The sequence below is a fragment of the Mastacembelus armatus genome, chromosome 12 (genome assembly GCF_900324485.2).
Source record: "Mastacembelus armatus chromosome 12, fMasArm1.2, whole genome shotgun sequence".
Taxonomy (NCBI): domain Eukaryota; kingdom Metazoa; phylum Chordata; class Actinopteri; order Synbranchiformes; family Mastacembelidae; genus Mastacembelus; species Mastacembelus armatus.
In genome coordinates, this window is record NC_046644.1 from 3,040,820 (window position 1) to 3,112,908 (window position 72,089).

General features: G+C 38.8%; 2 protein-coding genes and 1 long non-coding RNA gene across 4 annotated transcripts in view; 2 read left to right on the top strand and 1 right to left on the bottom strand.

Moving 5' to 3' along the window:
- Positions 1-18,446: 18,446 nt before the first annotated feature.
- Positions 18,447-50,686, bottom strand: chd1 (chromodomain helicase DNA binding protein 1). 2 transcript variants are annotated; one of them, XM_026297072.2, is made up of 36 exons: positions 50,297-50,686; positions 48,762-48,877; positions 46,146-46,380; positions 45,610-45,720; positions 45,273-45,448; positions 44,821-45,092; positions 44,250-44,475; positions 41,191-41,291; positions 39,990-40,168; positions 39,734-39,858; positions 39,275-39,491; positions 38,989-39,078; positions 38,650-38,840; positions 37,417-37,605; positions 36,660-36,822; positions 34,993-35,145; positions 34,745-34,816; positions 34,497-34,646; positions 33,288-33,436; positions 33,049-33,145; positions 29,280-29,375; positions 29,002-29,178; positions 28,713-28,873; positions 28,592-28,633; positions 28,383-28,516; positions 25,975-26,113; positions 25,660-25,810; positions 25,007-25,129; positions 23,368-23,511; positions 22,993-23,280; positions 22,741-22,872; positions 22,317-22,495; positions 21,595-21,694; positions 21,460-21,511; positions 21,125-21,371; positions 18,447-19,976 (listed from the first exon to the last, which is right to left on the bottom strand). In XM_026297072.2, exons 2-36 carry the CDS (start codon positions 48,812-48,814, stop codon positions 19,712-19,714), a joined length of 5,379 nt encoding a protein of 1,792 aa, XP_026152857.1. In that variant the 5' UTR covers positions 48,815-48,877; positions 50,297-50,686; the 3' UTR covers positions 18,447-19,711. The 2 variants fall into 2 exon arrangements, with proteins under 2 accessions (XP_026152857.1, XP_026152858.1); XM_026297073.1 differs by lacking the exon at positions 50,297-50,686 and adding an exon at positions 49,616-49,718 and having other exon boundaries at positions 19,712-19,976.
- A 4,429-nt stretch (positions 50,687-55,115) lies between these two features.
- Positions 55,116-56,413, top strand: LOC113124156 (uncharacterized). Its single transcript, XR_003295004.2, has 2 exons — positions 55,116-55,360; positions 55,448-56,413. It is a non-coding gene; the product is annotated as an uncharacterized LOC113124156 (long non-coding RNA).
- A 2,809-nt stretch (positions 56,414-59,222) lies between these two features.
- syk (spleen tyrosine kinase) overlaps positions 59,223-72,089 on the top strand; it is a 22,995-nt gene continuing 10,128 nt past the window's right edge. The window contains exons 1-7 of the mRNA XM_026296841.2: positions 59,223-59,345; positions 59,438-59,522; positions 64,043-64,511; positions 65,918-66,078; positions 70,898-71,036; positions 71,312-71,393; positions 71,512-71,567. Coding sequence (XP_026152626.1) covers positions 64,110-64,511; positions 65,918-66,078; positions 70,898-71,036; positions 71,312-71,393; positions 71,512-71,567 — 840 coding nt within the window. The 5' untranslated portion in view covers positions 59,223-59,345; positions 59,438-59,522; positions 64,043-64,109. The remainder of the gene's footprint in view (positions 59,346-59,437; positions 59,523-64,042; positions 64,512-65,917; positions 66,079-70,897; positions 71,037-71,311; positions 71,394-71,511; positions 71,568-72,089) is intronic.

The following is a 72,089-nucleotide window of genomic DNA, read 5'->3' on the forward strand; positions in this document are numbered from 1 at the left end:
TTGTTTCTGTCTACACAGTCTTTCTACAAGTTCACTTTTTTGCTGTTTCATTCTTCCCTTTTTTAACTCATATATTCAAATCCTTTCGTTCTTCCATCGTTCACTACACTGTGTCATCTTTCATGTTAGTTTAACTTCTTTCTTTAGCAATTTCTACATCATATGATTTTCTTTCCAGCCTTTTCAGCAATGTTGAGTAGTTTTTTAGTTAAGTTAAGCTTCCAACTCTGGTTTCACATTTCAGCTTCCAGGATTCTTCAGCATTGCATTTCAGCCTTCAGCTTATTCAGCATTGCATTTCAGCCTTCAGCTTATTCAGCAATACATTTCAGCCATTTTCAGCAATGTTCAAAAGTTTTTTTTTAGCTAAACAGCTTAAGCTTCCAACTCCACTTTTACATTTCAGCTTCCACGATTCTTCAGCATTGCATTTCAGCCTTCAGCTTGTTCAGCAATGCGTTTCAGCCATTTTCAGCATCGTTGGGCAGCTTCATTCAGCTTTCAGCATTCACACGCATCTTCCGCAGGAAATGCATTTTCTAGTTAGTGTGAATGCTGATTCAGCATTCACACTATTGTTATCCTGTGTCTTTATTATTATTATTCTGACTTCTTCCGTACGTTTTTTGGACCCTATCTCCTTCCGCATACTTTCAGCTAGAAAGACCGTTCAGGTATCAAAACGTTCAGCTTTTTATGGACATTCAGGCGTGTATTCAACTTTTTGATATCTTTCATATTTTTAAAGATATTCAGCTTTTTTCAAATTTTTTTTGCCATAGAAATGAATGGAGAGAATGTTCAAATCCTCTAAAACTTTGTCCTCTTTCAGCTTTAACTACTTCAGCATACTTTTAGCTAGAAACACCATTCGACTTTTAAACGGGTCAGAAGGCATTAAGCTATTAGTCTTGTATTCAGCTTTTTGATATCTGTTATGGTTTTTCTTTAATGGCAGTTTAAGTTTTATGGTTTTTTTAGGAAATTTCTGAATTTTACATTGGTGTGTATGGGAGAGAGCTAGAGCGCGTGACGTCACAGCTAGAGCGGGAGAAGCTGTTAAGTTTATTGAAAAATTTTCTCTCTAACTCGCCGTCACGGCCACAATTTTGACTCTTCATACACCATTTTCTCCAAAGTAGTAGAGATTTTTGTCCTCTTTCAGGCAATGCTTTTCTTATTTTCATAGGACCTACGGTTTTTCCGCAAGGTGGCCAAATAGACAGAGAGTGACGGTTCAATCTCTCATTCACTTCCATTCTAAAACAGCCGTAGCGTTTTGGGGGAAAACGCAAATGAAGGCTGTTTCTAACTCGCTACGAATCGTTCATTTTTTGGAATATCTTCACAAAAGCGGATCAGTCTCCTCGTTGAAGCCTGCTGGTTCTGTTAGTGAAAGAATTATTTCGATAGGCCTTATAGTTTTTCTGTAGTCCTCCGTTTTGTGAGGTGAAGTTTTGTTAGATTCTGCTTCACTCAGCGTGTGCTAACTGCTGCGTCAGTCCCCCTCCCACTCTGGGCTTAGGTCACCATAGTAACAGCTCAAAACAAAGTGGCTGTCTGTGCTTCGTACCTGTGGACGTACATTACTCGTATTGATTTTATTTGGAATACACATGCCTATGAAATGACGTATATTCCTTAATACTAACCAAAATGTGTGTCATGGTAACGTTAAGTGAGGAGCTTTGCTCAGTTTTCAGTTAAGTTATAGTTGATGATCTGCTAGCAAGGAACAGCCCTTCTTATTGCTTCATTGGCAGCTCGTTACGTGTGTGTGTGTGTGTGTGTGTGTGTGTGTGTGTGTGTGTGTGTGTGTGTGTGTGTGTGTGTGTGTGTTCACAGATACTTGACGTGAACATCGGAGCACATTGACTGGCGTATTGTGAATTTTCATTAGGCGATTAAGAAACGTTATATTTCCTTTAATCTCATCCCGTATTGCCAGCGCTAGCTTGCAGCACTTGCTTCCTGCCCGAGAGCGAGAGAGCTAGCGATTGCTGCAGGGACAAATTTAGACTATATGCACCTTATTATTTTGGTTTGTGTGAAGATAACATACCAGAAGGGATTGGAATTATCATTTGTCATGTGTCATTTTGACCTCACTTTCTCACCTGAACCTAGTTGTTTTCTTTGAAAAAAAAAATCTATCTTTAATGTAAACATAAAACTGGATTTTCTTTTATCTGTTAATGACAAATGATAATTCCAATCCCTTCTGGTATGTTATCTTCACACAAACTAGGGATGCTCACACTGTTAACTAGTGTTAACTGAACCATTCCCCCTGGATGCCTGCCCCTCTTTCCTGCTCTCTCCCATACCCCCCGTGCACACTTCCAGGACCCTCCAGTTTTCTTTTGGCAATTTTCTGTATTTTACTCAACATGTGATGTATGTGTGTATGTTTTTTCAGGCCTCCGCCACTCCATATTGCTTCATATCTTCGCTTGTTCAGTCTTTCCTTCCATCTTCTCTTCTTTCTCTAAGAAAACCGTCCTTCAAATATTTGTGCTTCGCTTACACAGACTTTACCTTCTTTATTTTTCAGCAATATTTATTAGTTTTTAAACTATAATTTGTTTCTGTCTATACAGTCTTTCTACAAGTTCACTTTTTTGCTGTTTCATTCTTCCCTTTTTTAACTCATATATTCAAATCCTTTAGTTCTTCCATCGTTCACTACACTGTGTCTTCTTTCATGTTAGTTTAACTTCTTTCTTTAGCAATTTCTACATCATATGATTTTCTTTCCAGCCTTTTCAGCAGTGTTGAGTAGTTTTTTAGTTAAGTTAAGCTTCCAAGTCTGGTTTCACATTTCAGCTTCCAGGATTCTTCAGCATTGCATTTCAGCCTTCAGCTTATTCAGCATTGCATTTCAGCCTTCAGCTTATTCAGCAATACAGTTCAGCCATTTTCAGCAATGTTCAAAAGTTTTTTTTAGCTTAACAGGATAAGTTTCGAACTCCACTTTTACATTTCAGCTTCTACGATTCTTCAGCATTGCATTTCAGCTTTCAGCTTGTTCAGCAATGCGTTTCAGCCATTTAAAGCATCGTTGGGCAGCTTCATTCAGCTTTCAGCATTCACACGCATCTTCCGCAGGAAATGCATTTTCTAGTTTGAATTAGTGTCACCTGCGTTCTATTAGTCTTTTGTTTTAGTGTATAAATACATGCCGATTTCCTTTGTTCCTCGCTGGAGAATTAATGTTTGTTCATATCGTGCCTGAGTTAGAGAAGGAGAGAGTTTTATGGTGGAGTGTCCTGTGGACAGTTAGTAGTTGATTTTGTTTCAATGCCTAGTGGCAGAGTTGCATTGATGGCTGCTATAGTGCTTGCCATAGGAGTGTTCTCCTAGGACTGTCCTGCATTTGGGTCCTGCTCAATCCTTCACCACACCCATCCATCACATAACATGTTCTTAATCATTTATCGTTAAAACGCATGAAAAATAATATATTGCTATGAAAAAAAACATTAAAAAATTGCGGATGATATTTGCGGTTTCCACAAAATTATTGACGGTCATACCGCAGACCTTGTTCTGTCACATGGGGTCGATATTACTGATCTTACTGTTTGCGATTTTCTGCTTTCTGACCACAAGCCTATCTTATTTTCCATGGCTCTTCCCATTTGTTCCTTTGTTTCAACTAAAGCGCCATCTCTGTCCCAGGTTTACCCTCTTCAGTTCAGTGAAAACTTTAGTCAGTGTCTTACTAAATCCTCTTCTCATTTGCTTTTGGACTCTCCGCTATTGGCCATGGCTCAATCAGACATCTGAGTTTGTTAATGCTTGGCTCGATGTAGCCAAGTGTTGTAGTTAGTTCAAAATGCAGCTGCAAGGTTTTTAATGAGTACCCAAAAACTGGATCATTTCACACCAGTTTTAGGTTCTCTGCACTGGTTGACCGTGCCCTCGAGTTTATTTTAAAATTCTTCTTTTAGTGTTTAAATCATTAAATGGATTGGCCCCTGCTTATCTATCAGATTTATTGACCAAACATCGGCCCCTCTCGTCTCTCCGGTCGTCCAACCAGAGATTATTATGTATTCCAAAGTCGAAGCTGAAATGTAGGGGTGACCGCGCTTTCTCTGTTGCTGCCCCTAAATTGTGGAATGATCTGCCCCTCTGTATTAGATCTGCACCTTCATTATCTGTTTTTAAGTCCATGTTGAAAACCTACCTTATTCAGCATTATATCAATGAAAACTTTCTACTGTGCTGTCCATCCATCCATCCATCCATTATCTAGACCTGCTTACAGTGGGTACAGAAAGTATTCAGACCCCTTTAAATTTTTCACTCTTTGTGTCATTGCAGCCATTTGCCAAAATCAAAAAAGTTCATTTTATTTCTCATTAATGTACACTCAGCACCCCATCTTGACAGAAAAAAACTGAAATGTAGAAATTTTTGCAAATTTATTAAAAAAGAAAAACTGAAATATCACATGGTCATAAGTATTCAGACCCTTTGCAGTGACACTCATATTTAACTCACATGCTGTCCATTTCTTCTGATCCTCCTTGAGATGGTTCTGCTCCTTCATTGGAGTCCAGCTGTGTTTAATTAAACTGATTGGACTTGATTAGGAAAGGCACACACCTGTCTATATAAGACCTTACAGCTCACAGTGCATGTCAGAGCAAATGAGAATCAATCAATCATACAATCCCTACAGTGAAAACATGGTGGTGGGAGCGTCATGTTGTGGGGGTGTTTTTCAGCTGCAGGGACAGGACGACTGGTTGCAATTGAAGGAAAGATGAATGCGGCCAAGTACAGAGATATCCTGGAAGAAAACCTCTTCCAGAGTGCTCAGGACCTCAGACTGGGCCGAAGGTTCACCTTTCAACAGGACAATGACCCTAAGCACACAGCTAAAATAACAAAGGAGTGGCTTCGGAACAACTCTGTGACCGTTCTTGACTGGCCCCGCCAGAGCCCTGACCTAAACCCAATTGAGCATCTCTGGAGAGACCTGAAAATGGCTGTCCACCAACGTTCACCATCCAACCTGACAGAACTGGAGAGGATCTGCAAGGAAGAATGGCAGAGGATCCCCAAATCCAGGTGTGAAATACTTGTTGCATCATTCCCAAGAAGACTCATGGCTGTTCTAGCTCAAAAGGGTGCTTCTACTCAATACTGAGCACAGGGTCTGAATACTTATGACCATGTAATATTTCAGTTTTTCTTTTTTAATAAATTTGCAAAAATTTCTACATTTCAGTTTTTTTCTGTCAAGATGGGGTGCTGAGTGTACATTAATGAGAAATAAAATGAACTTTTTGGATTTTGGCAAATGGCTGCAATGACACAAAGAGTGAAAAATTTAAAGGGGTCTGAATACTTTCTGTACCCACTTATTCCTATTTAGGGTCACAGGGATCTGCTGGAGCCTATCCCAGCTCTCTTTGGGTGAAAGGCAGGGGTACACCCTGGACAGGTCCCCAGTCCATCACAGGGCCACATAGAGACAAACAACCTCACACACTCACACTCACTCCTATGGGCAATTTAGAGTCACCAATCAACCTGACATACATGTTTTTGGACTGTGGGAGGAAACCAGAGTACCTGGAGAAAACCCACACAAGCACAGGGAGAACATGCAAACTCCACACAGAAAGGTAATTAGTAACCTGTAAATGACCAACAAGCTAATCGCACATTCATTATTACTTATTCAGCATAAGGGTGCCGAAGCACCTTTGCCCTGGAACATGAATGTTAAGTAGTTGAACTTTTCTAAACGGGGTTCCCTTGCCTCATGGCCTCAGTAGTGATAGTGACATGTGCATTCAAGCTAGTAGTGCTACATGCAGAAGAGATGAAGTTAAACTGTTTTTCCTGGAATTATCGCAGCCTTGTTCTCACCGAGCTTTGAAGATGCTGGTCATTCTACCAACTCTGACTTCAAATTAAACTCACTGCACCCGTAGAGACTCTGCTTATTATTGTCGCCAAGGGCTGTAACACAACCCATGGGTTTGACAGTGTGTTTGACAGTGCTATATAAATAAAATTGACATTGACATTGTAATGAATGCCATTTCCCCTTTAAAGCCACTAAAACGCATACCTAAATCTGAGTTGTGGCACACTGCTGATACTCGGCTTCTAAGGTAAGCATGTATGAAGACCGAACGTAAGTGAAAAAGGACCACCTACACATTTCACTACAGCTGTTCAAAGATAGTTTAATGGCTTATCAGAGAGCCGCTAAATCAGCTAAGGCAAGTTGTTTCTCTAACTTAATTCTCAATAATCAGTCCAGACCCAAGGTTCTATTTTCCATTATCTGTTGTAAATCCTCCGGTCAATACTATGTCTATTTCCTCTGCCGCTCATTGTGAAAGCTTTCCAAATTTTTTTTAAAGGTAAAGTAGCCAAACAAGGATTAGTCTTGGCCTGTGCCTCTCCTTCTGAACTGTCTCCCCCAGTGCAGTTGTTTGCATGCTGGGATGCTTTTAATCCTGTCTCCCTTTAGTCGCTCAAAGACACTATTGCCAAGTTGAAATCATCCTCTTCTCCCTAAGACACTATTCACCCTAAATGTTTAAAACAAACTGTTGATTTAGTTGGGCCGAGCCTGGTCTTCTTTTTCAATAAGTGTCTTTCGACTGGTGTGGTTCCTGCGCATTTGAAAGTGGCTAATGTTACACCTCTTCTTAAGAAACCCTCACTTGATCCGTTGGTTCTGAAAAATTGTCCCCCATCTCTATTTCGCCTTTCATCTCTAAGGTCATGGAAAAGATTGTGCTTTTCCATCTTCAACGGTTCCCTGTGTGGTTCTGTTCATGTGTTTCTTCAATCCGCCAGCAGGTAACAGGAAGTGGAGTCAACCAGCATATAGTTGGAAACACCTGGGCCCAGTGCTTCCATACTATAAAGCCCCACCCTTCTTCAGTCCCGAAGCTCTCTGTCTCTCTTCTTCCACACGCCTTTTGGTTCTTTTGTGCCATACAATATATTCCACCTGTCATGATTCCCCTTTGGGACTTCCTGCCGGGGACCCTTACTTTGTTAGGACTTCCTCTTTCCCCTGCGCTGGTCCCCAGTAGCTTTACACATTGATTAACATTTATCAGTCTCACCTGAGTTCAATTATACTTCTGTTCTTCCCCCTACACATGTGCCCTGCTTCCCTTGGTGTGTTGCGGAAGCATTACTATTGATTACTGTGACTCTTGTGGAAGTGCTAGCTACTATTATATTTGGTTATGCTTTGTATTTTTCCATGAGCCCTGGTATTCCCAGGAGGAAATAAAAGCCTTGTTTTTTGTCCTGCATTTGGGTCCTACGCCTCTCCTTCTCAGCACACCACCAGCACGTAACACTACCACACTCCAGTCTTCACGCATCCACGCACACATTACATGACTGACTACCATGCCTCATCTGTTTTTTAGTTGTTCTTGCTTATTATTTTGTTTTTATGGGGTGTTGTTTCATTTTTCAATTCAATTCAATTCAATTCAATTTTATTTGTATAGCGCCAAATCACAATACAAATCATCTCAAGGCACTTTACAAAAACTAAAACTAAAAACCCAACAATTCCCTTATGAGCAAGCACTTGGTGACAGTGGAGAGGAAAAAACTCCCTTTAACGGAAGAAAAAAAAACCTCCAGCAGAACCAGGCTCAGTTTGGGCGGCCATCTGCCTCGACCGGTTGGGGTGAGTGGATAGAGCAGAGAGAAAAGAACAGCAACAATAAACAACAAATAGACACTGCAGGTTGGTGGGGCCAGTAACTGCACATCAGCGATAAACAGCTCCAGGACCAGGGACACCTGCAGAAGGTACAGAGAGAGAGAGAGAGAGAGAGAGAGGGAGGGAGGGAGAGAGCACAAACTAGGGGAGACAGAGAGCACAAGGTTAGTAACATTCAATGGTGGAATATACATGAGGTGGGAGAGAAGGGGGGGGGGGGGGGGGGGGGGGGGGGGGTTAGGGTAGGGGAGCTCAGTGCACCGATGGTCCTCGGGCAGTCTAGGCCTATAGCAGCATAACTAACTAAGGGATGGTTCAGGGTTGCCTGAAGCCAGCCCTAACTATATGCTTTGTCAAAGAGGAAGGTTTTAAGTCTAGCCTTAAAAGTACAGAGAGTGTCTGCCTCCTGAACCCAGTCTGAGAGCTGGTTCCACAGGAGAGGAGCTTGATAGCTAAAGGCTCTGCCTCCCATTCTGCTTTTGAGAACTCTGGGAACCACAAGTAGGCCTGCACTCTGAGAGCGAAGTGGTCTATTGGGATAATATGGTACTATGAGGTCTTTAAGGTATGAAGGAGCTTGATTATGAAGGGATTTGTATGTGAGAAGAAGGATTTTAAATTCTATTCTATATTTTACAGGGAGCCAATGAAGAGAAGCCAATATAGGAGAAATATGATCTCTCTTGCTAGTTCCTGTCAGGACTCTGGCTGCGGCATTCTGGATTAATTGGAGGCTTTTTATTAAGATATTAGGACATCCAGATAGTAATGAGTTACAGTAATCTAGCCTTGAGGAAACAAATGCATGGACTAGTTTTTCTGCATCATTTTGAGACAGGATGTTCCTAATTTTGGAAATGTTGCGCAGGTGAAAGAATGCAGTTCTAGAAATTTGTTTTATGTGTGAGTTAAAGGACATGTCCTGGTCAAAAATAACTCCAAGGTTTTTTACAGTAGTGCTGGAGGCCAGGGCTATGCCATCTAGAGTAGCTATAATTTTAGAAAAGTTATTTCTGAGATTTTTAGGCCCAAATATAATGACTTATGTTTTCTCTGAGTTTAAAAGTAAAAAGTTACTGGTCATCCAAGCCTTTATGTCAGTTAGACAGGCTTGAAGTCTGGTTAACTGGTTTGTGTTAACAGGTTTAATAGATAGATATAACTGAGTGTCATCCGCATAGCAGTGGTAATTAATAGAGTGCTTCCTAATGATATATCCTAAAGGAAGCATGTACAGGGTGAACAGAATCGGTCCTAGCACAGAACCTTGTGGAACTCCATAACTAACTTTTGTTCGTGTGGAAGGTTCATCATGGACATGAACAAACTGGAATCTGTCCGATAAATAGGATTGGAACCACTTTAACGCTGTTCCTCTGATACCAATCACATGCTCCAGTCTCTGTAATAAGATGTTGTGGTCAATGGTGTCGAATGCTGCACTAAGGTCTAGGAGGACAAGTATCGAAACAAGTCCATTATCTGAGGCTAAGAGAAGATCGTTGGTAACTTTCAACAGTGCTGTTTCTGTACTATGATGTGCTCTAAATCCTGATTGGAAATCTTCAAATAGTTCATTCCTGTGTAAGTGGTCTGATAGCTGCTTAGCAACAGCTTTTTCTAGGATTTTAGAAATAAATGGCAGGTTGGATATTGGTCTATAATTAGCCAAGACACCTGGATCAAGACTAGGCTTTTTGAGTAAAGGTTTGATTACTGCAGTCTTAAAGGCCTGTGGTACGTAGCCTGATACTAGAGATAAATTTACCAAGTCCAATAAAGATGAGTTCATTAATGGCAGGGTGCCTTTAAGCAGTCTAGTCGGGATGGGGTCCAAGAGACACGTTGATGATTTCGATGAAGCAACTACTGATGTAAATTCAGAGAGATCTATAGGAGAGAAGCAGTCTAAACATAACTGAGGTCCTACAGATGATTCAAGAGCTACTGTAGTAAAAGATTCATTTATTGCAGGTATAGGAAGCATCTGCTGAATTTTATCTCTAATAGTTGTGATTTTATTTGTAAAGAAACTCATAAATTCATCACTGCTGAGAGCTAAGGGAACACTGGGCTCAACGAAGCTGTGACTTTTTGTCAGCCTGGCTACAGTGCTGAAAAGAAACCTGGGATTGTTCTTATTTTCCTCTGTTAGTGATGAATAGTATGCAGTTCTGGCTTTACGGAGAGCTTTTTTATATGTTAGTAGACTGTTTTTCCAGGCTAGAAAAATTTCCTCTAAGTTTGTGGAACGCCACTTCCTTTCCAGCCTTCGTGATGCCTGCTTTAAGGTACGAACATGTAAATTATACCATGGGGCTAGTCTTCTCTGAATCACTAACTTCTTTTTCAGAGGGGCTACAGAATCAAGCGTTTCACGCAGTGAGGTTACACCGCTGTCAACAACATGATCAATTTGGTAGGGAGTAGGATTAAGGCAGCTGCCCTCCATTATGTTTATACTTGGCATAGATGCAAATAAAGATGGAATCATTTTCTTAAATTTATTAACAGCGTTGTCGGATAAACATCTGCTGTAGTGGAATTTTCTTCCAGACGCTGCATGATCCATCATTTTAAATTCGAAAGTTATTAAAGAATGATCTGACAAAACAGGATTTGGGGGGAAAATTATTAGATGTTCAATTTCGATGCCCTAGGTCAGAACAAGATCAAGGGTGTGATTAAAACAGTGGGTGGGTTTATTAACGTTTTGAATGAAACCAATTGAATCTAATATAGAATTAAATGCAATGCTGAGGCTGTTATTTTCAACATCTACATAAATGTTAAAATCTCCCACTATAATGACTTTATCTGATCTAAGCACTAAATCAGACAGGAAGTCAGGGAATTCAGTTAAAAACTCTGAGTAAGGGACAGGTGGACGGTACAAAATGACAAGTAGAACTGGTTTTTGTGTTTTCCAGTTTGTATGTGAGAGACTAAGAGTGAGGCTCTCAAATGAGTTATAACTGTTCTGAGGATGAAAGTTTAATAATAAGTTTGACTGGAAGATTGCAGCTACTCCTCCACCTCGACCTGTGCTTCGAGGAACATGATAATTTTTATGACTGAGGGGGGTTGATTCATTCAGACTGACATATTCATCCTGCTGTAACCAGGTTTCAGTAAGATAAAGTAGGTCAATTTGGTGATCAGTTATCAAATCATTTACTAACAGAGATTTAGAAGAAAGGGACCTAATATTTAATAATCCACATTTGACAGTTCTGTTTTTCTGTTCAATAAGAGGAGTGGTCTTAATTTTTATTAAGTTTTTATGAATAACTCCTCTTCTGTTAACTTCTGATTTATTTGATTTATATGTTCGAGGGGCAGACACAGTCTCTATGTGGTTTGAAGGGGGCGGCGGCTCTAAGGAAACTGCAGAGAAGCGTTTTAGACTGAGTCTCTGCATCCCGGTCCCCACCCTGGATTGTCAGGCTTTAGGTCGGCTAATAAACTCGGCCAAATTCCTAGAGATGAGAGCTGCACCATTCAAAGTGGGATGGATGCCGTCTCTCGCTACCAGACCGGGTTTTCCCCAGAAAGTGGCCCAATTGTCTATGAAGCCCACATCGTTTGCTGGACACCACCTAGACAGCCAGCGACGGAACGACGACATGCGGCTAAACATGTCATCGCTGGTCAGATTGGGGAGGGGTCCAGAGAAAACTACGGAGTCCGACATTAATTTAGCAAAGTTACACACCGACTCAACATTAATTTTAGTGACCTCCGATTGGCGTAATCGGGTGTCATTGCTGCCGACGTGAATAACAATTTTCCCATATTTCCGATTAGCCTTAGCCAGCAGCTTCAGATTTGACTCGATGTCGCCCGCTCTGGCCCCAGGAAACATTTGACTATGGTCGCTGGCGTCTCTATTTTCACGTTCCTGACTATGGAATCGCCAATTATCAGAGTCGGTTTCTCAGCGGGTGTGTCGCTGAGCGGGGAAAATCTATTAGAAACGTGAACAGGCAGGTGATGAGCCGTGGGCTTCTGCTTAGGAGTACGTTTCCGTCGGACCGTCGCCCAGGCTAATTCTCCGGGCTGCTCCGGAGCTGCCCTTGGACCGCTAACAGACCCTGAGCTCGGTGGCTCCACACCAGCTAACGGGGCTAGGCTAGCTGGCTTTTGTTCGAAGGTGCGGAGCCGCGCTTCCAAATCAGTGATCCTCGCCTCCAAGGCTAACAGAACCTTACACTTAATACAGGTATCATTATCGCTAAAGGAGGCAGAGGAATAACTAAACATGTGGCACACTGAGCAAGAAAGAGAGAGAGAGGGAGAGGCCATGTTAGCAAGCTAACTAGCTAGCTAAGCTAACCGGTAGCTTAGCTAGCTAGTTAGCTAAGGAGTTGGGAGTTTGCTGACAACTCCCAAATTTATTTTTCTCTCAAGAAGGATGATCCATTGGCTTTATCTACCCTGTCCTATTGTTTAGCTGAGGTTAAATCCTGGCTCTCTCAAAACTTTCTATCATTAGATGAGGAGTAAACCGAGGTGACCGTTTTTGGTCCTTCGGAAATGAAAGCCTCAAATGCTGACCTAGGATCTTTATCGACCTTCATGTCCTCACAGGTACGGAATCTAGGTGTGTGTTTAGATGATACATTAAAACTCGACAAGCAAATTTCCTTTCTGACTGGATCTAGTTTTCATCAGCTCCGTATACTTGCTAAAATTAAACACTTTCTTACTGATAAGACCTTGGAGATGGCCGATTCATGCCTTTGTAACATTGTGTCTCGATTATTGCAACTCTTTATATTGTGGCATTTCTAACCCCCAAATTGCCCGACTTCAATTGGTCCATAATGCTGCGGCTAGGTTTCTCTTAAAAAAGAAAAAAGGGGACCACATCACTCCACTCCTGATGTCCCTTCATTGGTTGCCTGTTCATTTTAGAATACGTTTTAAAATTTGAATGTTTTTAAATCTTTGCATAACCAAGCACCAGCCTATCTCTCTGAACTACTACACTATTATTCCTCCCTGAGAAGTCTAAGATCTTGTGACCAAAATCTTGTTCACCCACACTCCAGACTAAAGCGTAAAGGTAATCGTGTCTTCTCTGTTATTGGGCCTCACCCCTGGATTTGCCAGTGGAGATCAGAAAAGCCACTGTATCTATTTTTAAGTCTCTTCTAAAAATTCATATGTTTTCTTTGGCCTTTTAGGATTTGTATGTTTATTGCCTTCTCTATTTTTGGTTATACTTTGGCTGTGCTTTTATACTTACCTTTGTAATGTTATTCTCTTATTGTGAAGCACTCTGGTCAGCCTTGTGGCTGTTTTAAACGTGCTATATAAATAAACTTAAACTTTTTGTTGTGTTATAACAGAAAAGGATAAAAATCTCTTCATTGCTTTTATGATGAATCTGTCATCAGTCAAGACAGCAATGTGTCTTCACATTTAAAATATCATTATCGTATCACACTGCATGGCTTCATCCTCAGGACTGAATAAAATCTATACACTGTGTGTAAACACTGTGTGTATACACTGTGACTCTGTGGGGTTGAAGATAACTATTCCTTGCAATGAAACATATCTCATCTCATCCAGACCAGTACTCCATCTATTCATTAACCTCTGGAAGGTGGATGGAGCATTTCTTAAGATAAAGGCATCACTGTATATGAATACTACCCAAAAGATGTTACAAATGAAGCTACCTCCTGCCCCTGCAAAACAGAGTTGAAGTATAGAATGTGGACCTGAAAACTAGCCCTGAAAAGGAAGAAGTTCCAACACCTTGTCATCAGGGCTAAACACTCATGCTCTGCAGTCAAATAGATTCTTCATCCTGCCTTGAGATTTTTCAAGATTTGTTTATGCCCATTAATGAGCTTCATACATTTGTCTTCTGAAACAATTCACATATTGTAATCAATCAGGTGGCTAAGGGGAATACAGGAAGGGAAAATCAAAATAAAAGTCCAAAGCAGGAAGTTCAAAAACCAGGATCCTAACAACTAGATCAGATAGTAGGTCTGGAAAGGGAAGTAAGGGACAGGTGGGAAGTAGAGTAGTTTTTAGATATACAGATATACATGCTTCCCTTACACAAACTTATTAGGGAGCACTCAGCTGTATCTGTTTATGAAACCTGATGACACAAACCAGTTAACCAGACTTCAAGCATGTCTAACTGACATAAAGGCCTGGATGACCAGTAACTTTCTAATTTTAAATTCAGTGAAAACAGAAGTTATTGTATTTGGGCCTAAAAACATCAGAAGCAGCTTTTCTAATAAAATGGCTAATTTAGATGGCATAGCCCTGGCCTCCAGCAATACTGTGAAAAACCTTGGAGTTATATGTTCTTTAATTCACACATAAAACAAGTCACCTATCAGGATATCCCAGTAACTCCATAAAAAGCCTCCAGCCTCCAGAATGCTGCAGCCAGAGTTCTGACAGGAACTAGCAAGAGAGATCATATTTCTCCTATACTAGCTTCTCTTCTTCTCTTCTCTTGCAATCACTGAGGTCTTGGCTATTTGGGGCTGTACCTAACCCCTCCCCAAGGGGTACCCCAGATACTGTACCTCCCTTCTTCCAACTGCACACTCCGCGGGTTGGCGGTGAGCCCCGCCTGCCTCAGGGACGAGTACCGTGGCCACCTGCCGCACATGCTCCGCCCAGGTGTCGCTGTGGATGATTACATCATCCTGGTACGTGGTTGCATACACCTGGTGTCGCCACAGCACCTGGTCCATGAGGCGCTGGAATGTGGTGGTGGCAACGAACAACCCGAACAGAAATGTGATGAACTGGTACAACCCGTACGGAGTGGAGAAGGCTGTTTTCTCTTGGGACTCTGGCAACAAGGGAATCTGCCAGTAGTCGTTCATCAAATCCAGTGTCATGAAAAAGCAAGCCATGCCAAGTCGGTCAAGCAGGTCGTCAACCCGTGGCATGGGGTAGGCGTCAAACTGTGAAATCCCACTCACTTTATGGTAATCCACACAGAAGCGCACCGACCCATCCTTCTTGGCCACAAGACTGATGGGGCTGCACCATGCACTGTGGGATTCTTCTATCACCACCATCTCTAGCATCGACTGCAATTCTGCCAGAACTGTTCGTTTGTGCAAACCAGCAGCGGGAAGAACACATCAATGAACCGCTCCTGCAACTTGCTCAAACAGCAGCTCCACTAGCCGTAGCAGCCACAGAGGTGCTCTCAGAATGGCCGCTGGGTTGACCTGCTGGCACTCTGGGCAAGCGGTGCACCACCAGCGCACGTCTGACCGAATGTCGGGCCAATAGAATTGGCCCATAATCCGGTGGAGCGTTTTATTATACCCCATGTGAACAGCCATTGGGTTTTAATAAGCCGACTGGAAAACCACCTCACATCGGCTCTTTTGCACCACCAACTGGGTGTTCACTGTATCAGTTTGGGCATCACCACTCACCCAATATAGCCTATCCCTAATTACAAAATGTGGGTATGTGAGTGTGACTTCAGGGCGCACCCGGTGACCATCGATTTTTATCACTTGGTCAAGGGCTGAGCGTAGAGTGTCCACCTGAGGCAGGGTCTCTCCCCTGACAGGCAGGCCACCTGTTTCCAATTGAGGATCATGGCCTCGGACTTGGAGGTACTGATTCTCATCCCCGCCGCTTCACACTCAGTTGGAAACTGCCCCAGTGCACACTGAAGGTCCTGGCTCGATGGAGCCAACAGGATAACATCATCTGCAAAAAGCAGAGATAAAATCCTGTGGTCCCCGAACTGGACTCCCTCCTGCTTCCGTTTTCTCCTCTAGGAAATAATTGATGGGAGACCAAATATCTGAAATGCATGTTCTTGCTATCAAGCTCCTCTCCTGTGGAACCAGCTCCCAGCCTGGGTTCAGGAGGCAGACACTCTGTACTTTTAAGGCTAGACTTAAAACCTTCCTCTTTGACAAAGCTTATAGTTAGGGCTGGCTTCAGGCAACCCTGAACCATCCCTTAGTTATGCTGCTATAGGCCTAGACTGCCTGAGGATCATCGGTGCACTCAGGCAAGGCAAGGCAAGGCAAGGCAAGGCAAGTTTATTTATATAGCACAATTCATACACAGAGTAATTCAAAGTGCTTTACAGAAATAAAAGACAGGTTAAAAATACATAAGCAAGAATAAAAGTAAAAAGGCATGCCACCGCTTTGTCACCATATTTGCCCCTTATGATATCGACTATCGGACCACGCTGACCCATATTTGTGGGTCCCCTACTTTCAGTTTGTCCCATCCCTGATGGACTAAAAGTACCTCAACACAGACTATCTGCGGAGACGATCCTGAGTCCCAGACTCTTACGTCTAGGATCAAGACTACAGCTGGAGGTTCCAAACCCCTTATTTAAGTCTACAGCTGTTTAGACCCGTATTCTAAGGATAACACTAAAGCGCCTGGGTTCCTAACCCCTGAGTCCCTGACCCAATTGGCTTTAGATCGAAGGTTCCCAACCTAATCAACTTAGAGTACTGACCGTGAGTCCGATTGTCTCCCCCAACTGGACAAAAGTAGTGACAAAACAGTTTTAAAAAAAAAAAAAAAAGAAAAAATAAATAATTATAAAAAGTTAAAAATTAATATTAGAGGAAACTGAGTGCAGATAGATCGGTTTGGATAAAACGCTGTCAGGTCTAGTCAGGTCATATGTTATATGCCACACTAAAAAGAAAGGTTTTTAGCTTAGCTTCCTCTCCTTGACCTCACATGTATATTCCACCACTGAATGTCACTAATCTTGTGCTCTCTCCCTCTCTCTGTACCTTCTGCAGGTGTCCCTGGTCCTGGAGCTGTATATCGCTGATGTGCAGTTACAGGCCCCACCACCTTGCAGTGTCTATTTGTTGTTTATTGTTGCTGTTCTTTTCTCTCTCCTCTATCACCCCAGCCAGTCAAGGCAGTTGGCCGCCGCTGTAAGTTTTTTCTTCCATTAAAGGGAGCTTTCCCTCTCCTCTGTCACCAAGTGCTTGTTCATAATGGATTTGTGGGGTTTTTTTGTTTTTTGTAAAGTGCCTTGAGATGATTGAATTGTGATTTGGCGCTATACAAATAAAACTGAATTGAATTGAACTGAATTGAATTGAATTGAATTGATTACAGTACCAGAAGGGTCAGCAGGGTAGGTTTCAGCTGAGGTGCTCGGCTGTGGAATTGCTGCATCATAATGCTTAGCAAAGATATAAAAGCTTTGAAGCCTCAGTGTCAAGCGTCCCATTTCCTTGAGGGGCCAGTCCACATTTGTTTTGTGGAGAATTGAGATTTCACCGTGTCCGTCGGAGACCCCTGTGGGGGTGCTCTGGGAGTCTGGAGCCCAGTCCCTATATGATCAGAGTGAGAGTCTGGTTAGGATTGTCGGTGTTAAGTCGGACTTGTTTCTGGTGTTATTAAAGGGTTTAATTTCATAGTGACAGAATGTCCTGTTTGTGATCTAACACGTCTTAACAAATGCACACTGAACTACCACTTCATTTGGCTTCAGTTATTCCATTACAAATTTTGCAAATGTTCAGGTTTTACAAAGACATACCTTTGCACCACCACAGGGACACACGCAGTGTCTGTTTGATCCTGACAAAATCAGCTTCATGCGTATACAACTTGGCCACACCAGCGCCAAGGAGTGTCAGAACAAAGTTTGCTCTTCAGATTGAACTGGATTGATTGTCTAATGCAAAACTGAGTGCATTAGGTTATTATGTTACTATTTCAAAGTGTCAGTAATAAAGGATAAATAACCAAGTATATTTTGTGGATTTTAATATGAGGATTTATTAATTTCTTCAGAGTAAGTCATTATTATACCTATTTACTTATTGTGAAGAAACACCACATACCAGTCCGCAACTACAACAACGTAAGACTAAAACTGACCATTTGACAAGTATTGACACTAAGTCACAAAAAATACAGAAGAATTATTAACTAGGGTAACACTGCCGTTCAGTTTGCAATTTTCACTTTCCTCCCTGTAACTACTGATAGTAGCCTTTAGATAATATGTGACTAAATTTCAGGCTGGACAATGCAGCAGAAAGCACTAATTTTAGTCTCTTTTTTTACTGAATTTGGTCATTATGTAATAAAATTCTATAAGCCTGAGCTATTGACTATGTTCAGATCAAATCAAACTTTAGGTATTGGAATTAGTGTATTAGAGCTGAAACCAGTGCAGAGAAGAACAGTTTCAATATCAGTGACAGAGTTCTTCATACATTTCACTGTTCTCCCTAAGACAATGATAAATGAACGTGTTATTTTGGTGATGGAATCTTAACTCCATGATGAAACTTCGTTGAACGTTGAAACAAAGACGCTTCCTGAGGAAACAATCTTTTGCAAGACAAATATGCAGCACAATACACATTGATGTAAAGTCACAGGATTTTAATTTCGCTAGTACCTGGCTTCTTTAGAAAACATTTATATGGTCAGTATGTTTGATTGTTTTTTGTTCATTGAGCAGTGCCTTTTAAGTTGACCCCACAGGGAGCCCCACTGAAGACAAGGTTCTGTTTCTGTTCATGTGCAGTTAAAAAAACAAATTCTAAATTATTTTCAGTGATTGTGTGTTAACATATTGACTAGAACTTTGCTTGTGATAGCTTGAGTGTACTGTAACTCAAGATCCAAAAACGGTCAATTTCAGGCAGAATCAAAAACTTGACACTTTTTTTGAAGGGCTGGTACAAGTGAGTACGGTGATTGATTTTAATGGCTTCATAAACAACTATATAAAAGAGTTCATAAAAATCCATGCACTTTCAGTGTAAATTCATTTTGAAATATAGAGGAAGTGTTATGTACAACAGTGTGAACTGTAACAGTGACTTCATTTAGCTTGGTGGTTTACAAAATATTCTTGGCTGCATAGAAACGATGTTATTGCCTACATTAAAAAAATCAAATTAAAAGTAAAGAAAACAAAATGTAAAAAGTTTATTTAAGATTTAGCAGGTGCTTCTATTGAAAGACAACTGTCTTTCTTCACACAGATTACAAAAGTCAGTTCCTTCCAACTCACCGATTGACACATGGAGACAAATGTTTTTAGTGAATAAAACTGAGTTATCATTAAAGAACTTTCCCTTTACCAAAAGTTACATTCTGAAAGCATTATTATGAAAGAGCTATTATACATAAAATTCAACTGTAGAATGACCAAAAAGCCTGAGTAGATGGGAAAAAGTAGAGTCATAACAAATCCAAAAAGCCTGAGGAAAAAGACCACCGATTTACTTACTATTTTACAAAATTTACAATAGTATTATTAAAAACAAAACAAAACAAAAAAAAAAAAAAAATCACAATACAAAACAAAAAACCCAAGCAAAATAATGCAGGTTATTCTTAGATATGATATTAAATAATGTATGCATGGGGGAACCTGCACAGGAAATGAAAATTCTCTAAATGAGGTACTTCAGGTGATTAACATGATTGAACTGGATTCAACCTTTACATCAGCATGTAATGTGATTTATGTGGCAACTGATTTCTAATCAAGATAACACTTAAATAAGCTACATGATCACATTAAGCATGATAAGAGACACACAAACATAGAGGACAGTCAAATACAAGATCCAGTGTCATGGGTTTGTAGGAACATGAGGCAGCACTCGGGGTCAATTGTTGTGTTTCCAGAGTAAAAAAAAAAAAAAATTATATAAAAAAAATGTGCTGAATGCTGTTAAGCCTACACAACAACGCACCTTTAAACTCTTAAATATAAAAATATGCTTTGACTTTTTTGTTAATCTAATACCTGGTTTGAACCACACTCGTTCTTCTCACAGATTCCCGAGATGAGCTTCAGCTGAAGCAAGGAGATGACAGCCATGCTGAACTGACTGGTACACAGTGCTTCAAACAGCTTCAAGTTGGAGTCAACAGCCCCTGTAAGGCATTTGCTGTGTTGCTGAGTCTATGGCTGCTACTAGCAGACCCATGTAGGTCCTGTTATGTCTTGCGGCTGCTCCAGATCTGTTCAGGTGTGCTCTTGTGGTCTGATGAATAGTCGAAAGGTGACCGGTGTCCCATGGGTGAGCGCTGGTCTCGGGGAGAGCGAGGTCCGCTGGCTGAAGCTCGTTGCTCTGTCTGCCAGTCTGAGTGATAGCGATAGGAAGAGCGGTGATCTGAATGGGAATAATCTTTCAAATCCAGCCGAACGTCTCTGCTGGTGCGAAATTCCTCCAGCTTCCTGTGCTTACTGTCACTGTGATATCTGCACATACACACACACACAATCAGCATGACTGAGCCACAAGGCAAATATGACAGTCAACAACAGAACATGTTCAATGCTATATTGTACCAATACTCTGTACCAACTTCAAGTACACTGACATTTGTTCGTTTTCTCAAGGTGGCGAGAACGAACTGTGTTCTTTCATACTCCACGAGAAACTCAACTGCCGAGGTCCTGGGAGGTCCATCCCTCTGCAGCTTACGTCACGCACGCTAAGCATTGTAGGAATCTGACAGAAACTATAATACAGTAGATAGTTGGGGTGCAAGAAAAAATTATGTCATTTTTTTCTTGCAACCCTGGGAGAGAGAACAAATTTCTCGCAGAGTATGTATAGGTGGATTTCTGGTTTACTGGTTAACAGTGTTGCCTCACAGCAAGAAAACTTCTGGTTTGAAACCCATCAAGGACCTTTCTGTGTGGAGTCTGCATGTTCTCCCTGTGCTTGTGTGGGTTTTCTCCAGGTACTCTGGTTTCCTCCCACAGTCCAAAAACATGTATGTCAGGTTGATTGGTGACTCTAAATTGCCCATAGGAGTGAGTGTGAGTGTGTGAGGTTGTTTGTCTCTATGTGGCCCTGTGATGGACTGGTGACCTGTCCAGGGTGGACCCCTGCCTTTCACCCAAAGAGAGCTGGGATAGGCTCCAGCAGATCCGCATGATGATCACACTGATAAAAATGAGCTACAGCTAAAGCGTCATTCCTCTTTGTATGGCATTCATGTTCATTCATGGTCCCTGACAAATTAATTAATTCAACTGTTGCATTGGGAATATTTTCCTTCATTAGCAGGTAGCTGAGTTTAACTCAATCCCACCTGTACTTTCCTACTGCTCACACCACATGCTCTTGAAACCATGGTGTACAAAATGAAATATTCCCTCTGTTTGGATAATGTTTGCTAAAAACATTTAACAGGAAGATGTGAGCCAAAGCAAGTGTATTCAGATCAACTTATACCACAGGATTTCTTTTTAAACCAGCAATAATATATCAAATGATAAAATAGCTTTTAAATTCATTGGTGTTAACAAGCTTGAAATTGGTTGGGTGACATCAAATGGTTGATAACTAGACAGTAACAATTTTATTATGTTCCTGTTAGGAGCAATTTCGCCCTTACCTGTCCTGTCTCTCTCTGCTGTCTGGTCTGTAGTGGTCTCGGTCTCGGTGGTCTTTGCCATTGCTGAAGGAGGAGTACGTCCTTTTCCTGGACTCTCCCCCTGCAGTCTTTCTGTGTGTTTCTGAGCTGTGTCTCTCCTTGGTGATGGTGCCTTCATGATGTTGACCTGAAGACTGATGCCTATCTGAGCTGTAGCTGTCCCTACTACTTTCGTCCTGTTGAGAGTTGTCCTTCACCCTTTCAATATCTAGGGACAAGAATCATAAATAATTCATTACATGTTGATAAGCATATCATCTAATTTTCTATGTATAACAGAGAGAAACTGACTTTACCTGCATGTTTATAGCCATGGGTATTTATACTTCTAGTGTTCTGCGCCATTGCCTAGAACAACAATAATCACAGATTTCTAATGTCAGTACAGGAAGTCATACTATAAGTGATGTTAATGTAGGGCCTTCACATACCTGGGCATTCTCTAGTCTTTTCTTGATTGCATGCTTATACAGTTTATGTAGTTTTCTAGCATCGAACTCGGTGAATTTGGAGACAAATATCCACAGGTTTCTGTAAGACAACCACCAACAGCTTTAGTACATGTACGGCACCATAAAAAAGATGCATGTCTCAGGGAACAAGCATCCTACATCAGAACTGCTTGTCAGAGTTTTGGATAGCTTCAGAAACCCAGTCCCACAAAATCAGCTTGTAAAATGTGCCTCACCATTTCTGTTTTGGAGATTCAACGTTGGAATGGACTTAAGCAGTGCTTTCCTACACACTCAAAGCTATTTTCATCTTTGTTCATTTATGCAAACACCAACAGAACAGCTACTGGGCAATGCAGGATTCAGTGATTCAGGTTACATCTGTGTTATTTGTTCGGAACTTATGCTTTGTGTGGATATTTTTGTTATATGTGCCTCCTAAGGTTTTACTGGGCCTATCCCATGACACTTATTGGGCCACTCATACAAGGGCCTGGGTTGGAAGCAGCACATGTCAAAAATAATATGCCATCTAGCCTGGGAACACTTTGGAGTTCCCCAGGAGGAATTAGAAATCACTGATGAGAAATACAGACCTCTGGACTGCTCTTGTGAACTGGATGCTACTGTGACCCAACCTCGGATAAGCTGCTGTTAAAGGATATGCAACAAAACCATTGTAACAGACATCGTATACTAACTTTCTCCACTGTTTGATCTGGTCAGGATTTGAATATTCCTTCAGACACTCAGTGATGTGATCTCCGATCTTTATGAGGCACTGTCTTGTATGCTCAAGTTGCTCTCGCTCCGACAGTCCTTTTTCTGGTCTGTCCAGCTGCTTCAGAGCTGCTTTTACAGGCCGCATCCTCTCTTTACACTGCAACGTGTAAACAAAATGAATTACAATAACTCCAAACCACAAGTTGAGAAACCAATCTGATACAACATATTAGAAGAATATCACTGATGGTAACTGATGTCATTGACATCATTGCATCAGTCCATGACACAACTTTAAAAAAGTCACAGTATAAATATCCCACACTACAGAACACTTACAAACAGACAATGCATTGCCATTACCTGAACATTTAACTAGATTCAATTGTCACTGGAACATACCACACTGAAGGTCCTCTGGTCTAGTTCCTCAGATTCCTCAGATAGTGGCACATTCTCTCCACTTGCTGTTATGTGGACTGGCATGTCTGAGGCTTTCTTTGTTCGTTCGCGTACTTCAGTCTTTAAGTCAGTCTAATGAAAGGATTTCAGAATTAATTTCTCAAATTTTTTCCTTTTCAATTTTCCTTCTATAATTACTTTAAATCAATCAACACTTTATTCAACAGTACTAGAAGATCTCAGTTATTTCACCTTTTCCTTGCTCTCCTCCTGTTTATGTACAGCCTCCGATGTTTTTGTTTCTTTTTTCTCTTTGGGCTCCTTAGTCTCTTTATTGTCCCAACTTTCTTCCTTCTTCTCCTTTTTGCCTTCTTTTTTGATTTCTTTTTCTTTGATCTCCCTCTCCCCTGATGAAGAAACTTCCTCCTGGTCAGGATCCTCATCATCCTCTTCCTCTTCTTCTTCCTCCTCCTCCTCCTCCTCAGTTGCCACCCTGTCTGTGTGGCTCCGTCTACTTGGTGGCTTAGCAGGTGTCAACTCCTGAAAATAACATCAATGTAAAATTCTGAAAAGGAAACAATTTCATGCTACACCACATAAAACAGTGCCACTAGCATTTTAATGTACCTTTTCCTCTTCAATGTCATCCTCATCATCTGATCTCTTTTCTGATGGGTGATCTGAGGAAGGGCTCTTTATCCCTTCATCTGTCTTCATGGGTTTCAGAGTTTTGCTCTTTTTACTTCTTGGTTTCCTCTTCCGTGAATTGGCCTACATACATACAAAAAAGGTATGGCATAGTCTGGTAGACATGCATTTTTTAATCCCTCCATATCAATTATGAAAATTACATATAAGCATGCTAGTTAGTGAGAGTGGTAGGGACGAATGATTGTTAAGTCACTTTGGTGCTGCTAGTTATACTGAAAATGGCTACAGCAAAAGCAAACCCAAATGTTATCAGGCAAGAGATAACACTAGTGTCAAAGTAAAATTAAGGCACTTTGGGATCAATCAGAATCAGTTTTAGGAATTACCCCACTGAGGAACAGACCCCAGACTACTGCAAATTTTGATATTTGAGTTTGATCTGTTTTGAAGTCATGTAGGTAGCCCAGACTCCACTGTAGGTCCAATTATATTTTTTTCCATGTCAAAAGCTGTTTACACTACTAAAATTAACTTTTAAAAATCTCAGTTGCTGGTGCTCCATCAGCTTAAGTTAGTTATTTGTTTTCACAAATCAACATAAACCTATATCATGTGTTGTTCCTATTGTATTGGAAAATTACCTATTCTGATGTAGGAGCTCAAATATATGTAGGATTGTCCTGTTTTGATCTATTTAAATGGTTTGTCCTGAATTAAATCAATAGGGAGACAATTTATTTTGTATATTTGTGCACATTTTCAATGCTTATATGTATTATCCAAGGTGCTGAAAACATTGTAATTAAACATGAGAAGGCTCTGGATTCAGACAAGATTCTAAGAAAGTCTGTAATTGACAGGACTCTAGACCAGAAGTTGGCCTTCTTTAAGATATTTCTCATGAAGTGGTGCACTGATAAAAAACAAACTTCAGATATGGAGGCACTTGATTCTACAGAGGTGAAATGTTGCAGAGGTCACCATCCTGTATGTATGCTTCAGCACTGAACTGTTGCTGATACGCCAACTAAAAAAAAGTAAAGGTATGACTGAAAAGAACAAAGTCTTATTCTGTAACTGAGTCCAAATTTAGAAGGGTAATGTTGTATTGGCCCGTTTCCTGCTCTGGTCTATCCATTAACAGTGTTTCCACACCTTAGTTCGTTTGCTCTGGTCCTAATCATGTGAGTTCGTAAATTTATTTTCATGATGGAGATTAACCTACACGAGTCGGTCGTCGCCCTGTTGACCTATTTATTACATTGCTTGCATTTCCACTTTAGGCAAATCATAAAGTTTGAAAATGAAACACGGCTAAGGCTGGAAAGCAATGTGTTGATAACAAAATAACGCAGGTGGTGGCGTGCATTAAGCCTCAAAGCCCTCAAATCCTCGAATTCACTACGCTTTTTCACCAGGAGGACTGCACCAGAGATTGTTGGACAATTCAGATCGCGACAACCTCCTCAGTGTGGTTGTTTTGGTCCGCAAGGGTGTTTACTGAATCCACACCAGACAATGCAAACCACACAAAATGTGATTATTTTCCCCATATTGTGCAGCCTTACATAATGTGCAAAGGAAGCCTCACATGTAGTAGTCCTCAAAGACTTACTGTCCCTGCTTGCTTCTGCGCTTCTTTTTTGGCCAGGTCCTTGCTCAGTAACTTGATGAGGTAGTCTGCTCGGGTCTGTAGCTGTTTGGCCTGTGGCTTCTTATCAGGGTCATCTGGTAGGAGCTGATTGACAGATGGTCAGCTTTATTGTCTTTTTTCAATCTTAATCTTTTTGAACAATGCCATGAACCATTATAATAAAGAACGGTAAACATCAATAATAAAAACTGTTATCCTATAATGTTACTGATAACAGTAACATTATGTTTATAAAGGGTATCAAATAAACAATATAAACAGGCTGAGGATGAGATTAATTGTGGTGGCCAAAGATTTAAAATCCAACATTTCAGTTGGCTATAAATAGCCCGTTAGCTACAATCACAGTCATTTGATTTTCTTTATATTTATATGCTGTATATAAATATATATATAAACGCATATATATTTTCTTATGTATAAAATATGCAGGCAAATGCTTCACACCCCATACATTAGTTTGTCTTTGCATCTGTATTTGAAGAAGCAACTGGCTGGTCCAACAGACTATTGTAAACACAATACCTGATCTACAATAGAGCTAAGACAGTAATATACAGTACATGAACTCCTGATAATCAAAGATATTGTAAATGTAGTGTGCCTGAACTAACTTTGTGTGTAAGATTGAGGTCTGGGTCCATCTTGATCATTTCCCAGCTGCCATAGCCATACTCATAGATTCCTATGAGGAGGCTGGAGTCGTCCTCTTTCCCCCACTCAATGTCAAAGTGTGCTGCCTTTGAGTGGCATGGAATCATATACCTATTCAAGTACAATAAAGACATATAAATTGGTTAAATTTAGATATAGGGGTGCGTGATGTAGAATAATGAGACTATTTGCCATGAACTCAATGGATGTCAGAGATAGCAAAAGATATTTCAATCATGTCTAACAAAAATAATTTGGTGTATTGGGAGCTTTACTTCTTTCTTTCCTCAGGGTCAGCAGGAATGGCCTTGTGGAGTGGAGCCAGCTCTTCTTCATGAGAGATAACAAGCTTGGCATTGACCTGGACTCCAGAGATCCTGAATGTAGGGCCTTTCACCTTCCCTCTTCTGCCTCCTGATGACCAAACAAGTAAATTAATAAGCAATTTATTTAAGTTTCATGCTTTAACCCTCTGGGGTCTAAGGGTGTTTTGGAGCCCTGGACTGGTTTTGACATGCCCTGACAATTTGTGCTTTTTTCAGTTGCTTTTAAACATATTAATGGCTAAAGTCTTTTAACACTGCAATCAGCACAAACTGGACTACAATAATATGTGAGCAGCAAGTTTATACATGATTGTGTTTTTGAGAAAACAGTGTTTATGCATGGTTAGTGAAAAACTACAATTGAAATAAGGTCATAAAACACAGATTGGTTCACAAGACTTTTGCGAACTGCATCTTGTAGCCTAAAGTGTTTACTTCACAGTAATGTGAAAATCATCTTGTTCATTTGTTCACAGAAAAAAATATACCGATTTAAATTTTCTAAGACACTTTTTTGAAGGAAGGGCATATGCAAGGAGGCGTGCCTGATCATGAATAATCATGTGATTCACCTGAGAAGACAAAGACTCACATAATGAGCTGCATAGTGAGCCTTTCAGTCAGGATTGTGGCTGACATACTACAATGCAAAGCAATGCAGATGCAACGTTCATCATTTAAGTTATTATTCCTCTGGCGAGAATGTAAACTGTCATCTGTCCAGAACCATCCAAAATGCTTCTTCCCCCCTGTAGCGTGCCATCATCCAAATGTGCAGAAAAAGTAAGTAAATTCTATAAGCTTGACATTTTATGCCATTTCTTGGGGGCATGTACATAATCACCTGGCTTTCTTCAGATTATTTCCATATGATCAGTGTGCTCAGTACGAGGTGGGATCACATTAGCTATAATGAGGTGAGACAGGAGAAATCGTTCCGCTCCTTACTTTCATACGGATTACATAAAAAGATTATTTGTTTTCAAATGGAATTGTTTCATTTAAAAGAAGGCATTTCAAGCTTTCTATGCATATATTTCTCATGTCTTTGAGGCAAGTAGTCACTGAGATTCAGGTTGTTTTATTTACCTGTCTGTGAAGAGAGGTGACAGAGACAAAGACATCTGTGCCCAGAGAGAGAATTCTCTTGAGAGAAAATCGCAAGAATCATTCAATTAGAAGTGTAACTCTGCACATATGAACAAAAACCAGCTTGCCAAGCCCCTTTAGTGGGTGTGGCGAGTCAGTGTGTAACTTTGCCTAAAAGATGTTGCATTTATAGTTTTCTCCATGTCAGAACATGTAGCAGGTGGAACTACTGTTTGGTGTGTGAGCACAAAAAAAAACCTCATTTTAGGGATGTACAACAACTAATCCCCTGCCATTATGATTTCTCGCCAGCCTCGGTTTCTCACTGACTAGACACGTGTAGGTTTGGACAGTGGACAAATAAGTCACCGGGTGAGGAAAAAAAACAAAACATGACGCTTCCAAAACTAACAAGACAATGACAGCCAATGTGACTGATGATTTGCCATTCTGTTTTGTGTCTCAAAACTCTGTGGCAGTGGACAGTATGAAAGCTAAGAAACTGAAGAGACACTTAAAGATCTTACACCCCTGTCATGTCGGTAAGCCACTCAAGTTTTTTGCAATAAACAGGCTCACTGCAGCCACTAATACCCAGATACAGTGACTTGAGTCTTTATTTTCATATTTGCATTACCTGCACTTGTTTTTGCACAGCTTGTACACTGAAGTGCACTTTATTGTTTTAAAAAAAAGATGCAAAGTCTAATGGGCTCATTGCAGCCACTGAGAACTGCTGGTCCACCAAACAATGTGGGCTTCACAGACAAATGGGCAACCTTCTTGGGAAAACCTGGTCTGATAGCAAGGGATGGCATTCAGCTTACTTTGGGTAGTGTGGCTTTCATCAGTAGAAATATCAGTCTTGCATGCTTCTCTACCATTTCCATAGAGCTCTCAATGCTTTAATACATTTTGAAATAAAAAGTATTTGGTCATACAGAATTTAGGAGAAAATTCCACCACAGGAGATTTTAAGGAAATGATTTCATTACTACTAATTACTTCAATGCCATGTGCACAGTCAGGGGCAGTGAACTCAATTTTACTGCCACACGAGCAGATTACCGCATTATCCGGACTAAAAGTCGCTTCGGTGTATAAGTTGCATTTCTAATTACACTAATTACAGTCTAAATTAGCCTATGGATAACATAGGTCAGGCATAACAAGAAGTGCAATACAAAATTTATTCATCCATGTCAAATTACATTAAACAAATGTATCTGCCCTCCACCTACCTCCACGCAAAAAAAAGTTTTAGTTACCTGAGTTCTTCTCCGGTCCACAAGGGTTTTCTCGAAGTGTTCTCACACAGCCATTGTGAACAGTTTCTGCCAAGCGCTTTAGGTCATGTTCAGACTTATCCACAAGTTCAGCATCACGAGCAATAGCATCCAACCTGATGGAGGAATATATATGTTGAGCTGACTCTGTGGCATGTCGTGGTTACCAAAGCAAATTTAATGCAGCTTACCTTTCCAGTGGTCCTCCAAATTTTTTGTAGCTCTTGACAAACCTGTAAGATGGTGACAGGAGGACTAAGTAAACAGTCAGTCAACACATACAAATTACAAAATAGTTGTTGATATAATCACCTTCGAATTTCAGCATCACTGAAACCCTTGATATTTTCTCGTGGAATGGTCCGAGGCCGTCCTCGTTTCTTTGGCCTCTTTCGGTCTGAGGCAGAGTCACTGTCAGACCCTGAGTATCTCCTGGTCCTGCTTTGCCGGCCCTCACTAGCATTAAAGTTTATCTGTTAACACACCAAAAAAAAAAAAAAAAAAAAAATCTCAGAGGTTTATTAAGAACCCATTACACAAAATATATGAAAGCTAAAAACCTCAACATGAATTATTATATTTGGCATGACTACTTGTCTACCTGTTTGGCACAATTTCTCATGCGTGGCAGCATGTAGATTTCTTCCAGTTCCTTCTGTCTCTCTTCCTCCTCCATCCTCCTCCTCTGTTCTTCTGGAATAATTTCGTCCCAGCTTCGCTGACTACGCTCAGAGTCTATGTCTAGTTCTTCATCCTCCATCATTGAGAAATTGGCTACCTGCAGAAGTCCACTCAGAAGTTAATTTGTTCTACTATAAGTTAGGATTTTTTTTTTTCATACCGTTTTGACAGTTTCTGAAAGAATACTTTTTTTTATACCTTGAATTGAGACAGAAGTTCTTCTCCCACTGTGGAGGGTCCAGGGTCATTCTCCCTAGTCTCAGCTCTTTTGAGGATCTCATCAATGTCCATTTCCTAGAGAGCAGAACAGACTGTAACATGCTACTCTGTTATATTATATATATAAAAAAGTGAGATTATACACATGCAATTCAGCATATGTAGCTCTGTATGTTTAGTGTGAACGTAAACTTAACTTTTTGACAGTACAGTATTATATTCAATTGAGTCAAGAGTGTCATCCAACGCTAGCGACTACTCAACAAAATGACTGTAAATATACACATAAGTCACAGGAAAAGCGTAAGAGTAAAAGACATTTCAAAATAGTTGGCAATGAATGTATTTGATGAAGGACCTCCTGTATCATTCAGTCCTGCAGCTCAGTGAGGTGACTCGTCCACTGCAGCTGCTTCTCTGGCCCATCATTGGTGTGTATGGGAGCAGAATGCTCAGAGAGAGTGTGATGCCAGTGACATCACACACTCTAGCTTTTCCCTTTCGGCTTTATTCAAATTTTTTGTCTGTTTTCTTTTTTTTCTTCTGGCAACTTTTAGCTTTCATAAACAATTTATATATGAAAGTAGTAGAGAAATTTGTCTTCTTTCAGGTGATGCTATTCTCATTTTCATAGGACCTATGGTTTTTCTACCTATGTGACCATAACCACAGAGAGTTACTGCTCAATCTCTCATTCACTCCCATTATAAAAGAGGTCCAGAAGATCTGGCTCTGGTGAGCCAACCCTCTGGCTCGTGGTCAACCTGCTCTACCTCCCAACTCGCCAGCAATTCTTCATTTTTTGGAATATCTTCACAAAATGTTTCCGTCTTTCCGTTGAAGCCTCCTGGCTCTGTTAGTGAAGGAATTATTTTGATAGGTGTTACAGTTTATAGTCCATTTTATGAGGTGAAGTTTTCTCAGCTTTTCCTGTACTATGCCTGCCTTACAGTAGTAATGTAAATGGTCTTATACTTGCATAACGCTTTCTACACTCAAGTGTACTCTAAGCGCTTTTACACTATTTGCCCATTCACTCGCTCACACATTCATACACAGAACTTGAGGTTCAAGTATCCTGCCCAAAGACACTTCGGCCTGTGGACCAGGGAACCCTCTGGCTCATGGTCGACCTACTCTACATCCTGAGCCACAGCTGCCCAAGTGCTTTGTCACTGTCACTCCCCCTCATCACCGTAACAGCTCACAAAGCAGTAGCAGGGACCACAGCTGCCTGTGGTTGGTAATTAGATTGACTGGCTGCCTAATGTCCACTTGTATTACACATGGGGACCATTCTCAGCCATGTTGTCTTCTCCAAGCAGGATGTGACAACACTTAAGACAGTTAAAGTCTGCAGGTATTTAGAGGAAGTCACTGTATCTTTCTAAAGTATAATGAATACTCAAATACCGTTCCAAAGTATAGGGACTATGTAAACTTAAGACTCGAGTTTGAGGGTCATCTAAATGCTGCACAGCATGTTGCGCTTTCAAAATAAAAGCCTTTATTTTGCATTCTTTCATAATAAAAGTATAAAGAATATTCAAAATAAAGTCCAGATTCTAATATAAGGTCCCATGAGTCTCATACAGAACTTTCAAAATAAAAGCTTTTTATGGCATTTTCTCAAAATAAAAGCCCTGAAACGGCAACATACACTGTGCACAATTATTAGGCATGTTGCATTTTTGAGAATTAGATTTATTATTTAACAACAGTGTTCTTGGTCAAACCAAAATATTTATAAACTTCAAACCTGAATATTTAAGGAAGTGAAAGTGAGGATTTGGCTTTTGTACAAGAATATCTGTGTATGCACAGACACCATTCAGAGAGGTGTACTGTTTTCCTTCACTATAAATCTCATGTTTAAGAAAGGCCCATAAGTTCTCAATAGGGTTTAGGTCAGGTGAGGAAGGAGGCCATGTCATTATTCTTTCATCTTTAAGGCCTTTACTGGCTAGTCATGCAGCAGAGTACTTCGATGCATGAGATGGAGCATTATCCTGCATAAAAATCATGGTCTTCTTGAAAGATGCAGACTTTTTCCTGTACCACTGTTTGAAGAGAGTTCCTTCTAGAAACTGACAGTAGGTTTTGGAGTTCAGTTTGAGTCTATCTTCCACCCGCAAAGATCCAACAAGCTCATCTTTAATTCCAGCCCATACCAGTACCCCACCTCCACCTTGCTGGTGTCTGAGTCGGAGTGGAGCTCTATGCCCATTGCTGATCCAGCCATGTGCCCAGTCTTGGCGTTCAACTTATGTTTCTTGTTCAGTGGTGGTTGGGTTTCATTTGTTGGTCTCCTTCATTTGTCATTTGTTAGTCTCCTAAGGCGACACCCTCCCTCAATACACAAATGCATATAACCTTGTATGCTGAAATCCAGTAGGCAGTTATACAGCTTGGAGTTGGAAAATTTGCATTAAAATGACAAGTAGTCAAAATACTCACTTGCCTAATAATTGTGCACAGTGTAATCTTAAAATGAACATTGGCTATTGGCATTCAGCTTCAGGCACCAACTGAGGACATTTTAATGTCAGCCATGATGTCTGCTCCCAGGACATGTTCAGACTTTTTAGATTTTTATTTTTACATGCTGTTTAGATTTTATTTTTTTCTGAAAAACTCCTACTTATTCAGATATTGTACATGTAATCTTCATCGACTCATCATACAAAAATCTATCACTACAGTTTATACTTCTCCATTATACAAACTGTCAGGCCACATGCTTCAGCTGTTGAGCAGCCAGCAATACAGTTCTCCTCAAGCTTTTTTCAGCAGCCAGCAATCCCAATGAAATTTTTTCAGAAATGGCATTTTCTAGTTAACCCTTAAGAAATCCTAGGGATATTTTGTGCCATTCAGTTTTTTATTTTCAAGCCATTTTGGCTGTGTTGAATGAATATAGTTCAAATTTTCCAGAGGATATTTATTTAAAAAAAAAAAACAACTTTAGAATTGTTGTCTCAGTTCCTTAAATTAGCCTGAAATGGCTAAGCTACAGAAAAACCGACACCGGTGCTGTTCAGTTGGGAAGCGATGACATTCATGCATTTATTACACAGAATGATTTCTCAACATGTTGCTGGTATTTGAATTATTATTATTAATTTTTTGGCTGAAGAGTTGAAATATCCTTGACTAGTCGAGTCAGTCACTTGATTGAGCAAATATTCCAGACTGGACTATTGGCAGAGAGGCCCCAAAACAGGAAAGAGAGCACACATATATCCTTTCCCCATTATTCCACCCTGTTAACGGTCTTTCTGTCTATAATGTATTAGATGTTTTACCTGTATACATGGTGTACACTGTATCATCTATTCTTGCACCTTAATAATAAAAATTAAAAAAAAAGAAAAAAAAAAGAAAAAGAAAGAAAGAGCAAAATTGCAGCTTTAAAGGCCTGGGAGAGCATCACCAAAGAAGATACAAAACATCTGGCGATGTCATTCACCTGGTGTCAGTAGGTCACAAACCTCTGTCGGGGATTTTCCGTAAAACATAAAATTTGAGGGCTTTATTTAATTTCATTTGTATATGTCCAGATTATTTTGAAACCGAAAACAGTGTTTTAAAGATTGCAGTAAAACTTAAGCAATTCAAAGCTGAGATTTGGCACTTCAATGTAGAATCATTTAAGTTCTTTCAAATTAAATTTTCTGAAGCACTGAGTCTGTAGAATAAAAATTACATAACTGCCTGAATACTTTCAGGGAAGATAGTACCTACATACCTGAGGCTCCTGCTCCTCACCCTCTTGCTCCTTGAATAGTTCCTCAGCACCAAACTTCAAGATGGCAGAAAGTTCCTCTTTATTGAATGGTGCTGAACTGCATGGGGGAAAAAAAAAAAAAAAAAAAAAAAAAACCTTAACTGAGATAAGGTAGTTGACAAGTACACAAATTTTAGTTCAAGAGAAATAGACAAAAAGGAGAGTCGATCAAACAGAAGAATGTTGTGTGTATTTCTTGCCTGGAGGGAGCACCACCAGTATGGAGGACAGTTTTCCCTGTGGTATCCATCCTCTGAATGACAAGGTGGTCCAGTACCATTTTCTTCTTTGCCCTCTCAATGATGTCCTCCTCCACTGAGCCCTTTGTCACCAGACGGTAGATATTCACCTGCCAGTCCACGATCAATATGTCAGATTTACAATGTACTGCATATATTCAACAGAAACTATATAATACATATATTTAACTAATTGTTAAAATTGATTTAAAAAATGACTATAAAAATACTTGGCAGTTAGAAATTGTCAAGTAGCTGGGTCTAGATACATCTAGTTGTCCAAGATGCAGCTGTGCAAAACTGAGATGAGTAAGGTTTCAGTTACAGACTGAAAAGAAGATTATTAAGTGCCTCATGTTCAAGTAAGTTGCAGAAAACGTATTACTTTTAGACAGGTCACATTCAAATAAGCAGGGCTTAAGTTGTGCTGGATCCTGCAAGACTTCTCTGTTTTTGACTGCCTACATTCTGGTACCTCTTCATGCCGATATGGTACCTCTATGGTATAACAACTGAAATATCTCAAAATAATATATATATGCGCAGTCATTTATGCACCAATTTCAGTTGACTCGACCTAGGTTTTCTTTTCTTTCCCACGTCAATGGGAAATCTACTGACCACATTGATCTACTGGCCCAATTTGTATAATGCCACACCAGAAAATATCCCATGATGGCCATATGACCACTGGTTTTACCTAGCCTCAAGCAATTAAGACATCCAAAATGCTCTTCTTTTTGCATCTTTATACCCCTTTCGAACACTTCTTGCGCTCATGCTGTGCTTATTGATCAGTCAGCTTGTCAGTGACATAGTTGCAGGTATCAAGCTGGAAAAACAGAGAACTATTTATAACAAAATTTCTGAGTCCCAGTTTTAACTTTGAATAAGCAGGGGAACTTGATTGACTGGAATATATGCATTGACGTAATTAACTGGCTCAGTGGTGGCTCGCTGGTTGATGAAAGGTAATCCACTTCTTAGAAGGTATGCAAGTTGAATCAGCTGTGAGCTAGAAGTATAAAATATAAAAATTTGGCTCTAGCACCAACTCTGAGTGCTGGAGGTTGAGGTACACATTTCAACGGGAACTTTGGAAAGATAAGTTACAAATTGCAACAAACAAAAAGTTGAGATGAATAAAGTTTTCATACAGTTGTTGCCTACCTGTCTTTTCTGTCCAATCCTGTGTGCTCTGGCCTGGGCCTGCAGATCATTTTGTGGATTCCAATCCGAGTCAAAGATGACTACTGTGTCGGCTGAAGCCAGGTTGATACCCAGACCACCAGCCCGTGTTGATAACAAGAAGCAGAAATCCTGTGAACACAAACAGATGTTCACCGAATGTAACAGTTTTGGTTACTCACATGCAACAAACTGTATTTACTGTTTCCAAAACATACAGCAGAACTTACCTCTGAGCCTTCAGCATTGAAATGATCCAGTGCCTGCTTCCTCATCTCCCCTTTGATTGAGCCATCTAATCTCTAAACATTTCAAATTCCATTACATTACATTCCATTCCATTTATAATAGACATGTAGATTGCATTAGACGTTTAGATGTTTCTGATTAGCTGGAACAATGTTTCAGGAGTGCTTTTGTATAATATATCTATATGCACAATGTGTATGATGACCATGCAAGGTCAGTAAATACCTACCTGAAAGAGGAACTGCCGGCTTCTCAGGTATTCAGCCAAGATATCCAACATCCTTACCATCTGGGAGAAAATCAGAACTCTGTGGCCTCGCTCCTTCAGTCGCACCAGCAGTTTGTCCAATAGAACTAGCTTCCCACTACTACGAATTAATTGCTGTAAGAAGTGAAAAGGACATAACAGTTATTGGTGTATCCTCTCTAAATAATACAATGCTCAACTAGAGTTTTTCTTTTTAGGCTGTTGAAATAAATCAAGAACAACCAGTGGTCTATGGAGAATTAGTATGTTAAGTAGGCCACAATAAAATGAAGGAGAAAGACATACCTCTGTCCAGACTGACAACTTATTATATGTAATAATATATATTTAGGCATTAGACCCTACTGCATCTGTGTTTTTTGGAAGATTGCTGCTGCTTCAAAGCTACTTTCCTTAAAATGTGTTTATGTAATGGTATTAGGGATTTTTTACATGAAATTGCAGGAGCAAGTGAAAATGACAAAAAAAAAAAAACAACATTTTTTTACATTTCATCAGAACTTAAAAACAATTCCAGTGTGAATATGTCCCACAGTTCATGGTTACAAAAATTCTAGCAAAATTTGTTTTATTTTAAATTGAATAAGTGCACCTGAACACAAGACTCCCTACAGCCAATTCCTGAGCTACTCCACTACTCCACCTGCTGAATGTGTAATGGCTACTGGACCCCAGTGGGTAAAGTAGGCAACCAATTCATTTTCAGGAAAAGTACAGAAACCTGAGATGTATTTGTAGCTGGATACACTGTCATTCATAGATGCAGCACGACAAGTAGCAAACAAACACCCTGACCTCTTGAAGGAAATTAATGGCAGGTTGCCCTTCTGTTTCTCCTCTGCATTAATGCATCCCTATTCCACCATTTTGAGGAGTTGTGTCTGGATGGCAAAAGATAGACTACGATACTCATGTTACTGTGGACATGCTGCATTACTGTATCTCTGTGTTTGCAGTGAGGTTCATGTACAGATCCTTAAGTCAAAAACCATGGCAATCATAGGGCATTTGGTCTAGATGTCCAGATGAATGATTTCTTTGTACTTGTCTGCTATAATACTGATCTGGACTTTTTTGTAGCATTTCATGGAGTCTCTCTATTGACTGTAGTGTGCTTTAGCCACACATCGCTGAACAAAATACCTAATGACTCAAAATGACACATTCAGAATGTGAGAGTACGCATTTAAAGTAATAAAGATACTTGGTAAAGAGAGGTGAAAATTCATCTTATGTTTATTTCCATCTCTATGAACTCCTTGTACAGCCCAAAGTGCTTTTGTATTGTACAGCAGTGAACCAGGAATTCCACAGTGGTGCCAGTTACATTTTTTTCCCCTGAAAGTCTTGCAATAAATAAAGGCCTCTGTCATTTGATTTGTCTTGTTTGTTGCTCCCATATTTTAGCCATTCTTCAAAATCATTTGCTAGAAAAACTGTGGTAAATAAACAGAACCTTAGAAAAATGTTTCGGACTTATATATAGACTATTCTCTTATTCACTCACTAATTGGCATATCATGTTCTTGTTGAACACAGGAATGGAATGTAAAAATGATTCTAACATTATCTGATGCTTCCATGTGCAAAAACATTGTCAGGATACAAAAAACACAAAATTAACAGACCTGTAAAGCTTCAGCTTTGTTGAGGAACTCGTCATCCTCTGGGGGCTTAATAAGGTAGCAGTGGTTACAACACTTCTTTAGCTCCATCATGATGTTCAGAAAACCTGACGTGCTGCCTTTAGAACCTTTACTAAGAGCCTTGTAGTTCCTGGTTAGGATCCATCTGATCACAAACAGAACACACACATTGCATGACTATAATATTCTCTAAACTATGCAAAAATGTCTACAACGAAGTTCTACAACTATCTACATCCACGATGATTAACTCTTCTGTATAACCCTCAATGGATATGAACAGAAACTGTTGCATCCAAGAAGCTGAGTGTGAAAGGTGGTAGCGCTTTGTATCATATACATATACATACATATGCACACACACACAAATATATGTAAATCTCTGTGTCAAAAATCTTAGGATATTTATTCATTTTAAAAAGGTCTGCATTGGTGCAACAGTAGCACCTAATCATTCTGCAAACTGGGGCTTCTGGTTCATATTTCATTTTCTCAGCAGCACCACATTCATCCAACAGACAATGCCAAGGCACAATTGTAGGCCCAACCACAGTGAAAATACACTGGACAAAAATAAGCAGATGTTCAGGTTTTCATAATGGTTATGTAAAAAAACTTTCTACTACGTTCTGCACAGTACTGTTCACCAAGTAGTAATGTGTGTGGTATACATACATGTGTATAATAATGAGACGTCAAACATTAATTTTTTGATTAAAATGTAGTGAACCGCTCTTACTTGTAATACTGTTTCTGTATAGCACTCATCTCCACTCGGAGGATCTGTTCCACTTTAGCAGGAAGAGACTTCTCCACATCCTTCTTGACTCTGCGAAGCAGAAAAGGTTCCAGCTCTTTGTGCAGACTGGTGTAGCCTGAGTCCCTGCCTTTACCATGCTCCTCCTCAAATAGCTCCCAAGAGTGAAACCTTAAGAAAGGATACAAAGAGAAATTTCCTCATTTATTCCTACTTTAGCTGATATAATACTATATAAACAGTAAGACATTTTCAATGTGCTCTCTTATTGCTAAAGACCAGTTCAGTAAAAAGGAAAAAAAAAAAGAAAAAAACAATTTGAAATGTATAACAAGCCTCTAAATATTGGTCGGTAACAAGCTTTTTGTGATTTTTTGTCCATATCCTAGTAACTTAATTTTGTGAGAAAATAAAATGTTTTAGTAAAATAAAAAATATTAAAACAGGGGTTAGCTTGTGACTCTTTAAAACAAAGCAGTATTTACCTTTAAATTTTTTCTCACATGTCTGAGTTTCTCCATGTCAGAGAATTTCATTGAAATAATAGACCTTTAAGAGTTAAAACTGTCCAGGACAGTTTCATCAGGACAGTATACAGGAGCAGAAAACTAGAATAGAAAAACCAATGCAGCATGAGAGCACTACTGTCTTTTTTTTATATTTTTTTAATGTGATGTATCCAAACGGTTTGGGTCACAGTTTAACGTTATGTTAGAAGAGGTAATGTAACTTCAAGGTGGACACCTTAAGCACAGATGAGGAGTTACAGAGATCAGAGCGCTGTTCTTTCTAACTTTACACCAGTTTGTAATTTGAGGATGTCAGCCCGAACAAACATGGACTCAACTGACAGTACTTGAGGCATTTTCTCAGACAGGTCCCTGGAGACACAAATATCTCTTACACATCTTTTTTTTACATATGCAATAGTATTTCCCAAGACCTGGAAATTCACTTTGATGTATAAAATCAGGGCAATTCGTAACAGTGAGCTGAAAAGCATATTGGCGACTTTTCCTGGTAAAACTTTCAAATCTGATGCTCAACCTCATGTTATTGCTGTGGTGAAAAGTGTGGCCTGCTGTACCTGTAACCACACCTGACATTTGTATTAAGCAGTACTAAATATATCCATTTCACTTCTTTGTGACTGTAACGAGGACAGAACGTTAACCAATAAGTTGGTCTTTAAGCATAATAAATGAAATGTCATACTTCTCAGGCATAATGAAGTGCAGCAGTGACCAAAGCTCTTTCAGGGAGTTCTGCAGTGGTGTTCCTGTGATCAAAAGCCTGTGATTGGACTTGAAGTCAATCATGGTCTTGTAGAGGAGGGAATCATCATTCTTCAGTCGGTGTGCCTCATCCACACCAATGACAGCCCAGTTAACACTGCCCAAAAATGACTACAGAAGCACAATAAAGGTGTTACATGTGCTAAAATTAGACCTCCCAGCTTGAAAAACGATATTTAGATGTATTATGGGTAGCATCCTAAATAAAGAATATTGTCACAACAGCAAAACAAGCCAGTATAGTTGAGTAGTTGCTGACCTTGTCTTTTAGGAGGATTTCATATGTTGTGAGAAGAATATTAAATTTCAGTCTCTTGCTATGGACATGCATCCACTCATGGGTCCTGATCTATTTAAATGAGAACACAGCAGAAAAGGAAACATCACATGTTGAGACAGTCATTAACAAGCATCAGCCTTTGCAGCCTGCCTCATAGCCTCCAATTAAAGAGAGGGGGATAATGAAACTGTGTCAATATAGTTGTAAAAAGTATGTACTGCCTATCCCCCTCTTGTGTGGGCAACAACTGTTTGAACCACTATACCATGTTCCTGCTGTTGATGTCTCCCAGATAGACCACTACATTCATCTGAGGGGCCCAGAGCTGAATTTCTCTCTGCCAGGAGGTTAGTGTGGAAAGAGGTACAACCAGCAGGAATGGCCCATAGAGTTGGTGCTCATTAAACAGGTAATTGAGAAAGCAGATGGTCTGGATGGTTTTCCCTAAACCCATTTCATCAGCAAGGATGCAACTGTTGCCCCTATGGAAAAAACGACAGTAACAAAAGTATCAGATGGGCATGCTACTCAATACTGAGTAATAAAACATCCAGCATCCACCATTTAATTATGTATGCAAAGGTTCCACCATCACTGGCAAAAAATTGTTATTTTTAATGAAAATAAGTGAATACAATCTCTCTACTATAGCAGTTTATTCCCCATAGGTATAGCACAGACGCAACAATGAAAGGTGGGAATTTAAGGATTGCCTGAGTCATACTTGCACCAGGAGTGGGCCATCCAATTCAAACTGTCCAACTGGTAGTCTCTGAGTTCCAGTCCATCACCTCCTATGTAGGCTGGCTGCTTTTTCATGGGCACAAACCTGGGTCTTTGTTTCAGCACCTTTAGGAAAGAACAATCACAATGACGTCAATGTTTAGGTCACACCCCACAGTTTAATCTTTTTCAGAAAGTAAAATAACACAGAACAGATAAAACTGAATTCAAAACTCTACTACACCACAGTGCGTTACCTTGCAGTCTCTCATTGGAATGGTCTTGGATTGGTTTCTGCTCATGTAGTCGTTGATGCATTTTTGGAACTTTTTTGCAATCAGAGCACCATCTTCCCAACTACACTCTGAGTATGGTAAACCCTGCCACTTACACAAGTAGTCTGGGTAACCAGCGGCAGACTTCTGGTTTGAATGCCCTGTTCAAAAAAAAATCCAGAGATCCATTAAGTTACAAAAATCCTGTGGAATCAAGTATTCAACCCCCTTCACTCCCCCCCACACATTCACTGTATACATTTAATTTTAAATTTATATAAACACCATTTTGCAAGTGATACAAGTAGCAGTAATATTCTTAGCCAGTGTGAGTGGTCGGGCATATACCATATTTGCAATTTGTTTTGTACTTTGATGGTGTAAGTTTTATGATGCTGTGATGACAGCAAAACTTATTTTCTCATGGGGACATGTCTTTAAATCTTGAAGTCAATAATTCATGCTGAAAGTGAAAATATGTTATTAGAATTTTTTTTATAAATTCCTGGCAGATCCTCAGGACGTCTTCAGATCAGAAACATCTGTTAACTATAATTTCTAACCCGTCTCCCTGTGTCTGCTGCTGAGTAGCACCCCAATAGCATGATACTGCTATTGCAGAGATGGTATTAGCCATGTGATGAGTAGTGCCTTAACTCAACAACTGTAAGTTGTGTAAGGCTTTTACACGAAGTGACTTTCATCTAGTCACTGTGAACACTTAAAAGCCTTAAAATGTTTTTATGTTTTATACCCTTGCTTGCAGCTTTACCTCACCAAAACATTTTAGCTGCTTTGGGAGAGTTCCTTGAGCTTCATTATTTGTGGTTTTTGTTCTGACATTCTGTGTGAACTGCAGGACCTTGTACACATGGATGTGGACCTTTTCTAGATCATGTCCAAACAATTGAGTTCACCACAGTGGTCAGGAAAGGGTATGAATACTTTGTAAAGACAACATTTCAGCTTTGAGTTTTCATGCACCAGCAAAACATTTTTTTAAAATATCCATTATTGTGTGTAAATTCATCAAGGAATAATTACAATTTTATCCATTTAAGAATTTGTATTTACCACTACAACACAAAGCAGACAAAAAGTGTACAAGGGAGTACTTTGTAAAACAACTGTATAGTCAGTAAAGTGCTTCACAAAAACAAGTGATACACTGAAGAAAGCGCACCTATGATCCGCTCTACTAGCTGGTATTGAGAGTGCAGGTCATCCATCAATTCTTCTTGGCAATTAAAATATTCTATATCCTCAGGTGAAGCTGCCTTTAACCTGGGGAAGAGGTGAAAAACCATTAGAAAATAATTTTAAAAACTGTTTTCCTTTTCCCCTAATCTAGTTCAACACAGCAATTTCTCAGAGGGCACTAAACAAAATTTAAAATTTCCACACATTCTAGTTTTTAAATCATTAAAACTGAACAGGCTAGTGAACCGAAGATGAAGTGACCAGGGCAGTCTTGGATAGGCAGAGAGTCGGACTTGTACCCTGAAAGTTGCAAGTTCAAGTCTCAGGAATTGTCGGTGGGGTGGAGTGAGCGCTCTCTCCAACTTCAATACCACGACTGAGGTGAGACACTTGAGCAAGGCACCAAACTCCCAACCGTGTGTTCACTGCTGTGTGTGTGCACCTTGGATGGGTTTAATACAGAGCACAAATTCCGAGTATGGGTCACCATACTTGGCCACAAGTCACTTCACTTCAAGATGACTGGTTTAAAGCTAACAAGACTCTAACTCTTGTGTCTATATCAACACAGCAGGCCCCATTTAAATAAATTTTGTTTTCAGTTCCACAATGTCAAAGGTGATTCAATTTTAACTAGTGAATGTCATTGCATTGCAGAGGGCTGCGGACAGATGAAGCCAAACAAAAACAGTGTTCTTAGTTTAGTCTTAATTTAGAATATTTTGTATATTACAATAGTTTAACTAAATTACATTTAAATTAAACCCAATATATTTCATATATATATATATATATATATATATATATATATATTTAAAATCTTATGGTATTTAGTTGACTAAAACTAAAACAAAGCAGATGACTAAAATATGACAAACTAAAATTGCATTTTAGTCAAAAGGCTATGACTAAAACTAAATTAAAATCTGCTGTCAAAATTAACACTGGTTTAAATGAATAACATTTGTTTCCATGTGTACATGTCATGTATCGGATATTACATGGATAGGTTAAGATATTACGGTAAAGATATACAGATGTACTTTATAGATCCAACTGGGAAATTCCTTAAAGTACCAGTACATCTATCTTTAACGTAAAGATTGCCTGGATAAATATTTACAAACAGCCAAGAATGTTTGGGAGGACAAATTTGGAGAATGATGAGTTTTTTTTTAATGTTTTATTTATTATAATTTTGACTACTTTTATCTGTAGTTGTCAGTTCCTAATTTATAAATCTGAAGGCACCAGAATGCCATGTGTGAGTGGGGTGACAAGGCAGATGCAGGTCCTGCAATGTGTACTGCTAAAAACTAAAAAACAAAAGACATGCTATGTACTCTAATGCCTACATACTACTGTGTGGCTTACTTGCCTCAATTTTGAATGATATAATATAAATGTTATGGCAATAATTTGAAAATCATTTTAGGCTACACTGCACAACGTGTAAATGCCTATCTGTAATGCCAATATCTCCACTTAACTGTGGATCCAATGCACTGGCAATCAGCAATTCAGTTCTCAACAGGTCTAACATATACACAACAGTTCACAGTAAAGAATCACACGCATAGCATTCTAAAATATTAATAGACCACATGTCTGCTTACGTAACACAGTTGTCCTAAACAACCCACACTGCAGCCATGTTCTGATTTACCACCTCTTCCTATTACTGGATGGGGTTTGCAAAAAATCCCATTTGTTTTATTGCTTATGTTCGTTGTCCTTTCGCCACAAATCTATTTACACAGTACACTTTTCATTTGATTACTTAAGTCTAAATTAATAACAATTTGAAATTGAAATTGCTTGAAACTGGTGCAGAATGTAATGCATATATTTGTGGTTTAAATTATCTTTGTTTTTATACCACAGAAGTAAAGGATCTGCACAAATAAGTAATGGAACGTGGGCGATTAAGAACTAGTGCCTGGCTGATATGGGTTTTCTGGGGCTGATGCTGATACTATGAAGTAAAAAGAAAATCTGATTGATATATCAGCCGATATCATTTGTGTGTACAGTACCAGTCAAAAGTTCGGATACACTTGCACAGGCAATGGCATTTCAATTCGTGTGTCCAAACTTATGACTGGTATTGTATATAGAATACAGTATACATAAATAGAATATATATATATATATATATATATATATATATATATACACACACATATATATACACACATACATATACACACACACACATTTTAAACGCACATTAAAAAAATGTTAATATTGGCAGCATAGACGTATGCAAGCAGGTTGGAACGGGTGGAGGAAAGTGTCAGGTGTGATGTGTGACAAAAGAGTGTCAGCAAGAATGAAAGGAAAGGTGGACAAGACAGTGGTGAGACCAGCAATGTTGTCTGGTTTAGAGACAGTGGCACTGAGAAAAAGCCAGGAGGCAGAGCTGGAGGTAGCAGAGCTGAAGATGTTGAGGTTCTCTCTGGGAGTGACAAGGATGGATAGGATCAGGAATGAGGACATCAGAGGGACAGCTCATGTTAGATGTTTTGGAGAAAAAGCCAGGGAAGCCAGATTGAGATGGTTTGGACATGTTCAGAGGAGGGACAGTGAATACATTGATAAAAGGATGCTGAGGTTAGAGCTGCCAGCAACGAGGACTAGAGGAAGACCAAAGAGGAGGTTCTTGTAGTGAAGGAGGACATGAGGATAGTTGGTGTGGGTGAGGAGGATACAGAGGATAGGGTTAAATGGAGGCAGATGATTCTCTGTGGCGACCCCTGAAGGGAGCAGCCAAAAGGAAAAGAACAAGAAGAAGATTCGCCGATACCGATATATCTGCCATAGGCTCATATCGGCCGATAAAATCGACAAAATGCTACATCAGTCAGGCACTATTAAAAACAGAGAGGTCCCAGATCCTGTTCTGGCAGGATCTGGCACAAATTAAGCCCTAGTTGCCCAAAGGGTCTTTCTTGCTGGTGGGTTTTCAGATGAAGATTAGGCAGCTCTACAGGTGTGTTTGTCTACAAAAACAAGCTCACAATTTATCAAATGAGTTCTCACCATTTCTTTTTTTCCTGTTCCTTCTTCTTGAAATTATCCAGTTTCTTCATGCCCTTGACGTTCTGTAACTTAAGTGTCTCCTCTGTCTCCCAAGTGTTGTGGATATGGGCCCAATTTTTCCACTTTATCAAATACTGTATCTCACCAGCCTCTTTGTTGGGGTTGAAGTTGCCACTGGGGTCCCCATCTGCTTCTACAGCATATACAGTGGTTGCACTTCCTGTTGCTGTTATTTGGGAGGGGGGAAAAGGAATAATTAATATATTTCTTTCCTGGGTGGTCAAAAAAAAAAAAAAAAATCCCCCAAAAAACCACATCAAATTTAAGCTGCTTTTGTCACACAGACATCCCTTTCAACACCTGACTACCCTAAAAACGGTCCAATTCTCTCACTTCCCTACAACTTTCAACATTTGGGAAGCTAAAATTCATATTCATACATATTCTATCCATCTTTGCATACTTGTTTAACTAAACAGATTCTGGGTCGGAGATTCTGATAAACCACTGTCTATAGCTCAAGTTAAATCAGAGTGGATGATATGATCAATCTCAGTACCATGTCCTTTACCTCTTTTCCTTCCTATTCTGCTGTCCATTACTCTCTCCACTGTTTCAAACTCGTCTTCTTCAGGCTGTGGGACATCCTCGCCAAGAACTTCCACAAGATCATCCGAGTCTGTCTTTAGCTCCTCGTCCTCCTTATAGCTGATGTTAACCGTTGCCTGTCGCCGTGGCCCTGCAGATGCCACCTTCTTGTCATTGTCCTCGTCCTCAGAGGATGAACATTTCTGGGATTTCTTCCTCTGAGTTTTGCTTTTCTTCCCATTCCGAAAATTCATCCTGAGACATGACAAAAGTAGAAAAGAAGAAATAATGGCTGCACAACAATAAATGCAAACCACACCTTAAAACACCCCAACTAAATGACTGAGGAGAGTGACCACAACAAAGGGAAACAGATGGGAGAATAATACAACTCATTATAGACAGGCAGGTGTTAAAGGGCGACTCTCTACTTACTTGGTTGGAGGTTTTCTGCTTTTGATTTTGTGGCTGGGCTCATAGTCTGATGCTGTTTCATCACTGTTGTCCCCTACTGATGAATCTGATTCAGAACCACTTCCTGATCCTGAGGAGCCTGAATTTCTTCTCCTTTTGGACCCACTTGAGTCAGATTCATCACTACTAGATGAATCCTACAAAAGATTATCATCACAGAGAACATTCATTAATAATCAATCAATTTATTGGGCACCTCCAATAACAGATATTACATTGATATACTAGTGACATCCACAGTGTTGATTAGTTGCCAGTTAAACTGTACAGAACATGTACAGAGAAGTTTGAAACAAACCTCATCCGAGCCACTATTTGAGGAGCTCTGTCTTTGCTGCTGCTGCTGCTGTTGTTTCCTGAGCATAGCAGATCTTTGCACTGCTAGGATACTTGGGTTCGACTTCCAGAACTGCAATCAAATGTGGGTTAGCCTTTTTTTTTTTCTTTTTTACAGGTTATTAAGCTTTCACACACAAGTTAGGCACTCAAAAAGTATATGTATATAGTATACATCAAAAGTATATGTCAAACTTGGACAATGTCTGAATTCATCACATCACCAGTTCAAAAAATATTTAACAAAACACTGAGATTTCTTGTTTTTCAGACATTGTTTGTACCACTTTATCCTATCAACATGAAGCAATGATCAATCAAGACGTGCTACACTCAGACTTATACATATCATTTATGAAGACAGCCTGCAATGTTAAATGCTGCAGGATACATACTGCATTAACTTTGCAATTTAACACTTAGTCAATTATTTTCTCCACCTGTCCACTTGGAGTAACAAATAAGAGTCTTTTTTTTTTTTCCCCCACATACTGTTACCTCAGCTCCATCAATGTTTGATTTAATTGGCGCTTCCACCTTCTCCTTAGATTTCTCTGTGTCAGAATCTGACTGGCTGCCAGAGTCTGATCCACTTCCTGAGTCACTGCTTTCTGATTGGCTGCTGCTGCTGCTGCTGCTGCTGCTGCTGCTGCTACTGGAGGAGCTGGAACTGGAGCCTGACCCAGACCCTGATCGTGAGCCCGATCCAGAACCGGATTCATCATCAGAATTACTGTTACAAGTTCAGAGAAAATTATAAAACATATTTTTTTAAATTAGTAATTGGTAAATAATAGATTATTTTAAAATATTTAAACCAGTGCCAATATAATACCTTGTACAATAATACCCTTTTCTGGGCTATTCTTTCCCAAGTACCAAGGTATTTTTCAAAAAAAAAAAAAAAAAAAAAAAAAGTTCAAAAAGTCCACCATCTATTAAACTGACTTTGTACAGAGGTGAACATGATGGCAAACATGTCAGAGATTTGCTGCATATATTTAGCTTAAATTACTTTGCAAATGACAGTAATGCTTTAAAACACAGCATCCTCATTTAATGAGCACCCTGACTACATTAATGATGAATAAAAATGTTTAATCTTCCACAGCTTTCAGCAGAATGGAATCCAGTGTCATCTGACACTACAATATAACCAATTATTTAGAGACAAGTGATAATGAATGGAAAAACCTGAATGCTTGACTCCTACAGTGAGGGGATCTGGTGGCTCTGTTATGCTGTGGGGCGGATTTTCCTGTATGGTTTGAGTCCACTTGTCCCTAAAGGGGTAGGGGTCACCAAAAATCTATACAAAGTAGTTCCGAAAACCATTATCCTACAATGAAACATTTATAACCTGATGGGAATGGTCGGCTTCAAGGATGACAGTGCCACCAGCAACACGGCAAGAGGGATCACTGAATAGCTGGAATAGCATGAAAATTATGTATATTGTGCAGGAATAACATTTGATCTTATTACACATGCACTCATATCTGTTACTGTCTAATTTTACTACTTATTACTTTTGCTACAAAACCACCCGAATTTCCCTTCAGGGATTATTGAAGTTTTTCTCATCTTATCTCCTACCCAGTGCAAACATGCCACAACACCAGAAATGAAAGTCACCACAACTCGAAGTTTTGGGTCTGTCACAATTTTCCATCAGCAGAGTTATCATGTACAGCGCTCTCAGAACTTTATATCGTATCATCTTTTGCACTGGACATTCACACCCTGCAGGCTCTTAAAAAGGCATGCATGGACTTCCACTGTGTTGTTGGAGTTATTGATGGATCGCACATCCAAATTATTGCACTGTCAGAAAATGAAGAGGTTTATGTAAATAGACAGTGTTACCACAACATCAAAATTCAAGTTGTTTTCATTGCAGACCATAAACAGCGGGGCCATTTTTTCCAGTTACTTTAAATAGATTAAATGTAGGAGTGGTCAGGGTAAAATATACAAAAATAGACCTATTTTTTCCAAGTAAAGCCTTATAATAATAATAATATGAATGCATGATTTTTTTTTTTGACAACCAGTCACAGTTTACACAAAGATGCATTATACCTAGCAATAGGGTCAGCCCCACCACCTCACTGAGATAAGAGTTTTTCTTGCTCTAAAATTATTCCTAAATCACTCTTAAGTTAAGACTCCTACCTAAAACTTTTTAAACTAAGTTAGGAGCTCTCTAAATTAGGACTGTGCAATTAATCGAATTTTGATTTGGGGTGTCAACAATCACAAAAACTATAATCGAGAAAAAAATGATTATTCTGTTTTTCAAGTTATTTTGGCCTGCATTCTTAATGACACGCATGCACTTTTCGTCCCTCCACAAGCCCCAACTCTCTCAGCCTATACTGTCGGCGAAACAAGTCGCGTATCTGGTGGCATTTAAAAATCAGTGTGAGTGAAGATGCCGGAAAGAGAGCAGCGACAGAAGTCTTTGGTCGAAAAAGGAGGTAGAAGCAATTCTGTTGTTTGGGAAGTTTGGATTCAAAGAAGCGGACATGCACCAAAAACATTATGTGCAAGATTTGCTATGCAGTGGTGTCAGCACCGCTATTTATACATTTGAATATATTTTGTATTCAATAAATGCAACATACTTCCCAAAGCCAATGATTAATCGTTTAAAATAATCGTGATTTCAATAATGACCAAAATAATCGTGATGATGATTTTTTCCATAATCCATGCGATTTTGAACCAATGTCTCAGCCACAGCTAATTCATCAGGAAGTAACTACTGCTGCCATTATAAGTTTCTAAAAGTCTACATTACTGCCTCAGTGCAATATATACTGCTGTGCAGTGTAAACAACTTGTGCACAACTGCAACACTGTAAACAGTGGCATAACATTAGACAGTAGTCTGTACATGTATAAATTACACATTTCAAATGTAAAATAATCTTCAAAGAAATTACTGACAAGTGCTCTAAAAGTGAGATATACAGTTACTGTTATGTTACTGTTACAGTTACTGTAAAAATTATCATTTAATGACCTGAAATGATACATTAATGAAAAGGCATAAAATTCAAGCAGCACCTACAACTCTGCTGTTTCATGAAGGATGATAAATTGACTTACCTTGATTCTCCACTGCTGTTGCTAACACTTTCATTCTCACTACGTCCAGCCATATCGAAGTCCAAAATAGAGACTTCCTCCTAACAACCCGTAGTAATATTTTCCACGTTGTTAACCTGTGAGAAAAGATACACAAGAACAACATTAGAAATACTGTCTGGTAAATACCAAGACTGTGCCTAAATAAAAACTACCTAACACTATGCTTTCCCTGCATTATGCAGCAAGAGGGCCTGATAAAGCTGTTTATTCAAAATATAACATTTAAAAATGTAAACGTTCATAAATAAGTTACACTGGAACTCAGTATAGCACCCCAAAATAAAAGTTCCCATGTAAAAGTTCAACCAGTGAACTGTCCAAGTCAAACTGTAAATACATATATAAATAAAAATAGAGGTTTTGTTATTTGAAAGGCTAAGGGAATGTATTGCACACAAAAACATCTTTTTTATGATTATCTCAAATGAAAACCACAACAGATGGACCTGACTGCGACATGCTATATAACTACATGTAAGTTAGCTGGATTTGCTCCCTCACTGCAGAGGCCTGATAGGCCTCTGCTGCAGCAGCAGCAGCGTGTTTTCACATTTACACAAAACTCCACGAGATTCCTAAATACCCGGTAACCCCAGTGACTTGGCCAGTGCTAACAAACGTCTCATAGAATGATAAAGTTTTCCTGTGGCTACATTTAGCTTGTAGCTAATAAGCTAATACCGGCTAATGAAGCCAACATTAGCTAGTGGCGGGGTACATTAGCAGTAATGTATGCTACACCGACAACGCGCCAGCCAGTATTATCTGTTATCTACAAATGCTACGGACAAAATCCCAACAATCAGGATTACCTTATCACCACCAACAGACGAGTGTATTCTAGCCACTTTATCGGTACAGAATATTCACTGTCCCCTATGCAACGTTATCCTTATAACCAACTGTTTACTAAGTTCACTTAGTAATATTCTAGTATTATGGTTTTTCTGATTTTCAAGACACAAACGATAAAATAAACACAGCGTTTTAGTTTTGCAACATAAGCTATGGCGTCCGCATGTGGGTCAAATGATACATGTCGCGATTTTTTAATTTATGTGAACATATGTTGAATAAACATGAACTTAGAGCCAAACGTTAACTAGCTTAAGCTTCCGAGGCAAGTAGCGTTAGCTAACATTATGAAGCACGAGGCTAGCACGGAAGCTAACAAAATGAAAAAAACTTTGCGCTATTACTTCTTAGCAGAAACACTGGAATATTCATTTTCTGAATATACACGTTGTACGGGGTTTAATAGTCAAATGTTTATAACTATGCAAATTCCTCTGCAGGTAGGGGGGCACAGTAGGTTGATACACTTTTACTATTCATTATAACACCCATAAACCAAATTAGCTAACCTAACTTCAGCCTCTTCCATCTTGTTTTCATTCGCCGTTCACTTCTCGCGGTTTTTTCTACATCAACATGCAACGTTAGCTTAGCTACTTTCTTGTTGAAGTAGGGGATAAGTAACTCCACTTTGTTACCTGGCGTGAGTTATGATTCCCGGGGAAATGCCAATGAAATGGCCGTCTAATTGCGGCCGTTTACTTCAGAGATCCTTTCTTCTTTTGCCGTTGTTAACTAGCGAGCTAGCAGCTGCTGAAAGCTAACGTTGACGCTACCTTACGCTAGCTAGCGATCTCCCAGTTTGGGAGAGCAGCCTCGAACGACTCAGTTTGATAGGACTGGTGCAATGTTGGTTTCCTTCTCTCTCGAAAAATTCAGTAAGCCCCCTTTCCTGCTTTAGTTTTAAGCCAAGTCTATTGTTCGTCGGTCAGCTGCGACTGTAGAAAAACAGCATTTCAGTCCAGAGTCTTCCGAGAGCCGGCCTCCGCCATGACGCCGTAGGGTTCACTTCACTAGGAAACCCCGAGCAGTGACGTAACAACCGTGCTCGTAACTTCACTGCAACAGCAGGTATTTGAACACAATAAACTTAATATTTTAGAACACACGATATCTACAAATTGATATGTTGACATAAACCCAGAAAAAGGGCTTTATTACGGATTAATATTCTCTGATTTAGACAAAAACTTTTTCCACGATGATGACTCAACCATAGGCGATGTAACTATATAAAATTACTTACAAACGTTTGTATTCATTGGCCCATTAAGGCTAAGTGACCCATCTTTTATATAATAAACAATAACATACAGTACATACATAACGTAACATACAATAAAATGTAGCCATAATAAACATACATACATAAGCAAAACAAACATTACACTGAAACTTAGCAAAAGGAATACCATTACATATTGAGTTTTACAAGGAAAACATATTTGTAAAAGAAGAAGAGTACTTTATTAATCCCCAATGGGAAATTCAATTGTTACAGCAGTTATTCTAATTTAATAGTATTTAAATTATATTAATTAATAGTAATTAATAAAGTAATTAATTTATTTTGGGGGGTTTGTGTGTGTGTGTGTGCGTGCATGCATGCACGTGTATGTGGTGTGTGTGTGTGTGTGTGTGTGTGTGTGTGTGTGTGTGTGCATTATTGTTTATATTGTGGAATTATAGAGTCTTATGGCTGTGGACACAAAAGACTTCCTGAAGCTCTCAGTCTTTGCTTTAGGAGGAATTAGTCTGTAGCTGAATGAACTTCCCATTCACCACAGTTCCTCATGAAGTGGGTGGGCAGAATTGTCCAGTATGGAGTTAATTTTGTCTTCCTGCTCCTCCTAAAGTCCACCACCAGTTCTCTGGTTTTCTTGATATTGAGATTTAGACAGTTGTTGTTACAAGCTTTTTATCAGGTGTCTGTATTCCTCATCGTTATCATTATTGATGCATCCAGTGACTGAAGAGTCATCAGAGAACTTCTGGAGGTGACAGGACAGAGTTGTAGTGGAAGTCTGAGGTGTCTGAGGAATGGTGCCAGTACAGTTCCTTGGGGTGCATTGGTGCTGCTCATCACCACATCAGATATGCAGCCATCTAAGCGAACTAACTGTGGCCTCCCAGTGAGGTAGTCTGTGATCCACTCCACCATATCTGCAGGAACTTCCATATCCTGCATCTTTGCACTTAGCAGGTGGGGCTGAATAGTGTTGAAAGCACTTGAAAAGTCAAAGAACATGACTCACAGTGTTGCCCTGCCTCTCCAGATGGGAGTATGATCTGTGCATTAAGAAGATGATGGCATCTTCCACTCTGATGTGTTCCTGATATGGAAACTGCAGGGGGTCCAGAAATTCAGACACTTGAGACCTCAGGTGTTGCAGGACGAGTCTCTCACTTTCATGACATGTGATGTTAGCGCTACTGGTCTGAAGTCACTAAGGGAACTGGGATGGCCTTCCACAGCAGTGTGTGGCTTCTTATAGCAAGTCATTATTTTCATCCCATTCTACACCTCTTTGATATTATTCTGTCTCAACTTGTGCTCTACGCTGTCTCTATACAGCTGCTTTGCCTCCCTCAGCTTCCTCTTGAGTTCTTTCTGCACAGCCCAGAGTTCCTCCTTGTCTCTTGCCATGAACGACCTCTTCTTCTTGTTGAGGAGACCTTTAATGTCCTTATTTATCCATGGCTTATTATTGGGGAAACAATGAACTTTTTTGGATGGAACAACATTGTCCACACAGAAGCGGATGTAATCTGTGATACAGTGAGAGATGTCTTCGATGTCCTCACCATGATCGTCCATGAAAAGGTCTAAATTTGTTTCCTCAGCATCCTTTGACCAAACTTTCACATACCTCTTGGTAGCAGACTGTTGTCTTACTACGGGCTTGTATGTTGGTACTAGATATATTAAGTTGTGGTCTGATCCACCAAGTGGGGGAAGGGCTGAAGAGCTGTATGCCTCCTTCACATTGGCATAAAGGAGATCAAGAATCTTAAGTTTCTTGTGTTGCACAGTCCACATACTGTTTGAAGTTGGTCAGAGTTCCCGAAATACTGACATGGTTAAAATCCCCATTAATTACTATAAGGCCACTGGGGTGTTTTGTCTGGAGACCAGCGACAACTGTGTGGATGATGTCACATGCACTCTGTGCTGCAGCTGATGGAGGAATGTAAACAGTCACAACAATGGCATGTGAAAACTCACGGGGCAGGTAGTACGGCTTAAGTCCAACCACCAACAGCTCAATGTCTGGAGTGCAGATACAGTCTTTCACTGTTACATGTCCAGGGTTTCACCATTTGGAGTTAACAAAAACTGTGAGACCACCTCCTCTTTTCTTGCCGATCTGTTTCCCTCTGTCCGCTCACACTAGTGAGAACCCAGGCAGTTCAAGCGAGCTGTCTGGTATATTTTCATTCAGCCAGGTCTCGGTGAAGCAAAGCTACACTCGCTATACTCTCGCTGGCTGCTGGCTAAAGAAGAAAGTTCATTCACTTTGTTGCAGAGTGACCCACATTCCTCATAATAATTGTTGAGAGAAATGGTTTAAATCTCTTACGTTTTTCTCGATGCTTCACTCCTGCTCTCCAGCCCCTCCTACGTCTCCTTCAGGTCTTGGGGGATTTTAGGTTTTATATCAAGAAGCAGACTTGTTCTCTTGAGAGCTAACAGTTGCTCCCTTGTATAGATGCTGTTGCTGCAGAAACGTATATTTTCTAATGCAGTTTCCATAATCTCCATATGTCTCTCCACAGGAATTAGAAGATCCCAACTCATCCACTTTCATCCATTATCAGAGAGAAAGCATAGATCTTGACTTGACTTGGATTAACAGATGATAATTCAGTAAAAATCATCAAAAACCAAACAAAAAACAAACAGGAGTGGCTGTAACTGGCTGCCACCTAACAGGTGCCATTCTAGAATGAAAAGACTTGGTGACCAGCATTGTGTAGAGGAAGTCTGATCAACTTCCCAATGTAACACAGGTTTATTATTATATTAAATTTATTATTATTATATTCAAATGTATTCATGATTATATAATTCTAATTTAATTGTCTGTAACCACAATTTATACATATTGTCCTGTATTATTTTAAATGCATTTCTCTGTATCTTTCCTGAAAATAACTGAAAATTGATAATAAAAAAGCAAATACATAATTGTCCTTGTATACTTGCCTGATCTGTGATGTTCACTGTGGTGTGTTGGCACATCCTTTCCTCCCTGTCTCACATGTAATTATGAAGAGTACCCTACTAGAGGCCCTTAGATTTATAGCCTGCTGGTGATGCTTTTTATGGATCTTATCTTCATAAAACTGAATCAGCATTAAGCTTATGTATATGTAGCGGGCAGCACGGTGGATGAGCGGGTAACACTGTTGCCTCACAGCAAGAAGGGAGCGGGTAACACTGTTGCCTCACAGCAAGAAGGGCCCGGATTTGCAACCAGTCAGGGGCCTTTCTGTGTGGAGTTTGCATGTTCTCCCTGTGCTTGTGTGGGTTTTCTCCAGGTACTCTGGTTTCCTCCCACAGTCCAAAAACATGCATGTCAGGTTGATTGGTGACTCTAAATTGCCTGTAGGAGTGAGTGTGAGTGTGTGAGGTTGTCTGTCTTTGGGTGTCTCTATGTGGCCCTGTGATGGACTGGGGACCTGTCCAGGGTGTATCCCTGCCTTTCACCCAAAGAGAGCTGGGATAGGCTCCAGCAGACCCCCATGACCCTAACTAAGAATAAGCAGGCATAGATAACAGATGGATGGATGGATAATATGTAGCTTATATCAGCACTCAAACACACCTCATTTAATGCAAACATACAGTGAATAATGTTAACATAAAGTCACCAAACTATGCATAATTTTATAAGCAACAAATATTTAGTTTTCATCGTTTTACTAAAGATCATGTGAACTTTATCTGCATTCTTTTTTATGCTTCCATGTTTTTATCTCGAAATTACATAGTTTTATCTCAGCTGTGACTGATTCACAGTTGAATGAACCGTAAAATATGCTTGATATTTAAAACTTGAACCGTGATGATGAAGGTAGACGATGAAAGAAGGGAAATTCGTTTTTTGATGTACCGTAAGTGTGTTTTTGAAGTAATGTATGGGCCAGTAGTGCTATCTGAAATTAAATAAATAAAATTTAAATCAAATCCTGCGAAGTAGCCTCCAGTGTTTTCTCTCTGTAAAAACCGACTGCTTTATGTAGCAGCATCACCATCTGCTGGTGATAGACTAACTTTATATTTTTATCACGTGATGAATCAGTCTAGGGGGCGATTTTAAATGATATTCTAATCAATATAATATTTACCTGTTTTGACCATTGTAAATTTATAATCGCTCACAACCACTTCAATATATAGTCATAAGAAGCATACGATATTTGGGAATAATTTAAATATCTCGCTGCTCAGGACTATTGACCAATAGGAATAGTCCAGGAATCCAGCCGCCTCAGAACGGAAGCGGAAATTTCTGCATCTATAAATATTTTAAAGCAGTGATAATATGATGCTACCGACATGCCTTGAGAATACCTTCAGTCCTATACACACTAAAGAATCAGGCTAATCTCCCATAAATGATGTTCCAGACGACCTTAGAGAATAACAATGGGGTGACACAGCGACTGCCCGTGATCAAGGGACGGCACTGTGGACGGTGAGTTTTAGACTGTCAATATCGACTAATTTCACATCTTTCTGGCATTTTAATTTCAATCATTTATCTATAAACACGAAACAACAGAGAGTGATGAAGACACAAGTTAACCGGGGGCTGGCTGTCCCAGGAGAGAAACGTATAGCCTACGCACGCAGTGCGGAGGAGACACAGACCAGAGAGCTGATCGTCATTACGACGATCCACCAGTCCGAGACAATAAACGTGTATTTTTAAAACAAATAAAATTGCATATTAATATGTTAATGTCAACCCAACAACAGAGCTGTTTTACAGATAAATGTGATTTTGTTGTTAGGCTAAAACATTTTTATTCCATGTGTCTCAATAAACATGGCTGTCACGATATAAAAACACATACAAAAGTTTATATTCATACCAGATAGTTCAACAGCAGCACAAACTGCAGCTTCCAAAAAGGCCATACACATGCATCAGTTCCACTCTAAAACAGTTCACTAATTAAGGGAGAGAGCAGGTATAGACTAAATACACTGCCAAGTCAGTTTAGAGGTGGACAGAATTTAGTTTTTGCTGCACAATTAATTCTTAATTGATTTAATGAAAAATGTACTATAATATGTCAGTCACATTCTGGAGTCACATCTGCAGCAATACAAGATGTTTCCACTCCTTATTTGAAGGATTTTTGTATGGTCTGAGGATGTGAAAGTATGAAGAAAACAAGCACATTTTTGAGAAAACACAAGACAACAGAGAAGTTTTTTTGTTCTTCATTGCACATTGGCATTTCATTTCATTTTTTCACCCTTTGCTTTTTCTATAACTCATGCTGAACATGAATATTCCTGGTGTGTCAACATTTAAAATGTAAAAGCTGATTATGAGAGCTTTGAAAACATTGTTACTTAAAACACATTTAGCAGTTTGGACCACTATTGCAGAAGCTAATGGAGATCCAGACAAATACACATTACATTTATGGTTTTGCACATGCCTGATACAGCACAAATATAGCATAGTAACTGTCTAATACTGTCGGTGGAGTGTAATAAAATATGCACAGTGAAACTTGTCATTTGTCCATTTTGGTTTTGGCATACTGATTAACTCTTGGTTTTGTCTGTTTTCATTAAATATTTCATAAGCCCTAGTAGGCTTATGAAATGTTTGAAACCTTTTTGTCACATTTACAACTCATTTATTGTATGTTTTTAAAAAAACATTATGGTTAATTATTGACATTATTCATAAACTGCAGTGGTTATTGAAAATTAGAGGATTATAAGAAACAACATTAAATGCTGAATAACTATATCTTTATTATGCTGCATAAAACTGCCTCCTAAGGGAATGTATGGACGTTTCTTAAAGCATACAGAAACACAATATGTTAACAATGATTTCTAACAATAGAAAACAGGAACCTGAAAGAAACAAAAAGCAAAACTAATGCAACTCACAAAGATGGCTCCAATAGCCTATACAGTATTTATACAGTACCCAAATATAGTCATTGCTTTGTGTTCAAAACCGTTCTGAACACAAACCAGTCTGACCGTTTTGGTTTGTGGTTATGTTCAAAAAACATAAAAATATAATAAAAATAGGCTAAATATCTGGCCAGAGTTAACATTACCTAATTACATAGATTATGAAATATGGCATTTTTGGTATTTCTACAAAGCTGAAGCATGATACTTTCTGCCCATGTTAATGGCTAGAACTAAAAATTACAAACAAAGCAATTTTTATACTGGTTGTAAATATACATCAGAACACTAAAATTAATAATGTAATGTAACGTACTGAGCCACAAGGTGGAGCCATAAGGAGAAACATGGGAAAATATACATTTCTAGCTTTGAAGTTTCTCTAAATGAAATTCCAATAACATAATGAGACCTTCTGGAAAATCAAAAAACATGTTAACAAGAAAACTATAACTTTTGCAAATTTCCTGCAAACAAAGGGATTCCATTAAAGTAGCCTAAACCAATTTCACATATTTATGTTAACTGTAGTTAATAGTTCCAAATAAGCAAGGACATTTTTTCTGAATTTGTGTGACAACATTTTAACTGAGGTAAGAACAACTGAGGAAGTGAAGACACTTCATTTCCTTTAGTGGGAAGTGTGAGTTGTGAACAGAGTTACAGTAAGTTAGCAGTACAAAGACCACAGTATGTAAAGTACACACCATAGGGTGAGATTTTCCATCCCTAACTGCATCAACTCCAAACAAATGTGAACCACCTCACCCTGAAGATGAACTAAAACCTGCATGCAGGCTATTTAGTTTGAAATGTCAGAATTGCATAATGTCTTTCATGGTGTGTTGCAGATAGTCCTGATGTTCTCCTTTTCAGTCTGACATTGTGACGCAGATCACTGCAGCATGATGAAGATACCTGACTCAAAAAGATTAATTTTAATGGTTTATGTTTTTCATTTATTTTTTTGCTGATTTAAAGAAATGTAAATTTCAACAACAGACATGACATGTTTTTCATGTTTTTAGTGCAGCATTGTAATAGTAAAACTACATCAATCAAAATGAGTAATGTAACCTTAATCCCATTTCAAAGCAGTGTAATAGCTTAAATTTAACATTTACAGTAGCAACAAATACAAATCAACTTCAGCTTAGTACTGTTTTATATTAAAATGTGATATACAGTGTTGAACAGTCTGTTATTACCACCTTGTGAAATGCTCACATTTTAAGCATTACAACTGGTCCTTGGAGGTTCCTGTTTTTTTTAATTTATTTCCACACTACATTTGACATATTTTTTAGCCACTGCAACTACATACCTGGTAAAATATCTTCACTTTCCTAAAATGTCTCACTATCAATGCGTCACACTGGTTATTGAGCCACACAAACTTACATATAGATGTTACCTCTCATGCTGTACTTGCAGGGATTACAGTTTAAATCTACATGGGTTTGTCAATTAAATTGGAACAAAGTCAGCAAAAGGGTGCAGCTTCAGGGGCGGTGTGTGAGTGTGAAACACACCAAAGCCAGCTGGCACTTCCGGAGTGGTAAACATGCTCTTACTCTTAATGACTGTCCCTGCTTATACGTCTCAGTGCTAACGTCTCCAAGACACGCACCCATTTGTTTACACTCCTCATGGGGACTTGACTTACATTCATTTCTTGGAGACTTGCTCTAACTTAAACCATAACCAGTACTTGCCTTGCCCTGTTACTCGCACGTTAATCAAAATCCCAACTTTACCCTAACTTTAAATGAAGTGGTCTCTTTTAAAATTCAGTTCTGTACAAAGTGGGAACTTGCATGACAAAGGTCTCAAGTCACCACAATGTCAGTGTGTAGACAGGTTTGGGTCCCCACAGTGTTGTTTATACCAAGTACAGACACACACACAGGCAAACTTCCTAAACTTGTAACTGACAAAGACAAATTCATTATAAGAAAATAAAGACTTTATGAAATGTATGTTATAAATCTTCTGAATTAAATAATGTAGCCATCTTTTATATCCAGGCTAACTGTATAGTTTTGTCAGTTGAAAACTGATGACATAAGGATAAAAATTAACCCGAAGCAGCCAGAAATACTCATGCAATATTTAAAACAATAGATTTTAAAAGTTAAATGTTAATATACATTATAAAAAAAAAAACACATGAACAAATAATCAAGTCTCAAGTATCAAATAACCACACTTAACAAATGTTTCCAAGGTTAATGACAAACTACCCCATTAAACAAAATATTTAAAAAAACACTAAAATTCCTGATCTTTAAGTTGGTGCTATCGCTGAAGTATTTACTGCTGTCATTTGTGCCTGTGGCAGTTGTCATTTCCTGAATGCAGTAGACATGTCGGTCAGTGTTCAGATTAAAAAAAAGGAAGTAAAAAAATTAAATTATGAGGGAAGTTGCTGAAATGAGGAAGCTTTAGTGCTCCACCATCTCACTTTGTGTCAGAAAACAACGGTTAATCTGCTCCAGTCGGGATCAACTGTGAGTGAATGACTGGTTTCTTGTGGTTTTGACAGCACATGTTGGGTTGTCAGGAGCTGACTGAATTTAAGATGACCTGTTTACATGTTCAGACTGCTGGCAGCTGATATGCTGAAGGACTGAAAGAACCAAATAAGAAGAAAGTCAAACTCTGAAACGTGTTCGCCAGATTATACAGTAAGTGGAGTGTTTAAGACTGCTTGAAGTTTATTTCCATGGTTCCTTTTCCCAAAATGTTCAACTTTTTTTGAAATCCAAAATATACAGTTCCTTTGTTTACTGGATTTTATGTCTTACCAAGTCATATTGTATTTGACTTAGCTCATTTAGCAAGCAAGAAAACAAAAATCTGACAGAGAGGGTAAAATGATTCCACTTCTCTTTAGTACAATTAACCTCGTTTCAGAAAATTAGTTGTCTTCAAATTAATAAAATAGACAAGTGCATAGAATGATTTTATCTGTTTCTAAGATAAATTTCTTGCCTTAATAGTTTTGCTTTATCAACAAGATGGAGTTTTATTATAAATAAAACACATATTTTAATACTTGAGAAAGGACTTTTTATATGATGGGTATAATTCAATATGACAAAGGTGTATTTTTGTGATTTAAAATACAGTTTGCCCAGGTCTTTTTCAGTGGAGGAAAGTACTGAAGTATTGCACTTGAGTATAATTTTTTAAACTTTTATCTATATAACCTATCAATTTTTAAAAACTTATTACTTTATTCTACTACATTTGACAGCTGCTGTTACGTTGCAGTTTAAAATATAATCTCAAGTTTATGAAATACAATGCATTGCTAAAGACTGACACACGTAATCTCTCATAAACAAGCACTGTTTGCTTTACTCTTGTCCCAGTTGCGATGTATGAGTTAACAGTTCCTCTAAAAAGACTTTTTTCATCTGAACATCTCAGATGGTTTCATTTAAATAAAAAAAGAGAACAAAATGGATATGCATTAGTTCACAAAAATTTTGCATTTTGATGTGTGCAGCACAACTTTGTTTTAGCTTTTTTGTAACCACATTAATCATTTGATGACTCCCCAGATTTCTGTTGTGTCCCTTTATAGGGTTACAAACTCCTCGGTTGGAAAACCACTGAGTTAATCTAATTGCTTAAATATATATGAAGTAGTCTGAACCAATGCCACCTTAACCAGCTTCATTGCCAGTAATTTAACTTACTATATACTGTACAAATATATTCCTACAGAAGACAGTTTTCTGCAAATGTAGTTTTTACTTTAATTACTAAGTACATTTTCATATCTCTGTACTTTTAAGCAAGTAATATTTACAGTCAATCAATTAAGGTTTATTTATTTAGCACCTTTAGGACTGGTTATGGCAAGACATACCTTGGGGTAAATCCTAGAAGATAAAATTTTGTGGTCAGCTTCTCTATGTGAGTATTTGGTCTAATTATGGTCTAATTACTACAATCTCATTTTTGTTATGAATGAGCTGTGAAAGGTTTCCTGACATCAAGGCACAAACATCTAAAATACAGTTCAAAAGAGCATCAGTTAGTCAAATGCCATCACGAGATACAGCAACATTAAGCTAAGTGTCATCAGCATAGCTATGGAAAAAGATGCCATGTCTCTTGATAACACTGCTGAAGGGTAGCATGTGCAGATTAAAAAATAATGGATTTAAAATAGTTTCTTAAGTTATTTCTAAGGTTATTTGAAAAATTATCATTATCTTCAATGAAGAACTCTGCTAGAAAGATAAGAAACAAACCAATCAAAAACAGTTCTAGGTAGTGTAATGTGATTCTCCAGTCTATTTAAAGTAATTTGGTAATTAACTTTAACAAGCAAGCTTTTCAAATAGTAGTATTAGTAGTTTATTGTTATCTAAATGTTCTGATATGATCAACTACTTTTGCTAAGGCTATGCTGGTCATGAAAACCTGACTGAAACATTTCTAACTTGTTGACTAAATTCAGAAAACCTGTTCCAAGTATATGTCAGTTTCTCTTTTGCTTAAATGCAGAGTAGATAATTTGGCTTCGATTGTGTTTCAAATGGGTTTTGTCCTGTTATCATCATACCTTCACATGTATCACATGTAGCTGCTGTAAGAGTGATCACAGGAGGCAGATAGCAAGCTACGTAGTGTAGAAAAAAAACATTATCTTGTTGTACTCACTAATGAAACTGTTGTAAGTCTCATCAATGAAAGGATTTGCAAAAAATAATTTCCCAATGGAAAGGAAAGGCCTCTTGCATCCGTCATTTGTCGCATGGGGTCAGGTTAAGAATGATAACCATATATTTTTAATTTACTACAGCAATACATGCAGCCACTTCAATAAAATAGAGAAATGCTAATTTGACAAAGTACAAAATAAGCAGAGCTGAGGAAGTATGTGGGTGTGTGTGTAGGTGGATGGGCTGGATTGTGTTGCGTAGATTTAACTATAATCCTCAAATTTTATTAAATAAATGACAAGACTTGGATGTTGACATAATCTCAACACTATGGAAGTTTTTTAGCTTTTTTAGTCTATTTGGAATTAATTTTACAACTGGCAATTCAATACGCAAATTAGTCATGCAATTTGGAAATGCATTATGTGATTGACAATTTAATATGCAAAATCTCAATGCACTACTCAATTCACTTTGAATTATTCTGATTAAAATTTTAAGTGTAAGCTAAATCATATCATATTGCCATGTGTTTTTGGTCTCTTTAGTCAAATGTACCAGCAAAACAGTGCCCCCAGTCATTTCCATTTTCATGACACTGTCAATATGCTATTTTGGTGTGAAAATTCAAATTATTATGCAAACTGTCACCCATCCCTACCCTGCCTCTGATTGGCTAACTCTAACTGTAAGATTGACCAAACAAGGTAACAAGTAAATCTTTCAGCTTTTACTTACACAGAGAATAATGGTATGGCAAAATCAGCAGTAGTGTAGCTTTCAAGTGGCTGCAGAAGCTGAACAAACTGAATGGAAATAGTAACATTACTCCACCATCTCCAAACACACAGGCCTGTGTCGGCTGCTGGGATACCGGCTAATGGAGTGAGTAAAATTCATGGTGGGTTAAATAATTAACATTAATATTACAGATACACCGATGCTATCTGCAGGATAGTGCACACGGAAACAGTATGCTGAGGTTCTGATTTTAAAATTATGTGCAAATATAATTGTGCTGCGCCTAGAAATGGTGTAGTTCCCCAGACAGCTCATAATTGAAGCGCCAGTGTCGGTGAATTTCACAAGAACAGACCAAAAATACATTGTTGATGGACAAATGTGCATGCCAGATGCACAAGCCAGAAAATGAAGCAAGCAAAATGATTCAAAGTGAACTGAGTGTCAAATTGCCACTGTGCAGATTGAGTTGCCAACAGTGTTGGGCAAGTTACTTCCAAAATGTAATACATTACTAGTCAGTTGAAAGTACTGCCTCTGAATTGTAACACAATACACTACTTTTGCGTTACTTTTGATTTACTTTAACCAAAATAACCACAGAAGTATGACTATGCATGCTAAAATGTAGTTTATTCATTATTATACATCCAGTGGAGGTCATGCTTTTTCTCAATGTAGAGAGTTCCCTTGGGCACATAGATGAATTGGATTCCTTATTCAATTTGCAATTCATTTTACAGTTGGTAATTCAATATGCAAGTTCAACAAGCAATTTGAAAATGCGTTTTGCAGTGGGAAGTTCAGTGTGCATGCCAGCAGCTTTCCTATTTGCCAGCAGTTCAGTTCTGGTCTCCGCCTCCAGCTGCTCACTTTTCTAGCTGGTAGCTCCTCTCAGACAAATAAGCTGTCAGGGGAAGAGAGTGCTCTCCTGGGCTTCTCCTCTTACATAGAATCTTAATTGACAAGATTAGTCAGCCACACACAAGCACTTGATGACACCTCCCATTCCCCAGTGGTCATTGTCAACAGCATCCTACCTGTATTAACACTTTTCTTTACATTGTAAAACTCAAATGATAACAGTACTATCTATTGAACGGTCATTTTACATTGCAACAGGTTTCTTGCCACTACGGCACTTTTTCATGGTTGGTGTCTCCAACAGCTGGCTCAACATCAGAATTTTGAATTTTCCACCCAAAGAGAGCTGGGATAGGCTCCAGCAGATACCTGTGACCCTAAACAAGACTAAGCAGGTATAGACAATGGGTGGACAGACTTTGTTTCAGACCTAAATATCCACATAACTATGGAAGAGATTTCCATAAACACATTTATAGTACCCAGTGAATGATCTCAGCAGTCAAGAAGCACCAAGGAATGAATGTATGTGGGTCATCTCAGGATGATCAACTGACGTTCAGTTGGTCTGGGTGGTCTGAATGTTACCATGGTCCTATTTGAATTTAAGCTCCATTTGCATTGTACACCAAAGAGTAAGTTACTGTAAATATTAATGATAAAGGAGTACTGTATGTTGCTCCTTATGTAAATGCGCAATACACCATGATTTGTTCACTAGGACACTCCATTGTGTTGCATGACTGATAAATCATCTAACACTGTTGAAACTCAGTATTTTGTAAATCTTTTTCTTAATTTTTTAGGCAACATCTTCCTGATTTCTGGAAAAGTGAAAAAAATGTCAGACATTTTTTGAAGGACTAATGCTTTTGCATAAATAATCTTGATTCATATTTGGCTCTAATTCTGTTTTTCAGGTTAATTTCATACAGGTGGCTAGACGTGAGGAAATTTCCTTAAGGGAACCACCATCCAGAGGCCAGCATGGCTGACAGTGTGAATACACTGCCATTCTTCTATGGTAATATCACCAGGGAGGATGCAGAAGACTACCTGCGACAAGCAGGCATGGGAAATGGCTTGTACCTACTACGGCAAAGCCGAAACTATCTTGGGGGCTTTGCACTGTCTGTGTCATACTCAGGCCGCTGCTACCACTACACCATTGAAAGAGAACCCAGTGAAATGTATGCAATCGCTGGTGGTAAGAGCCACAGGAACCCTGTGGATGTGATTGACTACCACTCCCAAGAGATGGATGGTCTTGTGTGTCTGTTGAAGAAGCCCTGCAACAGGCCAAGGAACATGCAGCCAAAGGTGGGGCCATTTGAGGACCTGAAAGAAAAACTAATCCGGGAATATGTAAAGCAGACCTGGAACCTGCAGGTTAGTTTAAATTCAATTCTCTAATTAGAATATAATAATATCAAAATATAAATTCATTGGATAAAGAGGTGTGTAATACAGTAAGGCTACTTAAAAAAAAATTTTTTTGAGGTTTATTTTTGTGACTCTGCTCTTTCGCTCTTGGGTCATTGTAACAGTTTATTACACAGAACAAATCCTGTAATTGTGGAATACCCAAAATTGTTAAAACAGGGCAAGAGGCACAAACAGGCAGTTTTGTTTCAAAGCAAATGGGTCTTAAATTTCTTACAAGTTGGATTCGATCTCATAACTTCACAAACTTGTTATAAATCCCCTGTTGAAAGTCTAATATACCTCTTGCTAAATTGGAAAACCATAATGATGATGACATGGTGAACAGAAAATTCATTTAGCATTAAGGTTGTTAAATACTGCATGTTTTTGAACCACATTCATTTTATTTAAACTCCTTTGTAGTTTAAATAAACATTGTAGTCAACCCTGAAACTCCTTCAGATTAAGCAACTGTTACTTTTAAGTCAATTTCACACGAGCAGTACATATGTTCTTCTTTCAGGAGGGCATTACAACCCCCAGTAACATGTTACAGTAATTAGGTGACCTCTAGCAACCATAGTAACTATATCACAAGCAAAGGAGTAAGTTAGGTGATTGTAGGTATACAGTATACAACAACAGGATCCATGTTACTACGAGGTTTGGGTGGATGGCCATAAAGCATGATTTTACCATAGGGCACTGGTTTTTAGTTTCTTTGTTTTTTAAAATCATTGTTTGTTCCACAAACTTTGTTGTGTGTTTTTTTTGTATCTTGTTTTGTCTCTACACCTAACCTCTTTCTGCCTCAACTTAAGCAACCTGTTTTTGTGCATAAAATAAATGAAACTGTGACAATAATATAGTCATAACCACATCTTTAAGATGGTCTATGCTGATGAATTTAATTCAACCCAAATAGAAAATCAAGTGAGTACAAGAAAACTGCTGAATGGTACCACTTAAAAACAGATATGTTCATGCATAAGGACCATTGTCTCCACAACTTTGTCTTTGTCTTTGCCTTTGTCTTTACAATGTGCTTTCTGCATTTTACTGAATGTGAAAACATGTAGTTGCTGGTTAAAGAGATGAAAATACAGAGATGAAATACCAGATTGCTTTTACAAAGTGAGCTCATTTGTGTGCAAACATATAATTGATCGCCCATACGGTTATGGTGGCTTTTTTCAGTCTGACACTGATCTTACTTCCTGACATAGTGTAACATTAATCGTGTGCTCTGTTGCATCTTGAATGCATACAATATAGTAAAAAGTAAGTGGCTTACTAACTAGCCACAGATCTCACTTGGTCGCCATATTATTTTTGTAAGCATCAGCTTATGGACTGCTGCATGTGTGCAGGGGGCTGCTCTGGAGCAGGCCATCATCAGCCAGAGACCTCAGCTGGAGAAGCTCATTGCCACCACTGCGCATGAAAAAATGCCCTGGTTCCACGGAATAATAACACGTGAAGACTCTGAGTCCAGACTTCAAAATGGCTCCCGTACCAATGGAAAATTCCTGTAAGTATGTTACAAATGTCTACATGTCTTTTATAGCTCTCTAGCTTTCTAGCTATGAAGGTTTTTAGCTTCAATCAATCAAAGGCTTGAAAGTTTTACATTAAATGGTGTAAAAAGAATGAAACAAATGTATCTAAATAAGGCTAATTATTTCACTCGCGTAACAAATTCATGCAGTCCTCAATGGAGCTGTTACCACAGCTTAGGAAAAGAATAAAAACAGAATACTAGTAACATCAGTAGACAGATTGGAAGACAAGTGATGATGAAGGGTATGGTCTATTTATGAATATTTACAATTTAACAGTTATTGTACAGTATTTACAGTTATTGTATATAGGAGTCTGTTCCTGTCATATTTGATTGCTGAACCAAATTCCACAGTGATGGTTGAGCAGAGAGCAGACTCAGCTCCAGGAGCAGGTCAAACGTCCTGAGTTCAGGCAGGAAGTACATTCTCTACGTTCTTGATCAGCAGCAACCAGGCCACAGCCTGCCTGTACCACCTCCTCAATTAGCCAACAACCAGGTCTGCAGGGTTTTTACAGTCTAAGCCCTGGACCATGGCCCCATCCAGAATTAATGAATGTCAGTCCGGGAGCACTTCCTTGGCTCTGTAACCCTCCCAGTCAACGAAGTACTGTGGACACTAATCCTTATGCCGCTCACACAAGTGTCTGAGGACTGTGAAAGCTGGGTGATTGTCCACAAACCTGATGGGATGAGGGGGATTGGCAGAAGGGCACAAAGGACTGGAAGACACAGGTTTAAGCTGAGAGCTATGATAGGACGGGTGAATCCTCAGGAAACTGGAGGCCTCAGCCAGACAGTGGAATATTGTTGATCTGGAATTGTCTAATGTAACAGGGAGATAGTTTCCTGGATTCACATTTCTAAGGAATGTCTTTAATGGGCTGGGGTCCACCAACCTCTTGTTCCTGTCTGAGGTCCGAAGTAAAGCCACTCTGGTCTCTTTCCAGATCTTGCAACATTTGAATGGGTGGAACTGAACAGAGGGAAATGTGATGTCTCACTTTTTGGCAGAAATCCATGGGGAGCATAGTTTTGAGTTTCAGGAGATGGAGAACAGAAAAAGTGGAGTGCAGCCTTCAAAGTCCTGATTGGTTCTTTCCATTTGTCCATTATTTTGAGGATGAAATCTAGAGGAGAGCCTGGTGAGCTGGGTATGAAAACATTTGTGGTGCTAACATTGAGGTGGTACCAACTTACAAATATCGGGGTATACACCTGGACAAAAAGTTGGACTGGTCCCTGAACACAGACATACTCTATAAAAAGAGGCAGAGACAATTTTTTTCCTTAGACAGCTTAGGTCCTTAAAATAACAGTAAGTCTACTCAAAACATACATACATCTGTAGTTTCATCTGTTTCAGCATGCTGCCTGTACTGACTACTGGGTGAGGGATATTGCAAAGCAATAGCACCCACTCAATAAAAATACAATGATAAACCAGATTGATATTATTGAAAGAATATGGTTATTTATCAGGAACCTGCTACCCACTGACATTCTGTAACATTACCACCTATTGTAAAACAAAATGCTGTAGTCATTGTAAAAGCAAGGCAGCTTAGTTAGGTAAGCTTAGCTCATGCCAAAATTCAATTCAATTCAATTCAATTCAATTTTATTTGTATAGCGCCAAATCACAATACAAATCATCTCAAGGCACTTTACAAAAACTAAAACTAAAAACCCAACAATTCCCTTATGAGCAAGCACTTGGCGACAGTGGAGAGGAAAAACTCCCTTTAACGGAAGAAAAAAAAACCTCCAGCAGAACCGGGCTCAGTTTGGGCGGCCATCTGCCTCGACCGGTTGGGGTGAGTGGATAGAGCAGAGAGAAAAGAACAGCAACAATAAACAACAAATAGACACTGCAGGTTGATGGGACCAGCCAAAATGGCATTTAGTGCGACTGGTGGAAATATATAACAAGAGGCCATGCAGTTAATGCAAACATGTTGAGAAAGCCACATGTTTAAGCAGTTATATTTTCTTTGCCAAAATGTGACAAAAATAAAAATAAGGTTTTTCAATGGTCATGTGCCCTCTCGGTTCTTCAGGACTTGGTTGTCTTTTCTTTATTTATTTTTGAGATCTTGAAGAAGGTCTCCAGCACACCTCTGTCCAAGTGACAAGTAAAACTTTAGTGGATACTACTTTAGTGGAAGTATTGAGCACTGGCTCCCAGGGTTTGTCAGAAACAGGCCATGCTTAAATTCACGGCAGCAGAATGATTCAGTTTCTGTTATCATGAGGGGTCAATGAGGGCACCAGTCAATGTTTGTCTTTGCCTTTAAGGTTAACACAGATGCTCTCTCAGCCAATACACTGAAAAAACTATCCTAATCAATATCATCCTCTACACTTAAAACACTGTTTTCACTGTTTGAAACATAATTACTTTGCAATACAAGCAAGCAGCATTTTGAGTGGCATTTAGTGTATGAAATCCAAGCTGAAATAACTTGTACATCCTTCGAGAAACAATGAAGTCTAAGATTCTCAGAACTACTGCTTTTGAAAGTCATCCCAAGACTCCCAGAACATTAATAAAACTGTTATTATTCACACTATGTCCCTTATTCAGATAGATAGAAATAAGGTTGTAAATCAGTAAAGTGTTCCTTTAATGCTGTAATGTTTTAAATGTCATGACTGCTCAGACAATGCTGAAAGTACATTTAGAGTTACAATTCTACCAGTACAGTGTTATGTTCCCTCTGTGTTGCTGGATTTCATAATTTTGTGGTGCAACACTTTAACAGTGTGAGATGTGAAATAAACAAAAATGCAATGCAAGCCTACATCCTGTAATAATACTGGTTGCATTAAAAGATAGCAATATATTACATTTAGTTTAATATATTGTTTAAAATACTCAGAATATTTTTGCTGTGTTACACTTGACCGAAGTGAGTGTATTTATAGCAGCCTAGCTACATACATACACACACATGCACACACACACACATACACACATGCAGAGTGGTTTCCGCTCTGGCAGTTTGCAAAGGACTTCCTGAAGTAGCCAGACAAGAGGAAGAATGACAGCAGATCAAGACCTAACTGTTCTGTCCCCTTTCTCATGAAGTGTCTATAAGTGAACTTGTTTTTCCACTGAGACACAGGGTTCTGATTATAACATTAAATTTGACTGATTTCATGAGTGAGACAGACACTACCAATGGCTAGAATATTATGGAATAATTTGCAGGTGTTAGGCTCTGACTGAGTGGGCAAGAATGGCTAACTTCTTATTACAAATACTATTAACATTTAAGGTTCAACATCAGGTTCACCACTGGTTTTATAGTAGTGCAGTATAGTACTGCATAAATATTATATCATAAATACGTAAATGCAAATATAATATAACATTTACAGTATATTTACATTAAATGAAAAGATTTTTATTATTATTACTCTGAATCTGATTTTTTTGTAATTTTATGTTGGTCCTATTGGTCCTCTACAGTTTCTCTGACTTGTCTTTGTAATACTACTGAAAGTTGGTATTTTGCAGTTTTGCACATTTTTAAAAAGTAAAATACACACTTTATGGATGTTTATAGACATCAAGTTAGAAAATATGTGACATATAGAAAATTACAGTTTTTAATAAAGATCCTATTGTGTGACAAAATTTGGATCTTTCACTAAAATATTAAGATGATGTGATGATTTAAATATGTAATGCATATTTAAAGTTTAAAATATGCATTTAGCGCACATTGTAGTCAATCCTGAAAATAAGACCTGTTTTTAAAAGGTGTTACTTAAAAGATTATAATACCATGAAGATGCATTGACAAAGTATAAACCCATAACCCATGAGCATTTAATAAGAAGTGCAAAGGTAATGACATCACAAGAAGGAATATTTATAAATAGCCCAAATGTCAACTCTCCAGACTCTTCAACTCAAGTCAGGCTTTTTTTGTAAAATCGAAGTGTTTCCTGTGTTTCCTTACCTCACAGAGCAAATCAATGGATGTTATAAGCAGCACTGAAATACTGGGCTGAAATGAAAATTGAATATAACTTGCTGTCAAATTGTGGCAGATAATGATGTTTAGTAGCTTTGAACTCTTGATGATGGTGTATAACTACACTGGGTAAAACCATCCAGAAGCTTTGTGTGCTAATACAATCCTGCCCCCCAGAAATTTGGTTTATATATTGTTGTTTGTCTTTTACATTGTGGTAACAAATGTTGGCTAATGAAACATAATCTATGTTGATCCTAGCTGACATTGGGCAGTTTTGGGGGGCTGTATAAATGGATTTCTTATAAATTGTAAATAACAAAATAAATAATGTCCTATTAATCTAAATGAATGTTCTTCAAATGACATGAAAACATATTTCTTGGAAAAAGTACCAGTACTCATACTTAAAATCCCCTCGTTAAGCTACTGATTAAACAAGTGACACCTTACCACCAAAGCTTGACACAATTTTTAGTCAGTCAAGTGGGTCTAAAGAGGTTGCATTGTTTTGCCAATACAATACACTTTTAATGTTACCTGCCAAATAATATATTTGAAAATTTGGTAAAGCCATCCCACCATACAGCTTAGATTTTTGTAAGAATAATTTTATGACAGGGATGCGTGGAAGAGAGGAAAGAGTTCGTCCACACTAAGAAGGCTTACTGGGTGGTAGAAAGAGCAGTTAAAGGGGTCTTTTTTCCTTCTTCAAAAGCAGAGATACTGAGGCTTGATATGCGTAAACAGGAAGCTGGATTTTAACTTATGTTCCATTTCATCTTTTCATGTTGTGTGTACAGGATTCGACAGAGAGACACGAATGGATCCTATGCTCTGTGTTTATTACACGAAGGACAGGTTATGCATTATCGCATTGACAGGGACAGGACTGGCAAGCTCTCTATCCCAGATGGCAAGAAGTTTGACACCCTGTGGCAGGTTGACACAATGATTTCTTGTATCTTTAAATGCTTGGTCACTGCCACTCAGTGGTCATTGTCACCCATTTTATTCTAACAGAAATAACAATATGAGATTAATACAGTTATAATAATACCCTCTGGGTATAGTATACTCTCTGGGTATAATTTTAGCTTTTGTAGAATGTTTAAAAGCCACAATGGGTATACTTGTAGTCTTATTAATGTATGTATAGTATATCATTCTGACCATTATGATTAATGTCTTATTTGTGAATTTCTTTTTTATTTCAGCTGGTGGAGCACTACTCATACAAACCAGATGGCCTGTTGCGAGTGCTTACACACCCCTGTCAAAGACCTGATGGAGAAATTAGTAAAAATGCACACAACAAATTAATGCATGGCTACAGAAAGCCTGTCATCTACATAGTCCATAAAAATCAATATCAAATTACTAAAAAATCCACATATGTCATGTATTGTGTTTATAGGACTGACAGGACTGCCACTACTCCCACAGGACCATCCTGGAATTAGTTCTGCCCTTGTAAGTGTGTATGTGATGTGAGTAAGGCATTTGCATTTTCACTTGGTTCAATGCCTCTGTCGAAAAAACAGGAAGTAAAGTCATGTACTCTTTTATGTCTTTTAGTGAAAGGTATCCTCCCAATGCTGATGAATGCTTGACTTATTAAGCCTTTATTTTTCAGAACTTTTTTAATTACATTTTTTAAAATAGGGTGCAATGATAAATGTAGTTTTACTATGACATTAAAACATTGACATAATTATAGCTCATTTATGAGCAAGAATTTCAGAGTTAAAACATTATTGTTTTCCTTTTTGCATTTGGGTGGATAAAGCATTTGGGTTGTTTTTACAAATTACAAAAACAACAAAAAAAGCGTATTGCATATATATTTCTGTGACAACTGCGACTAGCTTTCTGACATTGAAAAGATTTGTGCACAAATTCATAAATTGTGTACAGAAGTCATTCGTGTTCTCAAATTACTTTGCTCGACCTGTTCAAATTACTACTTGAATTGCTACTTTAAATGAGCAATTG

Excerpts from the sequence above, each read along its gene's own strand:
- chd1 (XM_026297072.2), bottom strand. The coding sequence starts at position 48,814 with ATGGCTGGACGTAGTGAGAATGAAAGTGTTAGCAACAGCAGTGGAGAA. Across the intron at positions 45,721-46,145 it reads CAAACATTGATGGAGCTGAG|TTCTGGAAGTCGAACCCAAG; the intron begins GTAACAGTATGT and ends ATTTGATTGCAG. Across the intron at positions 39,079-39,274 it reads ACATCAACAGCAGGAACATG|ATCAGGACCCATGAGTGGAT; the intron begins GTATAGTGGTTC and ends TCATTTAAATAG.